The 71876-nt window shown below is 36.2% G+C and overlaps 5 protein-coding genes across 10 annotated transcripts; 3 read left to right on the top strand and 2 right to left on the bottom strand.

The window, feature by feature from the left end:
- Positions 1 to 5436: 5436 nt before the first annotated feature.
- On the top strand, positions 5437 to 7642 carry LOC116174193 (protein bric-a-brac 1-like; the record flags this gene model as incomplete). Its single annotated transcript, XM_031492067.1, is given in 2 exon segments — positions 5437 to 5585; positions 5638 to 7642. Coding segments are annotated over 2 exon segments (773 nt in total), but the record flags the coding sequence as incomplete, so codon positions are not given.
- A 4092-nt stretch (positions 7643 to 11734) lies between these two features.
- Positions 11735 to 19754, bottom strand: LOC116174717 (protein MLP1-like). 3 transcript variants are annotated; one of them, XM_031492688.1, is made up of 16 exons: positions 19578 to 19754; positions 19197 to 19527; positions 19062 to 19150; positions 18829 to 19014; positions 13900 to 14083; positions 13768 to 13856; positions 13621 to 13724; positions 13509 to 13571; positions 13400 to 13459; positions 13298 to 13351; positions 13118 to 13248; positions 12692 to 12913; positions 12262 to 12644; positions 12117 to 12218; positions 11957 to 12070; positions 11735 to 11916 (listed from the first exon to the last, which is right to left on the bottom strand). In XM_031492688.1, exons 1-16 carry the CDS (start codon positions 19680 to 19682, stop codon positions 11908 to 11910), a joined length of 2226 nt encoding a protein of 741 aa, XP_031348548.1. In that variant the 5' UTR covers positions 19683 to 19754; the 3' UTR covers positions 11735 to 11907. The 3 variants fall into 3 exon arrangements, with proteins under 3 accessions (XP_031348548.1, XP_031348545.1, XP_031348546.1); XM_031492685.1 differs by having other exon boundaries at positions 11735 to 11907; XM_031492686.1 differs by having other exon boundaries at positions 11735 to 11907; positions 13621 to 13703.
- Positions 19755 to 20515: 761 nt separating this feature from the next.
- LOC116173535 (MAGUK p55 subfamily member 7) lies at positions 20516 to 29265 on the top strand. Of its 4 annotated transcripts, none has more exons than XM_031491051.1 (11): positions 20530 to 20630; positions 20848 to 20897; positions 21066 to 21346; positions 21398 to 21529; positions 21623 to 21652; positions 26544 to 26711; positions 26761 to 26957; positions 27055 to 27173; positions 27303 to 27587; positions 27635 to 27978; positions 28033 to 29265. In XM_031491051.1, exons 1-11 carry the CDS (start codon positions 20626 to 20628, stop codon positions 28207 to 28209), a joined length of 1788 nt encoding a protein of 595 aa, XP_031346911.1. In that variant the 5' UTR covers positions 20530 to 20625; the 3' UTR covers positions 28210 to 29265. The 4 variants fall into 4 exon arrangements, with proteins under 4 accessions (XP_031346914.1, XP_031346911.1, XP_031346913.1 ...); XM_031491053.1 differs by having other exon boundaries at positions 27408 to 27587; positions 28033 to 28209; XM_031491054.1 differs by lacking the exon at positions 20848 to 20897 and having other exon boundaries at positions 20516 to 20630.
- Positions 29266 to 35281: 6016 nt separating this feature from the next.
- On the top strand, positions 35282 to 66541 carry LOC116174652. Its single transcript, XM_031492593.1, has 5 exons — positions 35282 to 35452; positions 35522 to 35550; positions 44339 to 44398; positions 65802 to 65990; positions 66041 to 66541. Exons 3-5 carry the CDS (start codon positions 44354 to 44356, stop codon positions 66539 to 66541), a joined length of 735 nt encoding a protein of 244 aa, XP_031348453.1. The 5' UTR covers positions 35282 to 35452; positions 35522 to 35550; positions 44339 to 44353.
- LOC116175018 lies at positions 54867 to 55545 on the bottom strand. Its single transcript, XM_031493061.1, has 2 exons — positions 55347 to 55545; positions 54867 to 55299 (listed from the first exon to the last, which is right to left on the bottom strand). Exons 1-2 carry the CDS (start codon positions 55402 to 55404, stop codon positions 54896 to 54898), a joined length of 462 nt encoding a protein of 153 aa, XP_031348921.1. The 5' UTR covers positions 55405 to 55545; the 3' UTR covers positions 54867 to 54895.
- Positions 66542 to 71876: the final 5335 nt, after the last annotated feature.

Here is a 71876-nt window from a genome sequence, read left to right as displayed (position 1 = left end):
ATCAAAAGTTACAGCCCTTTGAATTTTTTTTCGAAATTTGTTTTTTGTCCATAGGTAACTATTTATTGAGAGGTCCAATCGAAAACGTACGAATTGTTTTGGATTCTACGCACCAAAATTAATAAGAAAAAGGGTTTTCCCGAGAAATTTTGGTGTAGTCGATTTTTGGTAAAAAAGGAAGGTTATTATACACTGCCTTTTTTTGAGGCCCGCAAAAATAATTGTCTCAGATCGACCCTGGAAAAAAAATTTTCTTATAGAATGTGGCCTGTAGAATCCATAATTTCAAACAGTTCCAAGATTGGGCTACTAGTTCAAAAGTTACAGCCCTTTGAATTTTCTTTCGAAATTGGTTTCTAGTTTATAACTTTTGATTGAGAAGTCTGATCGAAAAAGTACGAATTGTTTTGGATTCTACGCACCAAAATTAATAAGAAAAAGGGTTTTCCCGAGAAATTTTGGTGTAGTCGATTTTTGGTAAAAAAGGAAGGTTATACACTGCCTTTTTTTGAGCCCGAAAAAAAAATTGTCTCAGATCGACCCGGAAAAAAATTTTCTTATAGAATGTGGCCTGTAGAATCCATAATTTCAAACAGTTCCAAGATTGGGCTACTAGTTCAAAAGTTACAGCCCTTTGAATTTTTTTCGAAATTGGTTTTTAGTCTATAACTTTTGATTGAGAAGTCTAATCGAAAAAGTACGAATTGTTTTGGATTCTACGCACCAAAATTAATAAAAAAAAAGTGTTTTCCCGAGAAATTTTGGAGTAGTCGATTTTTGGTATTCAAATAGGTACTTTGCGAAGTATTCGAATACTAAATATTTGTGAAAGTATTTGAGTTACAAATACAAATTACTTCCATAAAAGTATTTAATTACAAAGTATTTGAATACTTTAAAGGATTTGAATACTAAAAAGTATTTACAAAATCGAATACTGCCCAGCTCTGGCGGTTGGTAATATTTTCGCCTGGAGTATCCACTCATGTAAAATTCGACGCCCGCCTCTGGCTAAATTCAATTTTTCACCGGAATATTTCTTCCTTCTTGAGAAAAATTTAAACAAGTGCAATTTGCTCAACTTATTCATTTATATGTTGGGCAAATTTTCCTGGAAGTGAAACAAAGACAACCTTTGGAGAGGAATTTGAATAACGATTTCTAATTTTGACATTTTTCACTCAAAAATCAAAGACATAGAGGCAAGCATTGTCTAAAAATTCCGAAATATTCAGTTCTGAGTTGTTCATCTACAGTGTGTCTCAGGTAGAACGCATCATGGGGACACAGCAATGCATTTTTTCGTGAAGGATCCACGAGGCCCTTGAAATTAGCGTTAAATATACTACCTACTCCAATCTCTTTCTAGCATCAGACAAGCGCAATAACGTACGTTGCACGCTAACTTCAAATACATATTAAAGGCCTCGTGGATCCTTCGCGAAAAAATACATTAATTCTGTTTGCCTATGGTGCATTCAACCTGGAACACACGGTATGTATCCAAATCGAGTAGCTTTTGCTAGAAATATTTCTGATCATCAAATTTACTAGGTCAGCGAACTATTATCATGGATGACTAATTATCTAAGCGGTTAAACAACCAATTACATAAAATGTTCTTCCGTTTTAGTTTTTCATCTTCCTGTTCAATTTGTCTAACGAATAATCTACATGGAAACTGTGATCAGTTCATTGTAACTTGTAAGTCAGTTTTTGTAAGACCGGAAAGGTGCAGCTAAAAACCTAGGCGAAGCCGTCAGTTCGAGATTACAGACGTTCTGAATCGGCCCGGACAAGATGCACTATAACGATCGACCCCTAGAATGATTAAATGGAGAGATAAGTAATTAAAAAGTAAATAGATTCTTTTTAGTGAAAAAATATTGGGTATAGTGTTTCTTTAATAATACAAAAATTCATATAGCAAAATACACAGATCTTTATTATAAGTAAAAAAAATATGATGGTAGGAGTGACCAAAACGACCACGAGACACACAATATACGGGGGTATTGATATGATTTGTTCTTTAATGGATCTAGACGTTGTATCGTTTGTTATTTTTGTATGTCAATTTGTCACTCATTTACTATAATATATAATTTTAAATGGAATAAAGCCTAGCTTTATAAAAGGTTAAAATTAGTATTATAACAGGTATACCCGTAATAATGTAAAATTGTTCCCAAAATCCTCACCCCAAACAGAGTATGATAGTGCACCCCTCAGAGAATCCGAAAAAAATTCACAGGTTTCTCAATATGAAAAAATGAATCAATTTTCGCTTCCCAACATGTATCCTAAAGATCTTTACTGGGTGTATTCAATGCCCTACAGACCCCCTCCCCATCGTACGTTCACCCTCAAAGCTTTCAGCCCTTAAGATTTGCCTAAAATTATAGTGTAAGCCCCACCTTACCTACCCACATAAAAAATATTATTCGGAGTAACCACGTCGAACTTGAATTTGCTTTATGCCAATAATGGTGGCGGTTCGTTAATGCCATTTTGGATGTAATGAGATGAATGTGCCTTGTTTATTTAAATAATAGTAGGTACATTATTTTATTTAGTATTTTTGATTTAATACAGAATAATGTATTATATATACGTTTTTATATACCGTGTGTCCCGGGTTGAAAGCATCATATAGGCAAACAGAGTTATTATATTTTTTCGCGAGATATCCCCGCGGCTTTTGATATGTATTTGAAGTTAGCATTCAACGTACGTTATTGCGCTTGTCTGATGCTAGAAAGAGATTGGACTAGTACTATGCGACTCGACAGCAACTCATTTTTGATCGCCCATTACGTTGAACGCTAATTTTAAAGGTCTCATGGATCCTTTGCGAAAAAATACATTGTCGTTTCCCTACCTGAGACACTCTTACCACGAACTTGACAATCAGCAGTGGAAGCAAGTGAAATCGCCATACTTGCTGTAACTTCACAGCAAATTTCCCGCGACTCGCACACTATACGGACTGTACCAGCAACACCTAAAAAAGGTGTTGTTGACTATTCTAGCCTTCCACGTGGATTTAAAACAATAGGTCAACTCTCTATATATAGTAGGTATATTTTAGGAAGGATGTCACTTTTATCTCGGCCCTCGTTTGACTTGTAAACTACACTTGACTACGTGTGTACGTAGTACGTACATTCATTACGTTATCATTACATTACGTCCTCGTGTTGTATGGCGCATTTTCAAAAATAAAAATATTGGATACTGGGCCCCTCATCCCCTCGTCCATTATTATACTTTGACTGTTCCTTGTAAAAGATGTAAACTGAACGTTTCCGTGTTGCTTTTGAACTGAAAATGCCAAAACTTATACAGACATTTCGTTGGGTAAACGATTTCAGCAATTGTCGAATTGCATCTGTGGAAAGTAAGTAAATTTCATCTGATTGAGCACTAAAGGTTGGTGTCATTATTTTGGACTAGATCTTGTATGCTTTGGAAGAACGTTTTTGTACTTACCTACTGCTCATTACTTTAATCATCATTTACAAGACGTGTCAAAGAGTTTTGCACTTTTCTTTCGAAGTTTGCTCTAGTCTAGTACGTATACGGTCGCGTTTGTCAACTTTATTTAGAACAGACAAATACATTTCTTGAACATTCATGTATGATCATTCATATAATCTAGAATCTAGACGCCACCTCCTAGATTTTCCATTACCATTTAAGGGAGTAGTTGACTCCAATCTTCACATCGATCCGATTTTTAGACTGGATCAAATTTCTTAGGGCGTTCTTGACTGATTTCAATTCTTCATTTGCAAATGAAATAAGTCGTTTTAGAAATCCAAAGCCTTATTAGCATAACATAATGTCTTAAAGCCTCGGTCTCGCGTTCAAGAAGGCCGATGGCAATTCAATTCATCTAGGTAATTTCTGACCCTTAAGTTCACCTCCCAGAAAAATTGTATATTTTTATTTTTTCAAGGTTTTTTATAAGGGGGTATTTTTTTTGGTGGCCCATTTTCCAAAGGTGAGCTTGAATTTCGGTAGCAAATTTAGCTGAGTTCGATCTGCTCAGCGAACTTACGGTATAGGATCTACTGCTGTACAAAAAGAATAAGAATTTATCACATCACATCATTTTCGTTTCTTATCGCCGATGACCAATCTTTTATGGCGACTAGATGTCAATCGGGATTTCTAGAATATTCGTTATAATATTATCTATCCTAAATGTTTCCACTTCCGGATAAACCCCGTTGAATGACGAGAATATCTTATCACTGGTAAATAGAAACTTCGCTCAATATTTGTTTTGTACCAAAAATTCCCTTTTGGAATGTGGAGGGAGATCAGCTTTTTTCACGGCTTTTTTATTGGACGTAATCCGGTCACTTACATCCCCTTTTCTGTGATGGGCTCGAATCCACTGAAAAGATGTCAAGTACTCGATGTAAATAACACTGGTAAGCTCTACTTTTTAAGCAAGGTATTCCGTTCCCCTTCATCTCTCAAAATTTTCTTATCTCATCTTCAGGCCTTTTTATATCCGCATATAGAAATAGTTCCGTATATTCGCCCGCGAAAAATTCATCAATGGTTTATTCGCTCTGAGGAATATCTTCCCCTTAAATATATTCACCTTCCAAGACACCCTGGATGAATTCGTCTTACAAATTTGCCATCTAAACTTTTCCTACAACACCGAAGGCTCTGAGTTTTAAGAGAAAGGCTCACCTGATAAAAATTTCCGTGACTGTTAACCCTTAAGGAAGATTTTTTCGGAGATTCCCCTTAATTAAGGAGTCCGCAAGTCTCCTAAAGACTTCCCGGAATTGAGTTTTCTTGGGGACAAATTCGGGAGCGAGGAAATTGCGAAGTTGACTTGAAACTTCCCTACTCACTTAGAACATCGCTTACCAGGCGTAACAATTAATTATGTAAAAAACATTGGTGGTAATATACCTACTATCTATTTGTTGTTAGAAAAGCAATTTTTATTTTAAAAAGTACCATTTGTTAATATGGAAATGCGCCTTTTGTAAATCGTTTACCAATGACCAACCTTGTTTATGTTGGACGTGATTTAGAAAGTATCATTTGCATAGACATATTGGTTTTTACCTAAATCATAAATACAGAAGGACACACGACAATAACATTCCAATTACATGTTTCTCATACTAATCAAAAGTTGGTTGTAAATTCATTTTTAGTTCGCGTCCATTGGATTACTAAACTTTTTTTGTGTTTATACATTCCTATTCTAATTAGTAGTTTGTAGCAGTCCCTTCGTAACATTAATTGGAAATGCAATTCCGGAATCAGAACTCTCATACCTATACTGTTATAATTTCAGTAGTTCCCTTGTAATGAGAGGGATTGTGTAAATACTCCCGAACGTATAATTGGACGCGCATCTTTTTACACCTGCATTAATTTTGGACTTCTCTGTTACAGATCTAAGGCCGAAGGGAAGGGGGAGGCCTCAGAGAATTTTATTAGGCGTATGGCCCGATGAGCATATTAAGGGCGTTATACGAGCTGTGGTCTTTAGGGATTCCCATCATATTAAAGAAGAGCCTGTGCTCACCTATCAGCGAATGCATGTGAGTTAATGATTTTAATTGTAGGGCTGTTTGTAAATGGTCCATTTTCTAGGATGGTGTTGGACTGCCACCAAACTATCCTAATAGTTCGTGTAGCAACGGATCAGAGCCGACTGTTTCACCGGGAGCGGCGGCCGCCGCAGCCGTCGCGGCTGTCGCGCAAGGTCTACGGCAGCAAATGTGTAACATGATGGCCGCCGCTCAGCAACAAAATTCCGCACACGACGCGAACCTTGTAAACTCACTGTCATTAGGCGGCCATTGCGGCCCTACCACCGTTCCCAGCAACGGCACTGCCCCAATGAGTATGAGCATGAGCAACATAGCCGCGATGCGACTGGGAAGCCCCGCCGGAAGCGTACAAGATCTAAGGATAAGCCCCGCCGGTTCGGGCCTCGAAAGTCCGCTATCGTCGCCGCTTGGGTTGACGATGTCGAACACCATGGATGCTACCGCGCTTAATTTAGGTATAACAAATAATGTAGATGTCGCTAGTATCGGTGTGTCCGGTATGACCTACAAACCGGCGCGGCCGTTTACATCGCCTCGAGCCGAAAATCTCTTCCAAGAGGACATTGACGAACTGGTGAAACCTATGCACACGTCTACTCCTCGATCGAAAGACACAATGGCTTCCATTAAAATGGAACCACTAACCGAGTGTCGTGGTGAATGAACACAAGCCGTGTTACAATGTAATGTGATACATTATTATTAGTTCTCATTATAGATGTAAAAAAAAAGCTATTTAATTTCCTAATTTATATTTTTAAATTTTAATGTTAATAAATTTCAAAATTTTAGTGAGTAAATAGACAGTTTTGGAATTTTTTATATTATATATATTATATATATCTAGAAGCCAAAGTTTCGGCCAGTTTTATAAAAGACTGTTGTGTATTATGTATACTATTATTCTAAATTCAAAATTTAGAATATCTTAATTATTATAACAGAAATAAGAAATTCACTTGTAGTTGTTAATATCACCACGATAAAGTAAGACACATTTAATGTAGGGAACAGGCAGACATTCCCATTTTCTCTTTGACAATCCACTTCGAAATCCGGTAGGTGTCTTCATTTATCACCAAAATTGGTGTTGTGAAATCACTTTGAGAATTTGCAATTTCTTTTACATGTGCATTAATGAATTGGTGCAATAATCCGTTTATTAAAATTGTTCATATTAACAGACGGGACGGTCAGTGATTATCAGTATTTGTACGTGTATAGTATACGGTCTCCTTTAAGTTATTTAATTTATTGTAATTAACTATTGTAAATATAGAAACTATTGCATGAAATACAGAACTAATTTTACTAAGAATGTGTGTGAAACGAGGTTACTGCAGCTGCTGAATTGTTTCCGCGTTAAATCTAAACAGTTGAAAATTGTACTTAAATCCTAGAGTTCTGATATCGAAACATATCGATCTGTAAAAATGCCAAAGTATAAAAGAGTTTCACACAAAAATTGTTTCTGGCTCAAATTAGTGATTTGTTGCAACGCCAAATGTATATGTTACAGTGTAAAAACAAATAAATAGAAGTATAGGTGTTGTGTATGTACAAAATACAATATGTAGTGCAACTGCCTCGGCATTTACTCGATTCTGTTACGCAGATGCACATGGTTAGCTGAACACAAAGTGGCACATACATTTTAACAATTACATCACAGTTACTCTGTCGACTAGATAATAAGTTAAAATCACTGATGACAAATTATTTTTGTGATTTGTTTAGAATGTAGAATGGAAATAATGTACAAAATTTATATAAAACTTGTAAATGTAGAAGTTAAAATTTAAAGAAAGAAAGAATAAAAATTATAAATGCCTTCCTGCCATTTTAGGGTTTGCCACGCTTGTTTAACTTTGTGCGAGTCAAGATGGTGATATTTAATTCCAAAAAGTGGCCTTTGAATCTTAAAATCTTGTTTTCGAAAGTGAATATAATATTTCGGGAATCCTAAAAAGAAAGTTAGAGCCCTATTTTTCAAAGATGATTTCTAGCGTATTGTGTTTCTCGACTAGGCTGCATGTGTTCAAAAATGAAGTAGTAAGTGCCTTCCAAGCTATAAATGACCACTTATGTCATCCAAGTTAACTAAAATTTTACAAAATTGTGTATTTTAATGTGTTTTCTCGTGGAACGGTATTACCCTGAATGGCACGTTCTTTTTCATATCTCTGTAAATTACATTTATATAAACTTTAGGATATAAGCAAAAGTGATGTAAAATTGGCATTTTTAGATTTTTTAGAATGTAATTATTGAAAATTCCGGTTGGAGCTTTATTTTTAATGTATACTACAATTTAAAAAAAAAAGAACATGATACATAATATATAATTCGATGTTAGTGCAAATATAATCTAGCCTCCTATTAGCCTCTTTTAGTCCGTACGCAATAATTATCAGTACAGTTGTGCTACTCGTAGGATCAATCTGAGAATCATGCAATGGCTCGGTTGTACGCATTTGTAAGTCATATGTGCAGTCTGTTATACTATTATTTGTTTTATATTATTTATTAAAATTTTTCTTTAAATTGTTTATACAATATTAGTGTACATTATTATTTTATGTCTGTATGGTACATACAAGTAAATTATATTTAAACTACCAAAGTCTTTTATTTTCCATACCCAAAATTGTGGTGATTCTCGAACGTATAGCAGTGGCGATCAGGCTTCTCAATCGAAAGTTATAGACTATAAACCAATTTCGAAAGAAAATTCAAAGGGCTGTAACTTTTGAACTAGTTACCCAATCTTGGAACTGTTTGAAATTATGGATTCTAAGGCCACATTCTATAAGAAAATTTTTTTGCCGGGTCTTTCTGAGACAATTTTTTTTCGGGCCTCAAAAAAAGGCAGTGTATAACCTTCCTTTTTTACCAAACATCGACTACACCAAAATTTCTCGGGAAAACACTTTTTCTAATTAATTTTGGTGCGTAGAATCCAAAACAATTCGCACTTTTTCGATCAGACTTCTCAATCAAAAGTTATAGACTAGAAACCAATTTCGAAACAAAATTCAAAGGGCTGTAACTTTTGCACTAGTTACCCAATCTTGGAACTGTTTGAAATTATGGATTCTATACGGGCCACATTCTATAAGAAAATTTTTTTCCCGGGTCGATCTGAGGCAATTTTTTTTCGGGCCTCAAAAAAAGGAAGTGTATAACCTTCCTTTTTTATCAAAAATCGACTACACCAAAATTTCTCGGGAAAACACTTTTTCTTATTAATTTTTGTTCGTAGTATCCAAAACAATTAGTACTTTTTCGATCAGTCTTCTCAATCAAAAGTTATCGACTAGAAACCAATTTCGAAAGAAAATTCAAAGGGCTGTAACTTTTGAACTAGTAGCCCAATCTTGGAACTGTTTGAAATTATGGATTCTACAGGCCTCATTCTATAAGAAAAAAATTTTTCGGGGTCGATCTGAGACCATTTTTTTCGGGCCTCAAAAAAAGGCAGTGTTCCTTCCTTTTTTACCAAAAATCGACTACACCAAAAAGTGATCCAAGCGGAAAAAGCGCTTGCGAGCGGTCCACTCGCGAGCACTTTTCGAAGCGGCCGCTTGGTGCTCGTTATTTGAGCGCTTTTTTTTCTGCCCACGAGCGGTTTTTCCGCTCATGAGCGTTTTTTCCCCTTGCAAGCTCTTTTTCCGCTCGTGAGCTCTTTTTCCGCTCGCGAGTGCTTTTTCCGCTCCTGAGCGTTTTTTTTCGCTTGTGAGGAGCGCTTTTAACCGCCCCCAAACGCTGAATGATTATTTTTCCGCTCCCGAGCGGTTTTTTCCACTACCGAGCGCTTTTTCCGCTCTTGAGCGTTTTTTCCGCTAGAGATAAACCGCTCGAGCACTTCCAAGAGTGCTCGGAACTCGCAAGCGGTTTCGCTTTGAAAAACAACTCGATGCTCGCGAGCATTTTTGTGGCAATTAGATTGCTCGTCGCTCGAGCGTTTTTTAGAACGCTCGACCCAGCTCTACACCTATCCACCACAGCAACGCTCCCAACCCCCCCCCCCCAACCACCAAGCTGGTTTTTAGAAGAAACAATGATAGGCTGATAGGCCTGTGTAATCCTTTGCCGTTCAATATTTAGCACAACCCGGCTTAGGTAGGTAGGTACATAATTCTTACCTTACACAAAGAGGCGCAACAAATGGCAATATCTAGTCCGGTCCTGCACTTTTCAATGGGTTGAACGGTTGATCGCCCATCTCGGAGAACCCTTGATAACCACTCGTGGGCAGCTATACTTTCCAGTCGATCAGCCTTACACCGACCCGGGTAGCTTCTTTTTGTGGGTTCAAAGCGATATGCAGTTCAGAGCCTGGTAGACACATATCTGCCATATGGAAGCCTTAGTGTCCCCACTTTTTGTCCGGGTCGTTCAAAAGGATTTTATTTCAGGGAGATCCTCCATCATCCTTGTTTAGGCCTGCGCTGAGCGATCTTGAGATCTTCCCAGTCCGCAGGCAGCTTAGTTCGCCTAGTTTCAAGGTCACCAAGGCATTCTCTTCGTTCCTCAAAAGGTTCGCAATTTACAGCTGTCCTCATACGACGCTGTAATGGCGTCGCTTACTAATGCCGCCGCCTCTTTCACCTGGCCTGCCTTTCGACAGAGCAAAAGTGGTCCCTCCAACCGCTCTACTGACACTTTCGCCACATAGATGTCCCAGTCAGTGAATCGGGGATTGTGGTCAGTGGCGTTTTTCTGCCTGGTCAAAGGGAGCATATTTTTTAAACAGCAACCAATAGTTTTTCAGTCCCCTGTGGGCTCGAGGGTAGAATTGACCCACTCCCGCCCTGGAGGTCGTAGAAGGCGACCAATGGGACAGGAGGCGGCTAGTCCAACCGTGTCCTGAAATACCCTTAATGTGTTCCAATATAACTCCATCCTATAAACCTACCTTGATTATCCTATCTGTTGTAATACAACAAAGTGAACCGCCCCATCAACATCCACATCAATTCACATAAATGTTAGTGTTACTACCATTCATCCACTATTATTATTATATTTTAACTTCTTAGACGCTACGGCCTGATGATGACATTAATAAAGTCGAAATCGATCGCCTAAACAGGAACTTTTATTTAATAAGGTAGTTCTAAATATATAGAATACACCCTTGATAAAGTCAGATACTTTTGATGCTATAGATTTGTCTATATGTTCGCCCTCATTCCACACTAGCCTAAAATGGGAAGTGGAAAGTGCTTTGTACAATAGTGACCGTTTCCCAATAATTATTACCGTAAGAGGTAATAAGTCCGCGATTACATTTAAAATCCAAAAAGCTAACTGGGAAAAATTTGTTACCCACCTTGTAATCCTGAATGAGGAGCAAGTTTGTCTGAAAAGTCTTACATCTGCTATTTTGGATGCAGCGGAGGCAAGTATACCAAAAGCCAAATGTCGCAAAGGGACTAAAATGGTTCCATGGTGGGCTCCTGAAGTAGGAGAAAAAATGTCATTAAAGAAACGAGCCTTATACAAAGATTCCGCCATCATCCAACATTGGAGAACCTTATTGAATTTAAAAAAAGAAGAGCGGATTGTCGTAGAAAACTCCTGGAAGCGCAAAGGAGATCATGGCAACAATATGTGTCCACAATTATACACCTGATGCCGCTACCACCAATGAAATATGGAAAAAGGTTGGAGCGATATCTGGTAAAACAGGATGTAATTATCCGTAATTCAGAGGGGGTAAGGACGAACAATCTGCAGGAAATATCAAATATTCTTGCGCACCAATTTTATCAAGTCCGACTCCGACACTCCGAGACTTTTCTTGCAACCAAAGGAGATAACGAAGCAAAATTTATTGAATTTAATACACAAGCATGCGCAGGTGTACTAGCCACAGCCAATTTTTTTGTTGTCATATTAAAAAAAAGTTCATTCTTTAATAAGCCTCACGAAAAATATTCTTTCCAAGCGGCCCTCTAAGTTCTGTAGACACCTCGGTAGACTCACGCTACTTTAAATAATGTTTAAGCATGTAGATTTACTCACTTCTTTTCAATGATTTTTGATACAATAAATTGCTTTCACATACCAAACTAGGATACCATCAAGTTTTTTTAAAAAACTCCATTTCTGTCCACCACATAAAAACCCAATAAGACAAAACATATATTCAACAATTGTATGTAATTGAAACATTTGTACTTAACCATTTGTAACATTAATTAGAATCACAGCATGTAGAGATACTTGTTATATCTATGCAAAAAGTGAGTTATGTCTTCTTTATTTCCGAAGTGTACCTTAGGATCTGATGAATCGGCTGCATCTACAAACACTTAATTATAAATGACATTACAGGTTTCATAAAGGATTACTCTGTCGATATCCTCATAAATTTTAGCTTTCACTTGGCTCAAACGTTTTGATATAATTTGGCAACGTTGTATGTTTGCTTGCCTTTGATCATTCAGCGCGCCTTCCATGTTTTTCTGTAAAGAAATACAGTAATCTCTCGCAGAAACAGTGTGAAAGTACCTTTATCTCTTCCATGGTTTTATGATATTTGTCCTTATACTCAGCTTCAACTTTGGCTTTAATCAAATCATTCGAGCCGTCATCACCTCCACCGCCATTGTCCTGCAAAACCAAAATTAGACAACAACAGTGGAGAAGATCTCACCTGTAGTACTCTCAGTGCATTTCCATACTTTTCGGTATATTCAGCTAAAGTTTGCTTGCTGTACAATGCTATCTGCTCAGCTTCCGCCCTTGCGTTCATCAACTGTTGCTTGCTGCTTTCGTGTTCTCGTTCAAGCTGATCGAACTTCTCTTCCCACACGGTAAATAAGTTTACGACTGCCTCGCGATCGTGCTGACGCAAATCGTTTAGTTGCTCGCACTCTTCTTGCAACCTTTTGCAGTTTTTACATTCGTGCAATGTATTATGATCCGAAATAGCCTTACTTAGTTTCTCATCAAACTCCTTCTTTAGTTTTTGATGTAACTTTGCTTCTGTTTGGTATAGGAGAGTGTCATGCTGTACTTTCAACAATGAGCTGTCATCTAAAACATGATCTAAGTACGAAAGCGTGATGCAGGTGGAAAATTACATTCGTGAGTTGTGTTGGTGCCAATTGATACAGTTTTGTGATGTTTCTGTCTCTTTTGAATGATCTTCTCGAACTCCGTGGCTTTTTGTTGCAGATTTTTAATTAAGCTCTCCCTTTCGTGTTCTAAACCGATTTTAACTTGAAGTTGTGAATTTTCTTCTTGCAACTGTTTCATTTGATTTTCGAGTACTAATATTCGATTACGAGCGGTTAACAGTTGTTCTGAAATTCAGATTATTTTGATTGAGCTGAAGTTTTATCGCTAAGCTTCTTGGGCCTATCCCAAATTGAATTGATTTTGACGCTTTTTGGAAAACTCGTTGCGTTTATGTTTAAAAATCCGTACTGAAAAGCAAGGTCGAGATCGACTCAAAAAGCACCCGCGATCGACCGTTTGAGCACCACTGCTGTAGTTATTTTACCCACCTTGAGAATTAGTGTAATCTAAATTATTTATAAACGGCAGAGACGTTTGCACAGAACGCTCGTCCTCCCGATGACTAACTTGAAGATCGGTGATTTTCTTTTGCAAATTTTCGTTTTCCGTTTTCAAAACCCTGAAAAATACCGAAGGGGTTTATTAACGCTTCGATCAACTTTACATACTTCACAAGCTGACTTTCCGCGATGAAACGAGCCTGCTGATTCTCCAACTGCTGCCTAAAATACAGCATTAGCGTCAATGTATATCACATTGTAGATACTCACTTTTCATCTTCACAAACTTTTAGTGTCTTTACAAGTCCGTCTTTCTCTGCCTTCATTTCACTTAAAAGTTTACATTATTGCAAAGCCAATTTAATAAGTCGCTACTCACCTCAAGGAGGCTAATAATTTGCGAACGTTATTTTCAAGCTCCTGCTTCTCCAAGCTTAAGCCACTACAAAGGAAATAATAAGCTGCTAGAGTTAGCAAAATGGACTAACTACCTTAAAGCTTCTATTTGATTTTGAACATTGCTCAATTGATTCTCGTTGACGCACAAATCATGCTTTAATTTCTCATTTTCGGCCTTTAATAAGGAAACTTCTGTCTACAGTTAAACGTTATTAAACGACAAAAAAAGTTAATTTTACCTCAAATTGGCCGGTAACCTCCCGCCGGATTTCTTTCTCGAGCGCGTCTTTCTCGCGAATTTTCTGAAGCTCTCTTTCCAAGTGTTGGTCTAAAAATGGAAGTTTATACCTGCTCAAAAGCGCAACACATACTATTAGTAAGCTGCAGTTTTTCCGTCTGTTCGTTCGTAACTCTGAGGATTTCTTGGTACTGTTGCAGTAAACGTTGATTGTTTTCGGTCAGTGTACTTATTACCACGTTTTTTTGCATCAAGTCACTATCACGATTGCAAAGATTACGCTTAAACTCTTCCTCTAATTCCCTACATCGCCGCTCCTACAGTAATAATATTGTTATTTAGTGTTATAAATTTGTGTACTGTTAGAAATTCATTATTCATTGCAAATAAATAAATCATGTAATTAAATATGCCTATAGTCCAATTGGGTTGCAGTGGCAGTAGCCCTGAGTGGAACTACAAGTGTCCTGGGTCAAAATCCCAGGTTTGTATATGTTGAGTTAAAACAAAATAAAAACCCCTTTTAATCAGAAAAAATTCAAGTGTCAGTTTTTTTTTAAAATTGGCGAAAAATTGACTTATGGGACACCTTGTATAACCCATCTCCAGTGCGGGGAATGGTCTGTCGCGTCTGCATTTAGCAGATCAACGTCCGCACACGGGGGAGTTCTAATACTACTAAAAAACCAAACAAATTTTAAAGTGTTCAATGATGTGAATGCATTGTGTATAGAAAACCAAGTGGAGATAAAAGCTGTTCAGTACCTCAAAAGTGATGTATATATTGTTGTTGTATATAGACCACCAAGTGGTGACTTCAAATTATTTTTGCAGACAGTAGAAAATTTATTACCTATGTAAATTAGGTAATAAGCGAACCATAATTTCAGGCGACTGGAACGTCCGTTTTGGCACGGATGATACCTACTCAAATGCATTATGTGACACTCTAGATTCGTATGGTTATATACGGACTATTTTCACTCCTACTAGGAACAAAAATTGCTTAGATAACATATTTATCAATTTTTCACTTGAAAATTTTACAGCGTCTGTTGTGTCACCAAGCATATCAGATCATAATGGTCAGATAATTAGCGTACTTTTGCCACTCGATAACTGTTCATAATGCTCAGAAGTCTATTAAGTTTTGCCGACCGCTTACTTTTAAAGGGTCCATTGTTTTACAGGGACTTCCTTGATAATCCAAGTTCAGATGCAAACCATAAATATGATACATTCTTTACTCATTTCTATGATGCGTACAAAATAGCTTATTCTGAAAGGAAAATGATAACCAGGAAACGTGATGCTGACATAAAATGGTTTACACCTGAATTGCAGCGCATGCGCGACCACTTAAATTTTTTAACGACCTTGTGTCGCGACAGTAAATGTGAAACTTTACTTAAGAACAGAAGTCACTACTTGTCTAAGTATCAATGTGCATTAAAACATGCAAAGATACATGCAACCAGTAGTTTTATAATTCATTCAAAAAATCGATCCAAGGCTATGTAGAGTGTTGTCAAGAGTTGCATTAGCAGGAAAAATTCAGAAAATGCGGATACTAGTCGTATATCAGCGGACGATTTTAATGAATATTTCATTAACATTGCATCTGCCGTACCACCGTATCCGCTAGTGCACAATAATATTAATAACACCATGCCCACCGAACATCGGCTTCAAATTTAACTCAGTTTCTTGTGTAGATGTTCGCGACATAATATTATCATTAAAACCTAGTAAAGCTAAGGATGTTTAGGGTCTTTGCACCTAATTATTAAAGAAAAATTTATCAAACCTTGTTTCGCCTCTTAACTAGATTAGCAAATTTATGCAAATTGTAAATTATTTCGAAACTAATAAGTTGTTCAGCAAACGTCAATTTGGTTTCAGAAAGAATAAAAGCACTGTAGATGCAATTTTAGACTTAACAGAATACATTTTAGAAGGTTTTGAAAGGAAAGAATATACAGTAGCACTATTCCTTGATCTGACAAAACCACAAAACTTTAATAAATAAACTGGAAGCATACAATTTTCATACGAATAGTGTTAAACTTATTCGATCATATTTAGATCACAGATTTCAAATTGTGAATTTTAAAGGTAAATCGAATAGACTCCCTATAAAAGTCGGTGTGCACAGGGTAGCATTTTAGGCCCATTACTTTTCTTTATACAAATAATTTTTCTAACTGTGTAATTACAAATAATATCCGTGAAATCATGTTTGTAGATGATACAACGGTTATTACAAAAAACAAATGCTTAACAAACGCTGCTCAACAAATTGAAGAAGCACAATCGAAGGCCTCTGACTGGTTTCAAATAAATCATTTGCGTGTAAATATGGACAAAACTCAAAGAATGCTATTTTCACTTAGAGCATCTTGCGATTTGCAAATGGCCGAATCTGGAAAGTTACTAGGTGTTAACTTAGACTCTAAGTTATGTTGGAGTAATCATACGCAGGTTCTGGCCACTAAATTAAGTAAAAGCACTTATGCATTACGTAATTTAAGAAACTCTGTTTCAAGTGATGTTTTACGGACAGCATACTTTGCGATGAGTCATTCTCTCATTTCCTATGCTATACGTCTTTGGAGGCACTCACATGGTAGTCTTCGAATCTTTGCTCTACAAAGAAGAGCAGTGCATATCATTACAAATACAGACTTTAGAGCAGACTGTAAACAAGCTTTTGTAACATCAAAAATTATGACAGTACCTTGTATGTTTATTTTTGAATGTTTAATGCAAGGAATTATCACTTGTTTAGTACACATAGGGATTATCACTCTTACGACACTAGAGGATGTGATGAGATACGTTCAAAGTACTAGAGGACAAGCAAATCCCAAAACAACCCTCACTATTGGGCAACTAAACTATAACAGTCTCCCTGAAAGTATAAAAAATTATCAAAGTCCTCGTGTGAGATCGAAGGGACTTCTGCGCATTTTTGTGTGGCAGATCAGTATTCTATTAGCCACTTTCGACTCAACCATTAATAACAGATCTTGTCGAAGGCTCGCAAAAGGTCGTTAATTTCCCCCTAGGACAAAAAACAAAATTCCGCCACGCAGGAGTTGTGCGCGTTTACAACATCTTTCCGACGACACCAATTTGAAAAGAATCGGACCAAAACTGTAGTAGAAGATAGGAAAAAACTGAAAAACCTTCACGTTAGTATACTACGCTCGAGGATGACGCCCAGATGTCGCCAACCCCACAGCATGCAGTCATGTCCCTAAGGTTGACAAATTTCACGGCCTTGTAGATACACGTACACCCGTTGCCTTTCTACAAGAGTTCTTCTACGCGCCCACATTTGCAGCCAGCCAGCCAGCTAGCCAAAGTGAGATTAAAAGCTACTTTTTACAAATAAATTTGCAAAAATGCGCTAAAAATATGGATGTTGCAAAGTATAGAGTGGCAATAAGACAACACCTACGAGTATTACGGCATGTCTTCTATACTAGTGAGGAATATTTAAATCACAAGCACGATGTGTAAGCATAATTATGTTGACGTTTGCAAATACGTTTGTATAAAGCAAGAAAAAATAAATCTAAATCTATATTTACAAGATGACATTAGAGCTGCAGGCTTAGATCATATTGTTTATATGATCTAAGGCTGCAGGTACATACAGCTGACTGTTAAAAACTTGACATGTACTCTGTTTCTAATCTCCAAATATTTTCCCTCAACAATAATCTCACTGGGGTGGGGGTTACTGCATCATTCCACGTCTCTGATGGTTACATACCTACCTGTGTGTCAGCTATTAAATGTGTAGTGCCACAAGGTTCTGTCTTGGGGCCTATTTTTTTCCAATTAAGTTGTAAATCAGCATATGCATGATGAAAGCGCATTTTTGGTAATATCAATCAGTATTTTATTAGCGAAGTTTAGAATTATCTCTCATGAGCAAGGCAGTGATTTTATGCAAATGCATGTTTTAAATTAATAATATGCCATGTGTGTGCTTTTGGATCTGGGCTGATCAACTTGAATATACTTCAAATAACCCAATTAATTTTTGCATATTTCAGTGCCCTTGTGCATAAAATATTATCAAGAGCATATTCAAGCATTTTTGATTCCTGTGTAGTTATTTCTAAAGAATTTTTGTCTCTGGCCTATTATAAAATTGCAAAGCAAGAAACTTTTGCGCTTTCCTGTTCATAACTCGACGCCACGGGTTTTGTGTATCTTAGTGAGTCATAAATTCCGACGATTGCATAAAAAGCTTGCAGTTTTTACGTCTGCATTTGTAGTCGCTGCCGTAATTATTAGTTTTTCTTTGGAGTTTTACGAAGCAGTACCGACTTAGTAGCATTTTCCTTCTCGTTGTTATCAAAGGGTAGCGTAAGTTGAAATTAATTAGTTTTTAGTTATATTTTGTGCATTTTTTTTTTGAAAATTATACTATGAAGTTGTTGCAACCTGTTGTTTTAAATACTAAAATTTGTGGAAAAATTGTGCATTTTAAAAGAGCATGATGCATATTTGGTGCATAATTATCACTATTTTTGTGCGTATATATGCGCATATTTCTACATGTTGAAGTGCATATTATTCCCTGATGACATGAGTAATCTAACTCAAAATAGGCTAGAACCTGCACATCTACACTATAGCAAAAAGCTGTTAGTGAAAATTTGAAGTCTATAGCTATTTTAGGTACTTGCTGAGATCTCAGCCGGACAGCCAGGCAGCCAGCCATAACGAATATAAGTGTATTTTTTTTCAAAAATGCGCTAAAAATTGCAAGACACATTTTTATGTCAATGATACTCATAACTTACTACAGCCCCTTTATGTACAACTTACTAGCTACAATATATAAATAATTAGAAAATACTGAGCAGTATGTTTAATGACTCGTGAAGAATATATGCTGCAGAAACAAGAAATATTTCGTAGCCGTCATTTTTATATAAAATGAGTTTTCCTCTGTTAGATGCTGAACTTCACAGTTTTAAAGTAACATTTACGTTTATTAAAGACAATAAATGCTATTTAGTGCACACAAGCACTGAGGTACCTTATGAGCAATCTCCTCCTTCGCTTGAAACAGAGTTTTTTCCAGCTGATCAATCTTAACTCTCTGCGTTTCCTGAAATTCTTTATCAGCGGCGGCAGATTTCAAAGGAAAACCGTTTTGCATCAATATCCTTTGCTGCTCCAAGTCCATGTTCAACTGCCGCAACACACTATTCTCATCGTCCAGCTGTAAGCAAATTATTGAATAGAACTCAACAGTTACACCAAACGAACCTCTTTCAATTTAGATTCCAAATTGGCCAACGCGTTTTTAAAACTATTCAGTTCTACAGTTAATTTCTGAATTTGGTCGACTTTCTCAACTGCAAATACAGCTTGATTTGTGCATAAATAGGCCTATCCACTCACCTACAAGACTTTGAGATTCTTTTAGTGTCCCGGATTTCCGTTGATTTTCAGCTTCGTGTAGCATAATTTGTCTCTTAAGCCCCTTCTCTTGCTCCTTCCATTCTAACTTCAACTTTTCCATTTCCTTATTTAAAGTTTCCACCTCGCGCACTCTAATATCGTACAAAACTTTTAACTGTTCGTTGGCATTCGCCTCACGGTACATATCGTGCAAGGAATCGACATCTTGACGGCCTACGCCGGTCTCGTCGTTAGATCTAATTGAGGAATTGATCGTGCTTTGATCATCAAAGTCGAACTGTGCCAGGGCCTGCGATATCAAGCTGTGCATCTGCAAATAGGGGTATGAGAAGTCGCAATGTTATTTTCTAACACCCTCACCTCTTCTTCGCGGCGTTTACGGTCTTCTAATTCCTCGGCTTCTTCCAAATTTTGATTGTGAAGAATCAGAGAGTTGTTAAAGTCCATATTTCTATCATCTGCCATAGTTATTTCTTTGAAAATTTTGCCGCGGAACTAATTTTTAGGTTAAAGGTTATGTTATGACATTTCATGAATATGCCATTAGTTAAAGTTAGTGAAATAAGCAATTTTTCCCATTACTTAAAAGTTTTTTCCTGCTTTGGCTTGAACATTGATTATTTGTATAATTAATGGCTTGAATTAATATTCCTAAACGGAGTGTGAGTGGCGTAATTTTAAATGAATAATAAAGCGAAATGCCAGTCAAAAAGTAGGATGGTAAAAGAATTTTTGAAGTAACTCATAACTGCATATCGCTCTACTATTCGCGATTTAGATTAACAGTGAAACCTCTGGTGGCAGCACATTGTAATTACTATTGGTGGTATAAGACCACCATTTTGTTTATTTACAATGGCCAAAAGTAATCAATATTGTAGGTTTTACGGCTGTAAAAGTAAATACACTTGCAAACATTTCATTTGCAATTAATGTAATTATACAGCTTAATTAAAGAGCAATATTCTCGGCTTTGAATAATTTTCCATCACTGTTATCAGTGTAATTACATTACATTTAAGACCTTTCAGGTAGGATAGGATTAAGGGGTTATTATTTTCAAGTCTCAAAAACGGCAAGATAAACTCAATTCTCTTTCAAATTAGTTAAAAACCTGCATGAATAACCCAATGTTTGCAAACCGCTACCACCTATATACGCCATTTGTAAATTACACCAGCGCCTCTAGCTAGTGATAATCTGATTCGCGAATGTGTTTTTGTCTGAAAGGACACCCTGTATGTGCAGGCAGGCTGAAATCAATTTGACAACCTGGCTTTATGTGCACATGCGCATTTCAAATGTTTTATTAATCACGATGAACTGTCAATCGGTTAGCAAAGTGGTCGATTGATTATCATTATTTTATTAAATATGTCACTACTAGGATTAATTTTGCTATCAGTACATGAGGTTTGTATTTTTCGTTTTAATTAGATCACCTTTCCTATTTGTAAGATTCCATCTTCATTCACATTACGTAAGATAAATAAGGCGAATATAAAGTTTCTTTCCACTGCAGTGGAAAAATGCTTGCTTGCATAAAGATGTGTTATTTATAAAAATGCTGACTTGTTCCAAGCTCTGCATAGTTTTATTCTAAATCTAAAATCACAATTGTGTTCATTAGAAATATAGCTGAGGTTATGGCTAACGGAACTAAGGAGAAATGGGATCCAGGTGAGAGAAGTTGCCCCCTTGTCGTTGTTGTAGTTTGCAGAAAATTTCCATTGGCATCTGTGTTTTCGTTATGGCTTTGCGTAATTCCCAATGCTTGAGAGTGCACTTTGTGTTCTTTTCTCACTTGATCCACCACTTTACTAATACGAATTTGTAAATTGTCAACAGCCTTATCTCGTTTGTTAACATCTCTCCAACAAGCTAAAGAATTGCCTTCAACTGAAGAAGAATTGGGATTTTTGAGCAATCTACTTCAGTCTAAAGAATTACACGCGTTAGTGAACGTTCACAATAAGATAATTAGCAATGGGGCTAGTGATAAATTTTTTCCTATGTTATCGACTTCGATGCACGTTATGTTTGATGTACTGGAAGTCTTAGCACCTAAGACGCCCCTATCCGAAGATTGCAAAGAACTATTTTATTTACTGCAGCGACCGCACGTTCAGGTAACGAATATCGACCCTTTCAATAAGCGTGTAAAGTAATCACAACTGTAGGGCTTGTTGTGCGCTCACGATGCCATCGCCCAAAAGGATTACTATCCTCATCTGCCCGAAATACCGGTCGAGGTCGACGAGGACGAAGAGACGATTAAAATCGTACAGCTGGTTAAGAGTAACGAACCGTTGGTAAGTGCCGGTTTTGAGATTTCTGTAGCGTAAAGTTTGTGGTATAATCGAAAATGCTCATGCAGTTTCTTTGTCCTTTTTTTGTTTGCAAAGGCGGGCGCTCAAAATGCTGAGCCTATTGTTGTAAGTATCTATTCGTTACAGACTGCTCATTCGAACAACACACTGTGTGAAGTTGGCCGTAGATTTTCTTCTAGATTTTAAATTGGGGGAGAATTAATCCCTTAATTAAGACCCTTTTGGTGGTAGTTGGGCATCTACCACACTACAACAACCTAGCCCGCATCATTCAAATTTGTAACACAACACACAGTGTTATATAGGTATAAGTATGTAAAAAAAAATTGGGTGGGAGAGGGGATCAAAACAGGCATTTTTTCCGAATAAACCGAAGGTCCAACGTCTTTTGTTTGGGAGCCACCCCCAAAGAATTGGTGAAATGTGCATGAAAATCACGAATCTGAAATTGATTTTTGAAATTTCGAAAAAAAAATTCTACTGCAATTCTTGGCCGGACAACGTAAATGGTGAGAATTCCACGAAATTCGTTGTGCATATACTTGACGAGTTAAGGAACAAAATTGTTGAATAGTTTTTTAAAATCACTTTTAAAACAACAGTTATACTCATTTGAATATTGGGCTTTTGGGTCACAAAGTGTCCCCCGCCTACTAGTGAGTGATCTAATTTCGCATGTAGTTAATTAAAAATGGCGCAAATAACAAAAAAATAATAAGTTTGACTGTTTGGGATTTTATCCATACCCATGTAAGATAGAGAAAAGGCAAAAATTGCCTATTTTAGATATTTTTACGTAGAATCCAGTGGCGCACAACAAAATTTTAAACCACCGTTTTTTAGATTAGCCTACATGGATGCGTAATGACCTATATTTTTATTTAAATTTTAGGGATTACCCAAAAATAACCTTATTTTTTAAGGTTTTTAAATAGTAGGCCATGGATTCATGGAGATTTTTTAAAATTGTATCCATGGTATCTATGGCGGCCGATATCAATCAATAAAAATGCCTGATGGTAGAAACATGGCATATCAAAAATTTGAAGCTAATATACAGTGTGTTCAAGATAAGAGGGTCGGAACATCTCGTTTATTTGGCGAGATTTAAAAAAATGGTTGAATATAATTCTGTATGTGAAATCATGATCTATTTAATTTCTGGTATTATTTCCGCCTAAACCGCCTGTATATTTTTTTAAAGATCGTTGCAAAGGGCAATCAATTTGCTGTAGGCCAACATAAAATATGCATATTGGTTGATAATACAAGAAATTACGAAATTTGTTATTCGATATTTAATGAACTCTAGCATGCTATGTGCTGTCAGGACGTGTGGTGGTACACGGCCAAATAAGAATGCGAGGTACTGTATCTGGGAACCTGTCCATCGTAGCCGAAGAATAACTCCTTTCAATTAACCCGAGTTTGTTTAAATCGGCTCTGCCGTTTCGAAAATACAGGGTGTTCTTTACGGAAACCTTTGAATACCCCCCACCACTTCATTTTTAGATATACAGGAAAAATTGTCAAACAAAAATTGTTCAGATTATCGTCAACTTCAAAGACCGGACATTTTTTTGTTAGGTTGATATAGCGGAATTCACAGAAACATCACTTTTTTAGATTCCAGATTGCATTTACGCCTAGCGGCCATTTCAGAAACTTAAAAATATTTTCCAGGTTTTGCTCGTGGCCGTTTTAGTAATACATTTTTTACTGCAAGCCTCTACGATGGATAGATTCACAGATACAATACCTCGCATTCTTAGTTGGCCACCCTGTACATCCTGACAGCACACAGCATGCTCGATTCCATTAGTTTTCTAAATATTAAATAACGAATTTCTCCATTTTTTTTGGTTAAAGATAAGAGTAGGTATGATTGGTTATGATTATTATTTTCCAAAAAACGGCAAAAAAATAAGCACACACACCCTATTACCATTTCCAGAAAGTACTGTGAGTTATAGGGAAAGTAATTATCGAGACCTCTTTTGGTGCGTGGGTATAAAACCTTGCCTTTTTTTAGCATAATTTTCCCCTTTTTTGCTGGGGGGTATTGCATACCCCCAGACCCCGGTGGTATGTTCTCTGCAATACTTCTTGGGAGAAGATTATCTAGGGATTTTTTCCTAAAAGGTACCATGAGAGTCCCGAGGGCTAGATGTTTTGTAGGGAAAAGTGTTACCAGGAGTATGGAATAGCCTCCAGCACACCACACATCTTCCAGACACCTCCCCCCCCCCTTCCTCTTTTGGATCACCCTGTATATATTTATAATATTACCATGGACTATGATATTACCAAACTTGAATAACATTTATAGTCCAAACAACTAACTATGTAGGTATTAAACTTATTTTTCAAAACTTAATAGAATAGAAAATGAGATTGGGGGGGGGGGGGCCAAATATAGTGAAGAACTTGTAAGTATATAGGGTGTAGCATCTAAGATCTTTCAGATGATATCTCATTTACCATAAAAAAATACCAAAAAAAATCCTGGATCAAAATTATACACAATTACCGTCGCCGTGTTTCTAAAATATTTCTGACCATCAGTGGCGTACAAAAAACCCACGCATTCCATAAGAACATTTCAGGAGAAAAACAAGTCGAAGGAAACGCCTCCTCACAACTTATGTCTTTCTGTGCCACGTTTCTCTTTTAAAATTTTTATCACAATCGGACCGAACCAAGCTTTCGCGTCCATCATTAAATTCTTTTAAAAAATTGTATGAGGATCACAGATACTTATAAATTTATTAGGAGACACATCTCACAAATTAGATTCGTCTGTCCCAAGTTCCTCTTTTGAAAATGTTATCAGAATGATATGCTTTCATGGTCGTGACCAATTTCTTTAAAAAAAACGGTATCAGGATCACAGAAACTTAAGAAATTTAATAATATACACCTCGCATAAATTACATTCTTCCGCCCTAAATTTCTCTTCTGATAATTGTATATACATACTTTTGCTTTCCTGATAAAGATATCCTTTAAAACATTGTATCAGGATCACAGAAACGTATACAATGTAATAGGAGACACTCCTTACAAAATAGCCTTTTCTGTCGAAAGTTTCTCTTAAAAATTTTCAGAATCAGAATCAGACGGATACTTCTCGCTTCCATCATAAAAATTCCTTTAAAAAATTGTATCAGGATCACAGAAACTTGAGAAATTTAATAGGGGACACCCCTCACATATTATGTCTTTCTATCCCAAGTTTCTCTTTTAAAATTTTTATCAGAATCGGACAGAACCAAGCTTCCGCTTCCATTATAACAATTCTTTTAAAAAATTGTATGAGGATCACAGCAACATACATTTATTAAGGGACACCTCTCCCGAATTAGATTCGTCTGTCCCAAGTTCCTCTTTTGAAAATGTTATCAGAATGATATGCTTTCGTGGTTCTGATAAAAAATTTTTTTAAAAACGGTATCAGGATCGTAGAAACTTGAGAAATTTAATAGGAGACATCTCTCACAAATGATGTCTTTCTGTCCCAAGTTTCTCTTTTAAAATTTTTGTCAGAATTGAACAGACACAAGCTTTCGCTTCCATCATAAAAATTCCTTTAAAAAATTGTATCAGGGTCACAGAAACTTATAAATTTATTAGGAGACACATCTCACAAATTAGATTCGTCTGTCCCAAGTTCCTCTTTTGAAAATGTTATCAGAATGATATGCTTTCATGGTCGTGACCAATTTCTTTAAAAAAAACGGTATCAGGATCACAGAAACTTAAGAAATTTAATAATAGACACCTCGCATAAATTACATTCTTCCGCCCTAAATTTCTCTTCTGATAATTGTATATACATACTTTTGCTTTCCTGATAAAGATATCCTTTAAAACATTGTATCAGGATCACAGAATCGTATACAATGTAATAGGAGACACTCCTTACAAAATAGGCTTTTCTGTCGCAAGTTTCTCTTAAAAATTTTCAGAATCAGAATTAGACGGATACTTCTCGCTTCCATCATAAAAATTTCTTTAAAACATTGTATCAGGATCACATAAACTTGAGAAATTTAATAGGAGACACCCTTCACAAGTGTCTTTCTGTCCCAAGTTTCTCTTTTAAAATTTTTATCAGAAAAGGACAGAACCAAGCTTTCGCTTCCATTATAACAATTCTTTTAAAAAATTGTATCAGGATCACAGAAACATAGATTTATTAAGGAACACCTCTCCCAAATTAGATTCGTCTGTCCCAAGTTCCTCTTTTGAAAATGTTATCAGATTGATATGCTTTCGTGGTCCTGATAAAAATGTCTTTTAATAAACGGCATCAGGATCGCAGAAACTTGAGAAATTTAATAGGAGACATCCCTCACAAATTATGTCTTTCTGTCACAAGTTTCTCTTAAAATTTTTGTCAGAATTGAACCGACACAAGCTTTCGCTTCCATCATAAAAATTCCTTTAAAAAATTGTATCAGGGTCACAGAAACTTATAGATTTATTAGGGGACACCTCTTACAAATTAGATTCGTCTATCCCAAGTTCCTGTTTTTAAAATCTTGTCAGAATGATATGATTTCCTGCTCTTTTAAAATTTAAAATTTTTATATATACGTTCCACATTATCTTTTGTTTATGCGGAGGAGCCCGTCCCGGCCCGGGGCCCACCCAAGACGAATCGGAGGGGCCCACCGAGAAATTTCCCGGTATCCCGCCTGGCCAGTCCGACACTGACCATTCAGCAATCATCCTCCTGTTATTGCATTTCCGATTATTTTTTCATTTGTGCATTTGTACATGCATAAACCCAATAAGATCTTGAAAATCAAAAGTGAAAATTCTTTTGGATGAACAGAATTCGTACAGATCCAAGCGACTACATTTTCAGCAATCCCCTCAATTGAAAATTTATGTCTGGAATCTATGGCTAATTCCACACCTATAGGCTTCATTTTCTATATCATTTTCATCTTTTTTTGTTGTTTCGTCTTTTGAATAACTACAAACGCAGGGAGCCACCATAAAGACGGACGAGGAAACCGGAAAAATTGTGATAGCTAGGGTAATGCATGGAGGCGCCGCCGATCGTTCCGGTTTAATACACGTAGGCGACGAGGTCGTAGAAGTCAATTCGATTAACGTCGAGGGAAAGACGCCTACCGACGTCTTGAGTATTTTGGTATTTAACCCGTTGGGCCATTTCCTTATCCTATAGTCGACTTTTTCAGCAAAATTCCGAGGGAACAATTACGTTTAAGTTAATACCGGCCGATGGTAAGGGCAACGTGAGGGAGAGTAAAGTGAGAGTGCGCGCGCATTTCGACTATAGCGCGTTTGGCGACCCCTATATTCCGTGCAAGGAAGCGGGCCTTGACTTTGTGAAGGGCGATGTTTTGCACATCGTTTGCCAGGATGACGCTTACTGGTAATACATTTGTTTAGTTAGGTTGTCTATGTGTGCATTATTTTTTCCCGCGCACTTTTTATAAAAGTACTGATAATGTGTGGTACTTTAACACCAGGTGGCAAGCACGTAAGGAGGGTGATCGCAATATGCGAGCGGGTCTGATACCCAGTCGCGCACTTCAAGAGAGAAGAATCATCCACGACCGCACTCAGTCCCAAACGGAAAGCGACAATGGTAGGTTTGCCCACTTCTGTTTTCTAAAACCCTCGCTTTGCATGTGGCCTTGTACGTTTCAAAGAAGCGAGAAGCTGCATCTTTTTCACTGTCAGTAAAATTTAGTAACGAAGGCCGCTTCGGCCATAGGTCTTTGCTCTGTTTCAGCTTTGCCTGTTTTATCCTGCAGTCAGTCCCCGAAATCCCCCCGTTGTGCATCTAAACCTAAAACTAAAAAGATTATGTATGAAACAGCTGAAAACGATGATTTTGATCGGGAACAAATCGCGACCTACGAAGAAGTGGCGAAATTGTATCCCCGACCGGGTCTTTATCGTCCCTTAGTTTTGATCGGCGCCCCTGGTGTTGGTCGAAACGAGCTAAAGCGGCGACTCATCGTTACCAATCCGGATAAATACAAAACGCCCATTCCATGTAAGCAACACCGCCAATTCCTTGCCAGTTTTTAATGTGCAATTTAGATACGTCGCGCGCAATGAAACCAGGTGAAGTAAACGGGAAAGAATATCATTTCGTGACACGTGAGAAGATGGAGGAGGATATCGAAGCGACGCGATTCATAGAGTTCGGCGAATATAAGGGGAATTTGTACGGGACGTCATCGGAGAGCGTCAAAGCTTTAATCAACACCAATCACGTTTGCATACTAAGTCCCCACTATCAAGCATTGAAAATGTTACGAATACCTACCTTAAAACCTTATATCATTTATATCAAGCCGCCCCCTCTGGAGGCGTTAAAGGAAACTAGAAATGCTCTACACGCTCGTTCTACGTTTGACGTAAACAATTCCAGAGGTTTTACAGTTAGTGATCTTTCGGCGGATGTTTGTATGAATTACTACCGTATTTGTTTTCAGGATGAAGAATTTGATGATATAATTAAGGCCGCGGCTCGCATAGAATTTTTATACGGTCACTTCTTCGACGATGTTATTGTTAACGAAGATTTGGCCGTCGCGTTCACTCAACTAGTTGCTGCTGCTAATCGCGTCGAAACGGAACCAACCTGGGTGCCTGCGTCATGGGTTCAGTGATCATTAGGTTATGCTTCAAAAAGCCAAAAAGTATATAAATATCTATTGTACAAATTATTCTTTAATGTTATTCACGAATTTGTTGCTCGAAATGTTGTACGCTACTGATAGTGGCGATTTTAACTAAAATTAAGTATTATCCCTACGGGCAGGGGGAGGTTGCAATTGGACACTGTTCTTCTGGCAGTTGCATTTGTTGAATCACTGGTTTTCGTAGTGCAAAATTGAGGAATTGGTTTGTCTTAATGTTAACTGTCTTAGTGGGTGGGTGTGAAGTTGGCTCTTCATTTTTCAGGAAAATTGCACTCAACCCGCACAGCACGGGAAGGACTAAGATGTTTTTGTTAGCACAATCGAACTTTGGAAAGTACCAACTTCACACAGACTTATATTAAAAAATACACTGTTTTTGTCAAATTACTTCATGCATAGCCATGTCTTATTAATCAAATCAAATTTGTTAATCTTTTAGAGTTAACACTGCCATCTTGTACTTCAATTCTAAATTGATGTTAGCTTATAGTATTTTAACCACATCTTTATTTATCCCCATTGTTTTATTTACATGTTTAAGCCAATTGTGGAACTAATGACTGCTAGCATTAGCACGTGACTGTACTAAGCCTATAGTTTTTAAAGACATCGATTCTGCTCATAATTGTTGAAGTTTAATCGTCGAGATCCGATGTAAGTTCTCTCATGTGTTGCCCACTTGCCTTGTCAGTATTTTTTTATTTAACGACACATTAAATAGGTTTAGCCCAAAATGACAAAAAGCCGAGTCGCACAACACTGCATTGTTATTTTGGGCCTTCAGTGTAATGAAGTTTTTATTGGTAGGTTGGATGGAGCAATTGTAAATCGTTACTTTAGATTTTAGTCAAATTAAAAACTGTAAATTGTGCCAATACAATACTATTTCCACAAAATCTATTTTGATTGTAGATGCTTGTTAAAACTAACTATTAGACGGATCTTTACTCTTTGACGTGTGGAATTATTACACAGGATGAATACAATTTTATTGTTAAATTTAATGGAATCCTTAGAAATTTAGATGGTGTTTTGCTTTATGTGCCTTTTGTTAATAATGGGATTGCATTTATTTGTTCTTGTACCTATAGTACCTATGGATAATTGAATAGATTGTCATTTTTACTTAATACACTATCTGCTACAATGTTTGAAGATCTGTGCACAAATAGTGTTACGTATTTAGATCAAGATTGACACACAATAATAGGGTCCTCTGCTTTGATACATGGTGAGTATATTATTGCCTTATTATTTTTTTTTTATTGCCTTTATTTTATAGTGGGCGGAGTGTTAGCAATTTGCTACTCTTCCCACTCAACCCACTATACAATCACAAACAGTCAGTCATGCCTTACCTGGGATTCGAACCCAGGACCCTTGTAGCCAAAGTTAGAGCTTCTAACGTAAGCTCTTCTGAGCTACGCAGGTCGGCTATTACTTTGCAGAGCTGTGCAAGCCCTACCAAATACGGATTCACAATTCGACTCCTAATTCATCAGACTACAATTTGCAATTACAATTCCTTTCAAAACGAATTAATTTACATTTGAAAAAATTACAATACTTCTTGTGACGTGTTCGTGACGTCATTGTAGTTCCATCTTTGAATAGTTCTTTATTTCTTGCGCTGAGGGTGTGTTACGCTTCCGTGAACTTGCCCAAAGAACAAGCGATATTGTGACGAACTTCGGTAGCTCGTACGTAATAGGTGACCTATTAAAATTAAACAGTGTAATTAGTTTAAATTTAATTAAGTATACTTTCGACGAAACAGGACGGGCGTACGGATTCGAGCGCCACCAAGGGATACTGATAACAATGTTGGTGAACGGATACTGTGACAACGTGTCTGAGAAACGGTCTCCAGAGTTCAGGGGGGGATTTGAAAGCAGAATTACGGTAGCGGTTGCCCTAACGAGAACGCAAGCACCAAAGCACAAATTAATTAGCGGTAGCAACGGGAAGTCAAAAGCAGGAAAGTGAAACAACATCCCGCTTTATAATTAATGGAACAGAAAGTAGCAAAAAATTTACTTTCCAATTAATCGTAGCGGTAGGAAGTTCTGTGCAAGTGAAGACAAAAGATACGGTAAAGTTTGAGGTTCAGTCTTAGCAATGAAACTGCGAATGTTAGAAGAAATAATCCGGGAAGATCGACTGCATGCCAGATTGTGAAACAAGACTCGGCAAAAATTGTATCACTTCCTCAAGAATATGTCTATTTTGCTGTATTATTTATATTTACCTTTTTCTTGATGGCGACTCCCATCAGTTTTCATTTTTTCATTAATTTGTGGCACGCGGGCGGCACTGCACAGAGAAGACAAAACCAGCACCTTGGAGAAGGGAAGAGTTCATAGTGTAAGACCAAAACATTAGTTCGGCTGGCAAAGCACCGCGTCCACACGTTCGGCGGGAGAATCGAACGTTGCGCTCCATTGGGTGGAATTTTCGAGGCAGGACTGCCACTCGTAGGAAACAAATTTCGACCATGTGGCGGCGCCAACCACGGGGTCAAATGTACATGTATAAAACCAAAGAAAAACCGACCCTTAGAAGCTTACATTTACCAAGGGGCCTTTTCAAAAAGGCCCTAGACTGTGTGTTTCCGGTAGCCTGTTGCCACTGAGCTACCTGGACTTCATGGTCACCCACTATTTAACCCTGACCATTCTGACAACGGAAGAAGCAATTCCTAGGGTAGACTCGGTTCCCACGAAGACCCCCACTATACCTTGGCGAGCCGCAGTTCGTTGCCCCCTAATTCGCAATGCGCTGGCACCCGGATCAAGCTTACTCTATGAATCATCTAATATGCCGTTCACCTGCAATCAATGAACACCAACCTGCAAGTAGATAAGATTGGTTGCATATCTTAAGGGACACACGGTTTTTTGGTAAAAAAAGGAAGGTTATACACTGCAGTTTTTTGAGGCCCTAAAAAAATTGTCTCAGATCGACCCGGAAAAAAATTCTCTTATAGAATGTGGCCTGTAGAATTCATAATTTCAAACAGTTCCAAGATTGGGCTACTAGTTCAAAAGTTACAGCCCTTTGAATTTTTTTCGAAATTGGTTTCTAGTCTATAACTTTTGATTGAAAAGTCTGATCAAAAAAGTACGAATTGTTTTGGATTCTACGCACCAAAATTAATAAGAAAAAGTGTTTTCCCGAGAAATTTTGGTGCAGTCGATTTTTGGTAAAAAAGGAAGGTTGTACACTGCCTTTTTTTGAGGCCCTAAAAAAAATTGTCTCAGATCGACCCGGAAAAAAATTTTTCTTATAGAATGTGGCCTGTAGAATCCATAATTTCAAACAGTTCCAAGATTGGGCTACTAGTTCAAAAGTTACTGCCCTTTGAATTTTCTTTCGAAATTGGTTTCTAGTCTATAACTTTTGATTGAGAAGTCTGATCGAAAAAGTACGAATTGTTTTGGATTCTAAGCACCAAAATTAATAAGAAAAAGTGTTTTCTCCAGAAATTTTGGTGCAGTCGATTTTTGGTATAAAGGGAAGGTTATACACTGCCTTTTTTTGAGGCCCGCAAAAAAATTGTCTCAGATCGACCTGGAAAAAACATTTTCTTATAGAATGGGGCCTGTAGAATCCATAATTTCAAACAGTTCCAAGATTGGCCTACTAGTTCAAAAGTTACAGCCCTTTGAATTTTCTTTCGAAATTGGTTTCTAGTCTATAACTTTTGATTGAGAAGTCTGATCGAAAAAGTACGAATTATTTTGGATTCTACGCACCAAAATTAATAAGAAAAAGTGTTTTCCCGAGAAATTTTGGTGCAGTCGATTTTTGGTAAAAAAGGAAGGTTATACACTGCCTTTTTTTTGAGGCCCGAAAAAAAAATTGTCTCAGATCGACCCGGAAAAAAATTTTCTTATAGAATGTGGCCTGTAGAATCCATAATTTCAAACAGTTCCAAGATTGGGCTACTAGTTCAACAGTTACAGCCCTTTGAATTTTCTTTCGAAATTGGTTTCTAGTCTATAACTTTTGATTGAGAAGTCTGATCGAAAAATTACGAATTGTTTTGGATTCTACGCACCAAAATTAATAAGAAAAAGTGTTTTCCCGAGAAATTTTGGTGCAGTCGATTTTTGGACAAAAAGGAAGGTTATACACTGCCTTTTTTTGGGGCCCTCAAACAAAATTGTCTCGGATCGACCCGGAAAAATTTTTTCTTATAGAATGTGGCCTGTAGAATCCATAATTTCAAACAGTTCCAAGATTAGGCTACTAGTTCAAAAGTTACAGCATTTTGAATTTTCTTTGGAAATTGGTTTCTAGTCTATAACTTTTGATTGAGAAGTCTGATCGAAAAAGTACGAATGGTTTTGGATTCTACGCACCAAAATTGATAAGAAAAAGTGTTTTCTCGAGAAATTTTGGTGTAGTCGATTTTTGGTAAAAAAGGAAGGTTATACACTGCCTTTTTTTGAGGCCCTCAACAAAAATTGTCTCAGATCGACCCGAAAACAATTTTTCTTATAGAATGTGGCCTGTAGAATCCATAATTTCAAACAGTTCCCAGATTGGGCTACTAGTTCAAAAGTTACAGCCCTTCGAATTTTCTTTCGAAATTGGTTTCTAGTAGGGAATGCAATCCCGCAGCAAAATCTCAATCCCGGTATTTGCGGGATTGTTAGATGTTAATCCCGCGGGATCCCCGGTATTTGCGGGATCTCGCAAAACTTTAAATAAATTGGCAAATAAGCAATTCTGTGCGGTTAACTTCTGTATTAAAATAAAACTAATTATCACAATATTTAACAAAAAAGTGCCTTAGGCCTAACTTAGAACTCAAAAAAACCTTACCTGTAAAGCACAAAAAGTCTTCTAAAGTGCCTCAAAAATCATAGTACATTTTTAACGAAAAAAGTTTAACAATTATTTATAAAATAATTCGCCGTTATCAGTTTCATTAACAAAGTAAACAGAGTCGTCCCCTTGGTCGACAAATTCCTCAGTCCCGCAAATCCCGCGGGATCCCGCTCCATTTATGTGCGGGATTAATCTCGCAAAAATGCTGCGGGATCCCGGTATTTCGGGATCCTGCAATCCCGGTATTGCATTCCCTAATAGAAACAATCAAAATCAGTTCTATAGAAATAACTCTGAATACAATAATAAAAATGCTGAGAACCATTACTCACGCGGAAGAGGTAATAATGTAGGTCGTGTAACCAGAGGTCGAGGTTTCAGTTATCATCAAGGATGAGGTAGAAAGAATTATTCTTATTTTGCAGAAGAAACAAATACGGAAAGTGCGACAACAGCACCTACCTAATACAAATTAGATAACATACAATTTCGTTAAAATATGTACATACATAGAAATTTCGGAATCTTCAAAATAAAAACAACGTTGAAACTCTGTATCTTTTGTAATAAAAAATTTACGAAAGAAAAAGTAAATGACAAATTTATGTAAAATTTGATGTTCTACAATTTCTAATATCAATATTTTTGTGTAAAGTGAACCTATAAAAAGATATGATTGAAAAACTAAAAAACCAACCAATTTTCTTTGGTTTTAGGGGTGGTACGGGGGAAGCACAAGGGGTGGGAGGTCGAAAACTTGGATTCTTAACCATCATTCTCCTACATGACATGCAAAAAAATTGTAACTACTGCTCGTTTTGCAGGAAATGGCCCATTTTCAGTCCCTAATTCCCCGGACTAATATCCGCAAATGGTATTTTACCCGGTCCAGCAAAAATTAAAAGACTACAGGAATATCCCATTCCAAAGAATTCAAACGAAGTAAAAAGGTTTGTTGCATTCGCTAACTACCTATTACCGGAAATAAGTAGGTACCAAATTTTGCAAGCATAGCGCTGCCATTAAACAAATTATGTCGAAAGTATTCTCATTTTAAGTGGTCCAATGAGTGTCAGCAATCCTTTGATTATTTAAGAAATTCATTAATAACTCCACTTGTACTAGATTATCCAGATTTCTCAGACGAAAACGAATTTATGTTACAAACCATTGATTGTTCAACGATACTACACATTTGAAAGTGCAAAAAAATAGAGTTGTAAAATTTGATGATTAATTTTAAAATACCCTGTAGAAGGGCGATCAAATTTTAAATCATTCGCATGTAGCATCACGTCAGTATTGTTGATTTGGAAATCTTTTTGAAATTCAAGTCAACAGAGCCATATAGGTACAGGGCACTAAAGAAAAGCAGTGAAACGTCAAAAAATTTGAAAATGGCGCTGTTCCTTTCTACGACTTTAGTAGTCATATTCTCAAAATGTTGAAAGGATCAGGTGAAGAATATTTTGTTAATCGATCGATAGTGCGCTGGTGCGCAGCAATTAGTAAAAGTAGAAACATTTTCATAAAAGCAGCTTGAAACCATATTTTGATAAGGTTGCTGCTTAACTTTGAGATTTACCCATAAAGGAAAGAGAACCTGAGATAGTTATGCATTTAGTTATATCATGAGGCATAAAACAAGTTTAACTTTATTGAAATTTCTCTTAGAAAGGGAAGTAGAGTAAGTATAACTTCTCGTTAGGTTCATATTTGAGATTCCACGTCCTTAGAAAAGCTCATGCACGTAATTCTTGACAAACTTGAGTTTTCATATAATACGTGATAAGTTGGTAGGTATACCTAAATAATGTGACCTAGTTAAACAAAATGGAACGGTAACTTACAGAAGAAAAAGGAAGTTTAAACGGGACCTCTATTGACATAACATGTTGTACACATTTCCAATGAAAATCTATCTTTTGACAGGCTGCCAGGAGACCTTTGTCATCACCCTTGTCATAGGTAATCAACAGAGCACTGAATTAAAATTGACGACCGAGTGCATTTCCCAAATATAAATTTATTAGAGTAAAAATAACTGACTTTCTCCACGATGAGATGGTCTAATGCGTCACACACGATATTTTAAGGTCAGTTTGGCCTTTAAAAATTGGCAAACGTAGTGGATTTCAAATTTGTAAATCATCTTGGGATAGGTATAAACGCGCTAAGTCTATTTCTAATTGTACGTAAATAATGGCGCGCATTTTGGGCTATTTCTGAAACGTATTGTACACGTGAGTCGTTAAATGCACTTTTGGTTAACAACCTGTGACTCATGTGCACGATACGAGTTTATCAAAATTAGACGTTGCACAACAGGTGGTGGTATTCTATTGTAGTCCAGTTTTGCCCGCGATTTTATTAGGTATAGTCGTCAATCAACAGTTGCTTGTATGATTTAGAATTGATAACACGCGTTTTTGATCTGTTTTAGTGCCTCTTCGGAAGTGGTTTAATGCGAACGTAAGTAGTATCAATATCTATTGTTTTTTGAAAAAATGTTCTAAGTCAATTTACGACACAAGTCTAAAATAACAATTGGTAATTCTTTTTGGTTTATATGGTCCTCAAACAAATAAGAATCAAAGAAATAGAATGGAATTAGAGCGTGGAGCAATTTTTTTTGAAGAATTTTGACCAACGTTTTTGCTGTAGCTAATCGAAAGGCATTTGCGTTTCTTGATAAGAAATAATCATTTTTGTCCTCCCAAAATCTGCTATGAGCCAAATTGTGATTTACCCTGGCGACATTTGTTTGATTCGTCATTGTAGTTGACGTCAACCTTCTTTACACTGATTGATTTAAAATTTTGCAAAACATTATTTCAACGAATATACTTCTTGGGGCTTCTGATTGAGTAAAACTGGATGGTGGAAAACATGGGTAGGTGACGTTCCTAATGATTTTGAATACGAGATTCACGGCCAGTTGCACGAAAAAATAATCCAGGATTATTGTTTAATCCGATATTAAGACATTTGATTGCAATATGCAGCCAATCAAATATCAAAATTCTTGTTTAAACTCAGAATTGGCAAATAATGTAGGATTTTGATTATAATTCGCTTTCCTGCAAATTCGTCAGAATACAAAATATTACCTACTTGATGATCTCGTTACTTATCTTGAAAAACAATTTATATTTGCTGATTACAAATGTCTAACCGACTGACTAAAAGAATTTAGTACAAGAATTTTAACAATAATGATATAAAAACACATTACTTCTGTAAAGTAAAATTTGTCGCCAGCGTATTTTATTTCATGAGATTGCTTATAATTTTGTATCGCTGTCTATCTGTCCGTATATCCACAGATCTACACATACACAGATTGCTAACCTTATGCATTTTTTGGGAAACAAATTTAGGTATACTTAAAAGCGCCCTCTATTGCGGAGCAGTATAAACATGTACCGTTTAAAACTGTAATATGACGCTTATGGATTTATGCATTAGATGTCGCTGCAAAAAATTTGAAGCGGTAAAGTGTGCATAATTCGAATTCGTTACTCGTTATTTTTAGCATTTGATATTTGTAATCGGTGAATTTATTTTGTGATTTGTTTCGGACTAGTTGTTTCAGTTTGTTATTGTTTAAATTAATTTTGTTTCAACGACATCTAACGCATAAATCCATAAGCGTCATATTACAGTTTTAAACGTTACATGTTTATACTGCTCCGCCATAGAGGGCGCTTTTAAGTATACCTAAATTTGTTTCCCAAAAAATGCATAAGGTTAGCAATCTGTGTATGTGTAGATCTGTGGTATATCTGCCCGTGTGCACGATAGCTTGTTTATAAACGTCTGATCGTTTTGAAAATTGGAACACATGTTCTTAAGGATATAAGAAAAGTTTTCAGGTTAACGAGGAAGATGAATATTGTTTCTAGGCTATCGGCCTCTTGTGCCTGTTGCCAAAATTCGGGAAACCATTGTTTGATGATCCTATAGATCATGTAAAGCACCTTTTTTCCAAGGGGCCAAAATAAAATGTTTCATATGCGCCACGGGCCACAGTTGAAAATTCAAATAAAAAGTATGTTCAAAGAAACCAATAATTATTATCTATTTCTTTTGGTCTTGACCAATTTTTTGCTTTCGTAAAAATCATTTTTTAAACGAACAATAAGTACTTACTCCTGAAAACTGACACGATTTTGCATACAAAATTTACCAGATGTGGGTAGTAAATCCCCATATTCAGCTTGTATCCAAATTTTCATTTATGCTCTTAAGATTTGTTGCAATATATGGCTTAAAAATGTTGTTTAATCCCAAAAAACGTGTCGTTTTATTATTAGTTTAAAATTCATTATAATAATTGACCAAAAAACAATAATGAATGATTTCGAACAATCATAACAAACCTCACAAACGGTTCTTTTTAGAACCACAGAATGTTTTCAAAAGAAATTCGTTTTTAATTATTGTTCTTTATTCAATATATTGAAAATTGAGAGAGGAATATCGAATAATATACAGGGTGTTCCATTTGAAAAATGCAATATTTATGTACCGCGCCTTTATGATCAATCCTGTATAATTTTTTTTTTTTTTGGCAGGTGGGGAAATGCATTACGCACACTCCAGACGGAGGTCTGGAGTAGTGTGGGACTCTCCCATTATTTGGGCATACCCACTAAAACCCCACCTGAGGCTTCGGCTTCTAAGGCCATTTGCCGATCTATTTCCTACTTATAGCAGCTAAGATATGCATACTAGTTACATATATATCACAGATTTTCAGCTCAAACGTACAGTCATAGGACATATTACAAACATTTTATCACAGTTTACTTATCACATCAATGGTGCTTAGAAATCGCAGTACTTCTGAGCATTTATTTACAGTGCTAAAATTCTCTTCCCATATGTCACTTATTTGATAGAGGTTACGCGCATCTTGGTATTCTGGACAAACACAAACTATATGCTCCGGTGTTAGGTTTACATCACACCTTACGCAATGAGGACGATCTTCACCGGCCAAAAATTAGTACTGCTTAGTAGATATTAAAAAACCTCATATCATTTGTATAAAACTTCTTTTGATACCTTGTATATTTTCCCCTATAATCGACCGTTTCCCCACTTATATGCGACCCTGTACAATCCATGAGTAAAGAAATAAGTATAAATTGTGCACAACTCTTGTGCAGATAAAGCACATTTTTTAAAACCGAAATAGTTTAGTAAATGGTTGTGTTATAAAATAGTAGCATGCTATTACCGATGTTTTCCTTCTTTTTAGATAGATATGTCTCGTCCAGACAATTCATTTTGCCTTTGTGGCCACTTTCCCCCGATAAAGCGTTTTCGAGATATTCGCTCGTAAATTCGCATTTCTTCCAGACGTCCCAATCGCCCCTTTGTGAATTATTTTTATATCCGATCATGATAAGGAGTCGAAGAGGAGGCTATAGCTGGTAGAAATTAATTCCTTTCGTTGAAACCTTTCATTAGAGTACCAGAAAGGATAAAATAAGTTTCACCCTCCCCCCAGCCACCAACTCAAATTCCCTCTTTTGATGGTAGAAAACAGTTCCTTTTGTTGAGACCTTTAATTGCAATACCATGAAAGATAAAATTAATTTCTACCCCCTCACTTCGACCACCTACTGATCTCGGAAAAGCGTCGCGCAGTACAGTTATGTTTTGTACAAACCAATTCATGTCGGTGAGACCTTTCATTAAAATACCATGAGGGGTAGAACGTATGTTTACCCCCTCCCCTAAAAGCACATTTTTATTTCTTAAAAAATGCGCTAAAAAGATAGGGGATTTTTACTTTGCCACTAGATATAAATACAAAACAGATTTTCTTGTGCATACAAAATTTACCAGATATGTGGATAGTAAATCCCCATATTCAGCTTGTATCCAAATTTTCATTTATGCTCATAAGATTATGTTGCAATATAAAAATGTTGTTTAATCCCAAAACACGTGTCGTTTTATTGCTCCACCCGGTATATATCGCGACGAAGATTTTGGAAAATACCTGGCGATATCTTTGAAACAAGAAATGAATCTTCAAAGAGGCTTTCATAATTTCTTGGAAGCAGGGTATATTCTAACGTGCAGTTGGACACAATCTGTGCAGTTGGAAATGAAAATGTGCAGTTGGAAGACAAAAAAATGTGCAGTAGAAAATTTTGTATTTAATAAAAAAAAATGAAGAAAATATTATTAAAAAATTTGAATGTAACTCATAAAATGGAATGGAACACTTATTAATAAAATGTGAGATGCTGACAAGTCAGAATATCTTTTTTGTTTTTGTCTTCTGAGCGTCATTTTGTTTTGACGAATCACGCTTATTTGCAGCTTCTTTGAAAATTCCTTTGAAGTACCCTTGTTCTTTGGCTTTCGTAGTAGCTTTTACTCTATGCTGTTTTTTTTTTCAACCAGTATAGAACAGCTGGCCTAGGATCCCAGTTGGCGAGTTCGGGCATATTGTAGTGGATATACAAGAACAAAAGACTGCTGTTAGCCGTTTGCGCGCCTGCGCAAACCCCGCGCCAACCACGGAAAGTTATAAACACGATTTCCGGACCGGGCTCGACCAGACCAGCCCGTGCCGGTGCCGTTAGTCCGCGTCGTTTGCAATTATAGCAAAGTGCTGAAAAATCCTAGAAAATTAACTTTTGTGCAGTTGGAAAAATTGCTTAGAATATACCCTGCTTGGAAGCTTCGGATCGCGTCCATTAGATGCTGCAAGTATAACATAATCATGTTAATCAAATTTTTAATGTAACTTGGAGGACTGTATGAGTATGACGGTATTGGCAGGGCGGATTAGACCCGCGGGCCGTGGGTTGCCCATACCTGATGTGAAGGAACATACTAAGGATGATATTAATGTATAGAATAGATGATTCTTGTCGAATAACTTACACTGGGGTTTACGATCGGAATTTGGGTGATATTGTCAGTTTTAGAATGACCCTATATTTTCTTCATAATAAGTTTTTTCATAATGATTGTTGAATAATCTGCCGTATTCAAAATAAATTTACGGGGTCCGGTAAAGAAGTGGGCCCTAACCTCATTTTTTTTAACGGAGCACTGCCTGTTTATATGGGTAATGCCATGCGGTCACAACGCTACCCACAAAACACCTGTCCAACTAGCTTGTTATAACAAAACTGAAACTTTATTTTATAATATCTCCTCGTACACATTCGGCATCTGCTATAAAGAAAAATTCCATACTGATTTCTCAATTTCATAATCTCCTTCTTTTACCAAATTTCAAAAACCAATACCTAGCTTTGATACTGCCACAAGAAAATTCAAGAAAATTAATGCCAGCATAGAAGGACCGCATAAAAAACGTTCCCACTTCTAAACAAAAGACACGCAATTGTCCGTAAAACTTGAATGCTCATTATCAGCACCAGAGATGTGCATTTCCTTGCAATTAATTAATTGTTGTTGATAAACACTCCTTACCTATCACAAACGAATAAGTAAAAACTTTTTGGCCAAATGTGCCTAAATTAAAAAATCATTGAACAATTTGAAAGCGATAAACTTAAAACGGCACTCAGTTCGCATCCGAAAACACGACTCTTAATCAGGTTCATATTCATATAGCACTGATCCTTGAACTCGTAGGGATCGAGTGGTTTGAATCGCTGTCTCTTTTCATTCTAGAGTTAGACGAAGAACAGGTGGAGGGGCCAAACCACTTAAAAAAGGCCAAAAAAGATTCAAAAAGATTACGAATATGACAAAATTAAAAAAGGTTTAAATGATTCAAAAAATTCAAAAACATTTCAAATTTTTTGAATCTTTTTGAAACAATATTGAATTTGTATTACATTTTTGAATTTAAATATACTATGTGTTCATTTTCAAGAAACTTTTGTAATCAATATTCGTCTGTCTCCTTCAACTAAGAAAATATAGTCATTCTGATCTCGACCATTTTCCCCCGTATTTCTTGTGAGCGAATATTTTCAAATTTTGATTTTACCGTTTCAAATTTGACCCAAATTTATCGAAAAATGATCAGTCCTCGTGTGAGATTGAAGGGACTTCAGCGCATTATTGTGTGGCAGATCAATATTTTATTAACCAGTTTTGGACTGTATCATCAATAAGACCTTGTCGGGGTCTACCACATTCGCTTTGTGGGTACCCACTTTCGATGTATGATGTAGTAGAAGTGGAAGATCCGTAGCTAAAGGGGAATGATAAGGGGAGTCTGCCCCTCATGCTATGCGGGACTTGGCATTTTTTATCCTTATTTGATACCTAGTTGGTATTTAAGAGAGTAAGAAATCATTATAATAACGCAATCATCATTTCCAGGAAATTTATCCAACTGAATTAATTGTGTGTTTATTCGAATCCATAGTGCGGTCCAGAAAGAGTTTTCATGTCAGATTTTTCTATTCGTTCTGAAAATTCAATCAAAAGTTGGGTAATAAATTCATATTCATATAGCACTGATCCTTGAACTCGTAGGAATCGAGTGGTAAAGGTTTGACATCGCTGTCTCTTTTCATTCTAGAGTTAGGCGAAGAACAGGCGAAGGGGCTAAATCATCACATTAAGGGAATTTCTATCAAAAAACCGTTAAAAAAAGTCAAAAAAAGATTCAAAAAGGTTACGAAAAGAATTATCAAAATAAAAAAAAGTTCAAATGTTCAAAAAATTACAAAAACATTTCAAATGTTTGATTTTTGAAGCAATATTGAATCTGTGTTACATTTTTGAATTTAAATATACTGGGTGTTCATTTTCAAGAAACTTTTGTAATCAAAATTCGTCTGTCTCCTTCAACTAAGAAAATATAGTCATTCTGATCACGACCATTTCCCCCCGTATTTCTTAAGTGAGTGAATATTTTCAAATTTTGATTTTACCGTTTCAAATTTGACCCAAAATTATCGAAAAATGATCAGTCCTCGTGTGAGATTGAAGGGACTTCAGCGGATTATTGTGTGGCAGATCAGTATTTTATTAACCAGTTTTGGCTGTATCATCAATAAGATCTTGTCGGGGGCTACCACATTCCCTTTGTCGATACCCACTTCTGAATCCCCAACAGTCATATAAATACGCCATTTTGGGGGATTTCGCTAGTCTCCACAAAATAGTACTAAATTTTTGTTTAACTTCACCCCTAGTAAAAAAAAAACAAAATTCCGTCCCGAATGAGTTTATAAGATCTTTTCGACCACACCAGTTTAAAAAAAATCGGACCAAAACTGTACAAGGAGATAAGAAAAAATTGCAAAATCACCACGTAAGTAAACCATGCTGGGGGTTGGCGCCCTGATGTCATTGATCCCACATCATGTAGTGACTGTAGTTTACTAAATATACATTTTACAGTAAGATCTTATAGTGAACAGTTGCATACTTACATTATTTGTGATCAGAACTCAAAAATTCCACCAAAAAAATTTTTCCACTAAACATATTTCTTATGGAAATGCGTGAAACATAAACCATTTTTATATTTTAAGGTTAAATGGAAAAGTTTTAGTGCTTTTGAAAGGCCGACACTTGATACAGAACTTTAAAATTTTAGGAAACAATGTAAATACATCCCCAACGAGAAAAGTTACAAAAAGCCTTTGTAGGTAGATTACATTTTTTCAACCTGAAAGAAGTTCAATCAAGTCCCAGTGTCGAATACTCCTTTAGCGCCTGAAATACGAACAAGTCTGGTAATTTTTGATTTGATTCACTACAAATCTTCATTAGAGAACGTTTTAGAACTCGAGAAACTGTCCAGAATTCTAGAAAAAACTCCAGCGCTGTTTTGTATTTTATATCTAGTGGCAAAGACAAAATCCCCTATATCTTTTAGCGCATTTTTTAAGAAATAAAAATGTGCCTTTTGTCCGTCCATCTGTCTGACCGTGGACCGTCCAAGTCCACTTCCGTGCTTTTGCACTGCTTTTAGGGGAGGGGGGTAAACATACGTTCTACCCTTCATGGTATTCTAATGAAAGGTCTCACCGATATGAATTAGTTTGTACAAACATAACTTTTCTGCGCGACGCTTTTCCGAGATCAGTGAGAGGCCGGGGAAAGGGGGTAGAAATTAATTTTATGTTTCATGGTATTGCAACTAAATGTCTCAACAAAAGGAACTGTTTTCTACCAATTACCGCCCTACTTTCTGACTCCTTATCAAAAGAGGGAATTTGAGTTGGAGGTTGGGAGGAGGGTGAAACTTATTTTATCCTTCCTGGGACTCTATGTGTTCTATTTAAAAGAATGCAATATTGGCGTGCTACGCCTTTATCCTGTATAATTAAAAGTAGTACTTCTTAGTAGACATTAAAGAACCTCAAATCTTTTGTATAACACTTTTTTTATACCTTGTATATTTTCCCCGATAATCGACCGTTTCCAGACTTATCAGCGACCCTGTATAGGTATTGAAAATGAGCAATAATGAGAAAGTTAGATGCTTTGGCTACGAATTTTTCTGGGTAACAAATTGGCAAGAAAACTTTGATGTATTTCTTATACCCATATAATAATAGACAAACATTATATATTTTCGGCTATTCTCATACACGCCAATTTTAGATTCAAGCCTTTAAAAGTTTAAATTGCGTAATGGGACATGTACGTAACACATTTAAACAAGCCTCCTTGTATAACACACCTGGGGTTTAATACAATAATTCGACTAGACGATGCAGGGCGCATTCAAATTTTGTATTTTCGAGGGAGGAGGTCGTCGATATATTATCTTGGATCCTTTAAAGTTTTTGTTTTTAGGTGCATTTTCAATGAGAGAACACACATTTATCGATACATTTGCCAAGGGCGATAGTTACCCTAGTTACGCAGGTAACGCGAGACTAATTAGTTTAAAGATATAGTACAGCTCATTGTAATACAAAACCAAATTGGTTTTCTCTTCTCGTAAGCATCCATCAAACTAAAGTCGGAAGTTTCAATCAAAAGTGGTGTATTTTCCATCATTTTCAAAGGTCGTCAATGTATGTAGGTAGGTAATTAACTTTGGGCGCCTCGACAAAGAGTAATTTAAATAGACATGTTACCTTTAGCTACATTTACTAATGGATTATCAGTATGTAGCGTGCAAAGTTGAACACATTTCGCACGTCATCAAATAGGGGTGAACTTTTAGTAGTTTCGCATCAGTTTGCAAGTAACCGAGGGGTTGGCTTGCGCTAACTGTTCAGATTTGTAAGTGTCCTTTCGCTTCTTTATTAATTCTTAAATCAACTTTCTTTTGTTGTAGGTGTCGCAATTAATTATGGTTATTAGCCGAAACGGATCTGTTGTTCACTCTCCCAAGGGGGTAAGTGAAATGCACACGTTTTTATATTTACATTGTTTCCTATGCTTGAAAATCTTGACGCTAATAGAACTAAAATTGCAAAATCAAACTATGTCAGACTTAATAATAATAGTTTATAATAATAACAGTTTATTGACCAACAGAACGCATCCATTTACAGGTCAACTTATTATAAATAGAACATATAAAGCATTGTGCATTAAACAACAAAAGAAAATTGAAAAAAAAAATAAATAAAAGTGAATTTTCAAAAAACAAAAACATAAAAACAAATAATAGCTAATAACTGCCCCTGAATCATTATGAATTAAAAGAAAGACAAATTATAAAAATTCTAAAATTAATAAATACTACATAATATTACCGTAAAAATCAGTACAATAGTAGTACTTAGCAGCATAAATCAAGAAGCGACTGCAATCTTAAATGCAGAGCCACATTTAGCACGTTTTAGTAAATTTAACTCCGATATTTGGATTAATAAACAGCCAGTAGTACTTTGGATTTCGAAACAGGCTTTCCCGCTACGAATCGAGAGTTAGTATCAGCAATTTTCGATTCCATTCCAGTATAACAAAGTTGGGCAACTCAAAGGGAAGCTTTAGACGCGGTATAATTAAGGTTAAAGTGTAGTCTTTCATTTGCTTGCAATACTTGACGCATAAACAGTAAATTGAAACCTTAAAGACTCTGTCTATTCGTTTTTTTAACCTGTTTGAAAAGGAATAAAGAAACTATGACCTTTTCTGATTTTATTTTCGGGTCTGAAGTAACAGGATTGGAAACATTCGTAGAAAACTCTTGTTGCTGTATAGGGTGAGTCAACGATTGCGCGGAGTAACTTAATGCCTTGAAGATAAGATTTTTCGATAGAGTGCGTTTGTATTATGATATGGTTGAATATTCACTTCATTTTAAAAATATTTGGAATTATACAGGGTGAGCCCACAACGTATAGGGCGCCCAAATGGTACATTTTTTTAAATAGAACCCCCTGTATTTGAATGCCATTTTTGAATTTTACGTGTAATTGTATGTCTTTTTTATTTTATGGTTAATATCCGAAAAACTAGTAGTTTTAAAATTTATTCGATTTGTAAGAATTATTATTATTATTATTATTATTATATCTTTCATCCTGGGGTAAAAGTCAAATAAACACATCTACTACAAAACATTAAAAAAATAGCTTACAGGGTGTTTTTTTTGTAGGTCCAAAGTTACAAAACTTCATATTAAAAAATAATAATTGCCTTTTTTCTGCATGGCCACCTCACTATTAAGTAAATTACATATAACTTATTTAACACTAAAATATAAAAACCAGGAAAGACAAGATGTTTCGAAAACTATCAGAGATAGGTATAGGACATTATTATCAAAAGTTGAAGGTTTCTGGAGGCGCTAAAAGATGACAGAAAAATATTTATTTATTTATTATTTATTATCCCTCTCTTAGTTTTGGGCCCTCAACAGGCATGCGCCCAATTACAGAGTGACCCGCATAATGCTATTTAGAGGTGCCTCTGCAGAAGGTCTTAAGTTGGTCTATGGTATACTCCGGTATTTACCTTACGAATTAGGAAAACTGCAGGAAAACCTAATTCGGAGTAGCCGGTAGAATGCTCGGAACTGGTCTAAGGTAATTTACATCTCCGCCACAGATGAAAAATTCACCTCAACCCAGGTTCGAACACCCGACCTCCGGATTTATAACCCAACGCTCTTACTACTGAGCCATAAAGCCGGTGTTCCATTTAAAAAAAGTGAAATTTTTTAATATGAAGTTTTGTAACTTTGGATCTAGCAAAAAAATACCCTGTAAGCTATTCTTTTAATGTTTTATAGTAGATGTATTTATTTGACTTTTACTTAACCCAAGATAAAAGATATAAAACCTGGAATCAAAATTTAAGTAATAATTTTGACAATATACCGACGCTTGCAAATGCCCAATTTTTCTTACGAATCGAATTATCTTTAAAACTATTAGCTTTTCGGGTATTAACCCTATAATAAAAAAGACGTACAATTACACGTAGAATTAAAAAATGTATTCAAATACAGGGGGTTCTGTTTAAAAAAATGTAACATTTTGGCGCCCTACTTCGTGGGCGCACCAAGTATAATTCCAAATATTTTTAAAATGTGAAGAATATTCAACCATATCATCATACAAAAGCACTCTATCGAAAAATCTTATCTTCAAGGCATTAAGTTACTCCGCATAATCGTTAACTCACCCTGTTCATCATTGGGTGATTGAAGTATACTCTTGGTAATTTTAAAAGTCGAATAAATTTAGATCGTTTTATCTGCGTATTTAAATTTTACAGTTTGTTGACCTCATAATGAGTACTGGAAATCTTGGCGTCATGTTGTCGGGACAACAAGAGCTAAATTTTTTTATTTTAATTGATTGTAGTAGGGTAGGGATTAAGTTATCGCACACAGATGCAATTCAGCCGAATTTTACTGCGTGGGTTTCTTAAGAAACCGTCTAATATTCATGCACCTCGGCGGGTACAGCGATTTTGATTGACTTTTAAAGAAAAATGGTTCTCTTAATTAGTAGACGACGCGACATGTTGAAAAAGGCATTAATTGATTAATGAAGAATAGGTAGGGATTATTTTGGGGATTTTCTGAAGGCATTCAGGTCTGGAAAATTTTTGCATCCATTGTGTTGTTCAAGTTACTTTCGCGGGTAGTTAATCCGGGGAAGTTTTGAAAGATATTCGGTCGAGAACTACCAAGGAGTCACTGCGTAGTTGGTCGTTGTTCGTTTGGGCTTTGCCATGTCGAACGTCGCATGGAGGATTGCTTCTTAAAAACTGTCTATAGGAGGAATTCGAGCGGAAGCTATCTCAAAACGACACTTACACATTTTCTTTCCTAAGAACATATATTAGGTACCTAGCAAAATTGCGCAGTAATGATTTAGACTCTCCTATGGCAAAGTCATTTTTGGCTATAGGTGGTGTTTGGTTCGGATTTTCGAAAAAGTTCCGCACCTTCTTAAGTTTCCTACAAGTAATACGGTTTAAATCATCATGAATATATTACCAAATAGCTAAGTAAATAAAAAATAACACAATAAGGAGATGGTAAAGAGTTCTCTCACTGATAACCTTCACCTACAAATTGAGTTTGAAAGTTCAGTCTTACTAGTAACACTTCCTCAAGAAATGCCTCCCTTGCACAAACGCAATCGTGGCCGCCTCCAGGTTTAATATACCTCCTGGGCACATATCGTGGGCTATTTCGCACAACCGTGGACAGATGTTCAAAAGCGCGTTTTGTATACAATCCAAAATGTTGTAGTGATTGTGCACAATTGATTCCAGCTGTTGTAGAAACTTTACCATTTTTCGTTCGGACAAGGTTTTCACGTTTTTATTTAAGCACTCTTCGTGATCGCTAATCGGTATCGTGTCGCAGTCTAAGCCGGCCATAAACGGATCTAGTTCCTTTGATGATAGCACCCAGATTCTCCTCTGTGTACACCATACAACCCGAGACGCGAGCTCGTACAGCTGCGACCATCGGTTCCTCTCATTACTACAGCCCATACACCAATTTGGTTTCCACTCCAACACTTCATCACCAAGCGTCGATCGCACTATGGTTACCAGTATGAATGCAATTGTGCACACCATTTTGATGCATCGGGAACAATCAACAGTAAACAACTGACAAAACAATTTCTGTAGTACATGTGCACAAGATAATCTTACCGAACCTTGTTACTTTAACTGAAAGATAAAGCGTAACTTGTAATTCTCAAGACGAGGTGGCAATCTCCAAAGACTACAATCTCCATCGAAATTTTTGCGCACACCACGTTTATCTTTTTTAGATATCCTAATAAATACACTTCACCTTGTTTTGCTGATAGATGAGCTATGGCGACAGTCTGATATCGAACAAATTTCATACAGATCTTATCATTGATATGAAGAATCGCATACGATATTCAGGAGGGGAATTTTTCGATGAAATCTTATTCGTAAATGTCCTTAAATTATTGCGGTTTTTTGGTAAGACGAATGATCATTGGCTTGTGATAAGAATAGTAGAACTCGTAAATGAATATTCGGGACGGATCAGTGAAGTTGGAGTGTCGACTTGAAAGGCATTAAGTTCCAAGTATCTCATAATTTTCTGCTCATTTTGTGCTAATTTGTGCTGCTAATTTAAAATTTTGTGCTCATCAGGTTAATGAGTAATTTAACTTTTTCTGATGGCACTCCTACTTCACACTGTAGTGTCAATATTCATATTTTCAAAAATTTCTTTTACTATAATTTTGTGCTAATGTGTTCTGTCAATTTAAAATTGTGTGCGAGTCACGGTATCGATATTTCAAATTTTTTGGAATGCGCCTCAAGCTTTTCTCACTGTAGGGTCAACATTGATATTTTAAACAGTTTATTTTATTCACGTTTTGTGCTAATTTGTCCTGCTAAGGTCATCCCGTCAATGGGCATTCAAATTTTTTGTATGACTCTCTTGAGCTAGGCGGATACTGCCATCGCCGTTTTTTTGGACAAAATTTCATCAAATGTCGACATTTTAAATCATTTTAAGCAACTTTTAATGAACAAAATTTTTCCGTCTGTGTGTACGTACGTACCGATGTACAGGGTGAGTCAACGATTGCGTGGTGTAACTTAATGCCTTGAGGGTAAGATTTTTCGTAGGGCTCCAAAATGGAACATTATTTTAAATAAAACCCCTTGTATTTGAATGCATTTTTGAATTCTACTGTAATTGTAAGTCTTTTTTATTATATGGTTAATATCCGAAAAGCTAGTAGTTTTAAAGATAATTCGATTTTTAAGAAAAATTGGGCATTTGCAAGCTTCAGTATATTGTCAAAATTATTACTTAAATTTTGATTTCAGGTTTTATATCTTTTATCTTGGGTTAAGTAAAAGTCAAATAAATACATCTACTATGAAACATTAAAAAAATAGCTTACAGGTTTTTTTCTAGATCCAAAGTTACAAAACGGAACACCCTGTACATTTTTTCTGTCATCTTTTAGCTCCTCAAAAAACCTTTAGCTTTTGATAATAATGTCCTATACCTATCTCTGATAGTTTTCCTGGTTTTTATATTCTAATCTTAAATAAGTTATATGTAATTTACATAATAGTGAGGTGGCCATGCAAAAAAGGCAATTTTTATCTGCCTCGTTCAAAGCTAAAATCATATTTATTAATTTATTTTTCGAATAATTCGTTTAAGTCTATAAAAACTGGATAATAAATTTGATAGTAAAAACAAACAAATATCTTGGTTTTTCTACTTTTTATATTTTAATCTGAAATAAGTTCTAATTTACATAATAACGACGTGAATATGAAAAAAAATGAAACGAATATCACTGACTGGGTGACATTAAGAGTTAAATTAAATTTGTTTTGTAGTCAAATTTTTTACTTATTCTCCAGGTTTTGGACTTAAAATAAATTGTTTGAAAAATAAATTAATCGATATGATTTTCGTTTTGGACGAGATAGATAAAAATTGCCTTTTTTTGCATGGCCACCTCACTATTATGTAAATTACATATAACTTATTTAAGATTAGAATATAAAAACCAGGAAAACCAAGATATTTCGAAAACTATCAGAGATAGGTATAGGACATTATTATCAAAAGTTGAAGGTTTTTGGAGGAGCTAAATGATGACAGAAAAATATACAGGGTGTTCCATTTAAAAAAAGTGAAATTTTTTAATATGAAGTGCTGCAACTTTGGACCTACCAAAAGAAAACACCCTGTAAGCTATATTTTTAATGTTTCATAGTAGATGCATTTATTTGACTTTTACTTAACCCAGGATAAAAGATATAAAACCTGGAATCAAAATTTAAGTAATAATTTTGACAATATACTGACGCTTGCAAATGCCCGATTTTCCTTAAAAATCGAATTACCTTTAAAACTACTAGCTTTTCGGATATTAACCATATAATAAAAAAGACGTACAATTACACGTAGAATTCAAAAATGCATTGAAATACAGGGGGTTCTATTTTTAAAAAATGTACCATTTGGGCGCCCTACTTTGTGGGCGCCCCCTGTATAATTCCAAATATTTTTAAAATGTGGAGAATATTCAACCATATCATAATACAAAAGCACTCTATTGAAAAATGTTATCTTCAAGGCATTAAGTTACTCCGCGCAATCGTTAACTCACCCTGTACATTGGACGTTGGTCATTTTCCTAAGTAACGGCTCGACAGATTTTGATCAAATTTTTTTATGTAAAATAATTTCTAAAAACCTCCTTCTGAAAAACATTTTTGTGTCCCTTGGCCATAATTCATTCCAAAATATATGTGATACGATTCTAACAAGTTTCTCGCGTGATCAATTTTACTCTGCGCGGGTAATTAATGCACGATCTTGTGGGGCATTATATACTCATAATTGGACGCGCACATCTTTCTAGTTTCAGGCACCGAAAGAATTTAATGATATCGTTCTTAGAAAAAGAAATATTATAGTGTAAAGATAAATACAGACAAAATAAAGACAGAAATGTTTGCGGCGCATTTGAGCTCAATCTCAAAAAACCAATATAAGGTAAAATCGCATTTTACCAAAAATCTTCATTTGTTTTTTGGTGTGGTACTGAAAAAGAAGGTAGCAATCAATTAAAAAAGGGAAGGGTGAAATGTATTTTAATATACAGGCTGATTCAAATTTCTGAGATATTCGGAAAACAACGAAATTTTACAAAATCGTTTTTTTTTCCGAAGTTATTTAAAAAGATATTTCAAAAGAAGTAACACATTAATATTACCACTTTTTCCCTATATAAGATGCTAGTTTTAAATTTTAAGTCTGACGTTTCGTCTCCGGTTAACCGCGTCATCAACTTTGTTTTTTCTTATGGAAGTCATTTTTACTTTTTTGTTTATTATTTATTATTATTATATTATTTTATTATTATATTATATTATTTTTATATTATCTGATAAAGCATTTTTTCTGATTTCAAAAATGGTAACATCACTATTTTTTAAGTATTGTTAAAATATCTTCTTTTTATCTGGCAAACTTTGTCTTGGGCAGTGGATGTTCGTAGTTTCTTGCGTTTTTACGAATTAATAGCGCCATTTCTTATTTAAAAACAGTAATACTTACATTTTTGAAATCAGAAAAAAATGATGTATTAAATAACACAAAAAGTAAAAATAATTTCCATAAGAAAAAATAAAATTGGTGATGGCTAACCGGAGAGGAAACGTCAGGCTTAAAATTTAAAACTAGCATCTTGTAGAGAGAAAACAATTACCATAATAATATTCATGTATTTTGAAATATCTTTTTAAATAACTTCGGTAAAAATTAAAAACGATTTTGCCAAATATCGATTTTTTTAGGATATCTCCGAAAGTAGTTGGATTTTTTTCAGTTTCAAAACGGCATTTTCTGAAGCATCAAAATACGCACTTTGCCAAATTTAAATTACCTACCTATCTCTTACAGTTTCCGAGATTCCCATGGTGGCCCTCAAATTTGAATCAGCCTGATGAAAGGTACGCCGTAGTGCAAAGCTATGTTAAAAAACGTTAACTTTTAAAAACGTTAAATTTTGAAAACGTTAACTTTTGAAAACGTTAAAGTAGTTAGAGCGCGTTCGGCTGAAGTCAAGTGATGTACTCGGCCTACCTATTACTTACGGTAAACGTCCCCAAAAAAAATGTTGTTATGAAGGAAACATAATTAGAAATACGGTATGAGTGGTATTTTGTACCTCAGCACAATGCAAACGTCTTACATGATTTTTAAAAAGGTATATACAGTAGTCAACTTGACTAGTGTCCCTACTTTTCGACCCTGTTTCAAACCTTTGCACACTAAATGTTGACGACACACCGCGACTAAATATTCACAGTGTAAGCGGTAAATCCTAAACGAATATATTTCTTTTTAATCAAAACGTATGCGAGACGTATGTAAAAGCCGGGAAACTAAATAATTTTGCGTTTTACGTGAAGTCGATGTAGTGGATTTGGTTTTTCGATGTTGGCGCCAGAGATCCCCAGCCGCTATCTTGATCTCAATCCAATCAGTGTGTCAACAAGACGTGTGCAGGCCTTTATAAATATCGCTGATTTTGGTGTTCTTTCTGAAAGACACCATGCCTTTTGTGAAGAAAAGTGCTCAGCAGAAGAAGGAAAAGATTGTCCTAGCTCAGCTATATACTAGACCTAGTGGAAAAGTCATCAGATTTAAACGCGTGCTGCATAGCGTGCCGCGGCGTCAGATCAGACGCCGCTTCGGCGGTAAATATCTTCCTTTTTTCATCATGAACATGTACTATTCCGTGCATATTTAGATTCGTCACAAAATTTCGCTTCTAATGAGACCCATCTCATTTAAGTCTTGATACAAAAGCCTTCGCTAGCTCAGAAAAACTGAGTCTGTCCATAAGAGCCCATGTTAAAATACCCTGTTTTTACTGTCAAATATCTCAGAAACGGCACATAGGAACACTTTTTTCTTTTGACCATTAGAAAGTGCGTCTCTCAGAGAATAAATGAACAAATTTTCACCAACTTCTCTAACTACTTTAAGTTAGCCCCCCACTTTTAGGAAAAATTTCTACGGTTTAACCGAGGGTTTAACCGTAATGGCGCTAGCTTTAATTTAAATGGCGCAATTGAACGCATAACCAAATGTATCAGGTGGCCTGGGTACCTGCGCCCAAATACGTACGGGGGGGGGGGGGCTATGTACACTTCGGTTTTTGAATGGGCCAATCTCTTTTGCATTCATTGAATTACTTGCCTTGTATGATTTTTGCAGTCTGGTATAGTTTCCACTACATTTTCTTTATAATTTTCTCCTTTCGATTTTCGCATGTTAAAAGCCCAACCTGTTAGCATATTAGCGAGTTGTTCGTTTGACGTGGTTGCCATCAATTTACAATTCCTGTCGGTGCAAAAGGAAGAAAACTTTCCAAACCATGTTTTTCGTTTTAATGGTGTTTAATGGCACATTTCCCGTAGTTCTTTCTTTAATGCAGGCCATTTGTGCTCAAACGGGCTTCTAGCGGGAAAGTTGTGGGGTAGTTTTGATTTCTTTGATTCTATATGTTTTTTTTGGGATGCTGAGTCTGAATGTGAGGTTTGTACTCGTACTTTCATTTTGAATAGGAAGGTTATTTTCGAGAAGTTGATAGTTTTCGAGTTGTAAGCACAAAACTGCTAAAAAATATCTTTTTAAACTTTTTTTTGTATTTTTTTCAATGTTGCGTCATGAAATTTTGTTAGCAAACCTCAGATTCGGCTTCAGCACCCCAAAAAACATACTGAATCAAAACTACCCCACAACTTTCTTGCTAAAAATACAATTTAACTGGATTACTTGTATATTTTGTAGCGATTCTACACCGAAGTATATCACACTTCGGCTCCGCTCCCGTTCCCGCATTCTCCCGTCGTTTTGAGTGGACTTAAATCAGCTCGCTTTCGGAAATCAATGCGTTGAAATTTTCTCCAATAATCGTCAGTTGTATTTCTCATTTGGAAGGCAGCAGCAATTTAGAAATTGGATAGTGAAACGCTTTAGGCAATACGAATAGACCTCTTGTATTACCAGTTGCATTTGATTGCTTGTTGACAATTAACTCGAAAGATGGTTGACGCAATTCGATTCAGGAATAGACCGTGCTTCAGGCTTACTTTGATTTACTTAGTTGAACTTTGAGTTATTCAGAGTAATAAATTACCGATGTTCGGCAGTGTGTAAATGTCAAAAATATACCCTTGTAACTTACGATTTTAACAGCAACAGAAGCTTCAATTAATTGTCTTTAACCTTTTTACCAGTAGCCCTGTTGTTCATAATTTTGTTCGCACTTCATATAAACTACTTGGATGCACGAATGGGATTAATAAAAAGCGTAACTAGCCACTCTAAATACAGCGCAATCGAACGTTTTAAACGTGTTGCTCCTTGGATCGCAACGCTTTCGTGGTTACAATCTATTTTTACACGAAAAAACATAGCTCCGATAATATAACGAATGAAATTGTTCGCTTACGCTTTAAAACCAATTCGCACAATATTTACGGTTACAGATACACACTTTATATTGGTTTTTTCTTTGGCAAAATTCCCCTAGAAATAGGTACGACCAGAATTGGTTACGTTCCAGTTGAAAGCTCGTCGGCTGATAAAGACGCAGATTATGGTCAGTTTTCTTTGCCCAAATTGAATTTTTTGTCGCCAGAATCATAGAAATGTATGTACCCACTGTTCATGTTTCTAAAACTCTGCATCTTATGGGTACTCTAGATTCTAGAAAATCCTTGATATAGAGAACTAAAAGCGGACCCAGTTCTAGTTCTGAAGAGCCCCACTCTGATTATTATTATCATCCGTCTGTTCGCTGGAAAAGGCTCCAATTGATTGATTTGATCACATGGGGCACGAATGACTCTAAAAGGTTATTTATTGGTACCATTAACATTGAGGTACGATATCATTGTTCTGTACATAATTAATTAGCGCATACAAATCAAGCTGATTGTTTGGACACAAATTAGCGCCAGGTATAGTGCACAGACGAGGACAGATACCTTCCAAGGACAGTTTGGTGCAATTCAAAGTTTCAATGTGCCTGTTAATAGTCGGTACGATCGGTCCCAAAAAAGCGATGGCCTGTTGTTCGCTAAAGGACGCGATTTTGTTAGCTACACATTCGACAGCCCCATCCCATGGTACTGAGCTACAACCTGAACTCTGGAAGATCGGACACAATTCGTCAAATGACAACAGGCCTATGTTCCACTCTAAGCACTCCATGCTCTTAAACGTTATCTGGTACGCGACCCTGTTCCCTTGCTTTTGTTCCAAATCTCGGGCACCTGCAATGATATTAAATAGTCCAGTTTATAGACCAACTTCTACTTACCGCAAAAAATCGAAAGTAGTGCAATTGCACCGGCCAATTGAAATAACTGCATCTTCATTTTGCTTAGGTAAACCGTAGAAAGCGTATGCTGAGTGACTTTTTATTCTGCGTTGTCACCGTTGCGTTATATAGTGTTACTTTGAGGACATTGGTTTTACGTAAATCATACTGATAACTGTATTTTCCAGAAAAAGTATCATGCCAATCGTGAAAAGCACACAAACCTTTATGATTTGTTTAACTACAACACTCATTGTTGGATTAAATCATTGATAAGAAGTAAAAATAGATACCAGTCGTCTTAATTGACGCGATTCCAAGGTCTTTTTCAAATTCAATGAAAAACCCATGATCCATGTCAATAGCACATTTGGTATCTCTGAAGGGTTCCAGGTTGGAATGTATCTATGTTAATTCAAGGTAGTTTTGATAATTCTTAGTATGTTGCCAAAATAGTAATGATTTCACTGTTTGGATGCATTCTGGAAGATTCGGACTCGTGACGAAAATAATATCTTTCCAAATTCCCGAATGATGAATTACTATGGTTTATATTTCTAAAATCGTGGGAGTGTTTCTTTAATCAAGGTTCGGCTTTGATAATAGTCTTGTTTTTATCCAATCTAAAAAGGTTCGACTATCACAAAAATATGTAGGTACTTATTTGAACAATATTAACTTAGAAAACGTAGTAAAACGAGTACAAGCAAACAACACTAATCTTATGTGATGTATTCATACGAGTCATACTCAAAGGATCTAAAGTTCTGCAGTTCTGATTACAAACATGAAAAATGGCCAATTAATAGTATATTAAGATACAAGTGTATAATCAAGTCTTTAAAGCACGCACGAGTTTAAAGGCACATCGCGTAGCGGAGTCCCTTTAAATGTTGCTTAGTTCTTTAAAGATAAATTATACACGTATATTTGTAAATAAAACCACGAAGATTATAACACCGTCCATTCAATCGCTTGCTGCAAAAGCAGAAGAAAAGTTGGTAGGTGCAAAATCCATATCCAGTAAGCCTATTATAAAAAATATTGAAGGTTGTTTTCGTGGATGGATAGGAAGCGTTTTACCAAAAAAATCTTAAATGCATCGATAACGCCGGCATATATGAAGGAAATGTCTTTGGTGCATTCATTCAAAACTTCAAACAATACTGCCATTGAGAAATGGAACAGATTTGCAATACCCTAAATTACACGCTTTTGTAAAAGCTTCAAACAAAGGACAGGTACAACCCAAAAAAATGTTTGGCATTTACAGAAAGTCACCTAAGAAAATTTTTTATTTCAGCCCCAGATGACCGTTTCATAAATGATATAAACGGAGATTGTGATTCGGGTATAATAAAAAAATTCTTTGCAAATGAATCACTCAATGGTAAAGGACTAGAATATATACAGGGTGTTTTATAATTGAATGTAAATATTTAAGGGAGCGATTTTTGGGTCCATTTCAAAAAGAAATGGAATATGAACCTATGTCCTAAACGTCTATACCTTTGAGATACAGGGTGGTAAAGTTTTCACAAATGAATCATTTATTATTAATATCTGTAATACCAATAATAGGCATTTTTTAACGTACCACATGTTTTTAATTTCCACCAATGGCGTTCGTACGGAATTTCACATGTCTATTTTGGCAGACATTGATGGTACGCCACTGATTTCTCTGAAAATAAAAATCATTCTTGAAATCCCCAATCATTTCTAAGCAAATTTGATGAACAATTTTGCGAGAAATGGGTTTTTCTTTTTCGCTGTCCAGGTCATACGAATCTATATTGAGAAAAATGAGAGAATGTTCAGTGCTGTTTAAGAATGCATTTCCCCGTTTACATTAATTTTTCATTTACTAATAGATCTACCTGTCACAATTTGGGATAATTAAAATTCACTTTCAAATGGCCATCTCATTTCTTACCTCTAAATAACTTAATTGTTTGAAATAGGACTGCGGCTAATTTAAATAAGTACATTTACATCTTAATTTTGTGATTACTGTGACCAATTACGTAATAAATCACCGCCGAACTTTGTTTCAAACAATGTAAATTATACTGAATCCTTTTTTGACTCCGAGAAAACTGCCTTTTGCGTTAGCGGCACTAATATTTATTTTTATTTGATTTTACAAACAGTTTTCTTTGTTGCAACTCCGTGAGTCGTATTAATTAATTTCACCTACTGTTTACTTTACTGAACTGCACAAATACGAGGTTAAGTTTCCTAAGGAATCCGCCTACGAACACTTTTATTTACAATAGCAAAAGAGGTCTTTGGATTAAATGGATTCTGCACCTTTACAAACTCTTCGCACTCCCACAGTGAAATACACAAATATCCCATGATGTAATTTTTTATAAAATTTTGTGAAATGGCACCATTTAGCTAACTGACGATTACAACTTATTCGCTCCATTTAAGCTGAGTACTGAACGGAACGACCATTGGGATTTTGTTTTCAGCTCTACTGCCAAAACGAAAATGCCCTAATTTTGTGCAAAATAATTCGCTTTATAACTACTTAGTAACTTTTAACGCCTACTCAATGGTGGAATAGTAAGGGCGGCAGCATTTCATTAATGTTGATTGGTTGAAACCAGCTTGCAGGGCTGTGTACTTAATTTCGGATTCTGTGATGTCCGCTTATTTTTACCAAGTTGTGCTTAATTTGCAGAGTTGCAGAAGTAACTTAATACGACCTATTTCCAGCGTATAATTCACAACCAAACCCAGACAACGAGGCGACAAACACAATTAAAAAAAATAATTCATTGACAAACTTGGGAGAAGATTACGGAAGCTCGCTGCTATTACAATCGACAAAATAAAAACTGAACAGAGTACAATTTGTTTGGTGGAATGTTCTTGAAACCTTGACTCTTTTTAAACTTCGAAATTTTGCCTCCACATAATTCAACGGGAAATTTTGGACTCGAAAACTTAAAAAAACTTAGCCTATGGGACTTTCGTAAGATAATCTACTGGACTCAGTATAGTGGTCCTTCACGGCAAAAATTGGTAATTTCTTGTGGAAATCAATACGCAAATGGAACAGCGCTATAGAACGTGTAGTAAAGATTGATTGCATAACTTCAATTCAAAGTTAACACTAAAATCCCCAATAAAAATGGAAGTAAAGTGGCAATAGAAAATTTACGGGGAACTTGTAACCACCTCTAAGCACGCAACGATAGACGACAATGTCTTCTCAAACAATGTCGAGTATCGTGAGCGCCTAATAAATTGAGAAAGTCTAATTTTAATATTTCATTCTATCGAAAACGAAAATATAAACATGACACCGCCACTTATATACAAATTGCATGTGAAAGGTATTCATTTTTCGAACAAAAAAAATAAATTACGAGCTCGAAGGGAATGTCCGTGCTTTAAAGTAGTTGTAAAGTAAGTTATTAGTGGGGTACCAGGCGCTTACTTCGCACGTTTGTTACGAGAAAAAACAGTTTCGCTATTCTCAGCTTACATCGATTAACCATCCACACCTTTCTTTGTCATAAATGGGGTGTAGTCATGCATATATTTTAATAATTATGTAATAAATTTAATTAAACAGGAACGATGGACTTGACTTCGTTTAAGTCTTTCTAATATAATTTAATGAAATGCTAACTGGCGAAGGGGTGCTAGTGAGGAACTCATCATGAGATGTGGAATCAAAGTCACTAATTTCTTACACAATTAGGTGTAATTGAGTAATTAAAGTTAATTCTTTTCAAAATGACTTGCGTTCTGCATTGTGATTAATAACTCTCTTCTTTAAACGAGTCCTCACTTTTTTCTGATATATTCACATTTCGATACGGTGCAGTATGCTTTGTTAGTCGAAAAAAAATGCTATTCGGCACGAAGGATCAATTTCTTTTACGTTATAAGAATTTGGCTTGTCAAGGAGGAATATACATGATGTAATAATAAGGTACCTATGTCAGTAAATTTAAATGTTGGAGAGGAACATTAATTTTTTTCCAAATAAATGTCCACTACAATTGGTACATCAACGAAAACGTGGCTTTTGGCCCACTCCCTTTTAAGGGTGAACAATTTATGGTATGAATTTGGGAATATGTCTACAAAATCAGAAAAAGGGTACCCAAAAACCTATGTAAAGTGGCACGTTTCATCCTTTTATTTGTTATGGTTGCTGAGAAACAACTAAAGAAGAACCCATACATTTTAAGCCCTCGGTTTGTTTGGAAAGAATGATTTCTTTCGGTCCCCTCAAGATTTCTACATAAAGTAATTGTTACATCCCTGGGGACAGTTTACCGTTGCCGAACCTGTCGAGAATGGATTGGGACAATATTTAATAATACCGATAATAAGGAATTCGAATTTTGAAAACTTTGCGCTTTAAATTTTTTGCAGCGACATCTAATGCATAAATCAATAAGCGTCATGTTACAGTTGTAAACGGTACATGTTTATACTGCTGCTCAATAGAGGGCGCTTTTAAGTACACCTAAATGTGTTACCCATAAAATGCATAAGGTTATCAATCTGTTATATGTGTATATCTGTGCCCATACTGGAACCAAATTGTATTGTATAAAAATAATTGTTTGCACTCAATTAGAAGGATCATTTAAAATGGGGGTATTTCCTATAAATGAGTTCAGTTCTTTTAGCTGATGTACGCTGCGAGTTTCTTTCGGGACGCATTGTGGTGGAGAGCTTAAAATTTCCCGGAGGTAAACTTTAGGGTCGGACATTACGAGTTTATCTGGATTTGCTAGGGGTGAATGATTTACTTAGGAAGATTTGTTAAGTACAAATGGTGCGCATGTGTGTGGAGGGGGAGGGGGTCTCCGAAAGCGAAACCATATTCCAATATTCCCAGAGAATTATTTTTGAGGTGAATTCTGAGTTATCCGCTGTGGAGAACGTCAAAAACACTAAAACATTTGACCATTTCGAAAAATTGGAGGGGGGGTTGTAAGGTAATCGATTGCGGAAGTTTTCGCTGATCGTTCCGAATGGTTTTCAAAAAATCACCAGGACTAGTTTACTTGGGGATGGATATCATGTGTTCGCCCACAAAGCGTGCCCGGCATTCGCTCTAGGGAAAGAACACATCTTCTCGTAAAGAAATTCCCCCCCTAAAAAACCTTCCAAGGAAAATTTAACAAAGGGAAATTCGCAGTGGGCGAATTTAGCCGTGACCAGAGTTGCTTTCATTTCGAATTTTTCGTGGAGGAATTTTCTCCGATGTCCGAAGGTGACCTTTTGGGCTCTAAATTATAAGGGTGAGATTATCGGCGATAAAAAAGAAGGCGGATGTGACGCAATCATTCCGGGAAACATGATGTGTTTTGTTCTACAATTTTCGAGAACATTCGTGAGCACTCGAGAACACTTGCTATAAGTATACTCAAATTAAATTGCGTTTCAAGACAGTTCCAATTTCAACGCTGAGGTAATAAATAGTTCGCGCCGTTATAAATTGTGTATATGTGAGCGATCATTGTATATTATACGCCAAGGGACTAAAGTGTGTGTTTAATCCCGAGGGTGCACCCGCTCGCATACGCTTATCAATACCTCACTTAACGCGGCTCGAGATGCTAGCGGTACTTTTTACAAGATTTTCTATGATTCTCTGAAAATATTCTCCAAATCACCTCTTACAGCTTTTACGCGTTGTCGCGACCAAACTATTTCCTTACGGTCCCGCAATTCCTACTTTTCGCAAATTCAGTCCTTTTTTAATGGGGATATAGTATTACATCAGTTAGCTCATCGGGAAATAAAGCCATTGTGGAACCGCTGATAGTGTTGTTTTTGGAATTGGTTAACAACGTTAAAACCATCTTTGATTGGTAGTAAGAAAGACACTAACCAATAAAAAATTTAGAGATCCCCAATTTGAAGATAATTCGCCATTTGTGGAAGTTTAAAATTTCAACCAGTAATTAAGAGGAGATTGGTTTTAGAGAAATTGGACAGATTCGCGTTTTGACATTTGCAGCGATCCTCTAGAAATGAAGAATTCGCGTTTTGGCATTAAAAAGACCATTTTGGCCTGATAATAAAAGCAGTTCGTGAACCTATTAAATGAAAGATTTTTGTAGGCGGACATATCATGTTAACTCAAAACAAATCCAAATTCAAGTGACGCGATCGAATAAAAAATCAAAACTTAATCCGACCAACGTATCCTGTAAAACAACGAGCGGTAAAAAAGGACAATTATTTAGTTTCAAACGAAGGATAGGCTCATTGTCTCAGTGCGTTCCATTAAGGTAAACAATTTGAAGGTAGAATTAAACTTAGACTCACATTTCGCGAAGGATCATTTTTGTACTAATTAAAATAATTATGTATACGGTGTAGACACAAGACTTTGCAAACAGTAAAGAAAATTTCCTGGTCAGTAAGACCGATAACAATCTCCAACTTTTCGGTATATTCCAAATTTTACCCGGAGTCTACAATTTGAAGAAGAGTTTTAAACAGATCCGTAACGGAGCGTTTGCGTACCTATGTTTATCATAAAATTTACCAAAGAATTAGTTCCTTCCGTATTTACGTTATATTTACACCCTGTATATCTTCTACCATGGGTTGATCTTTTATAGTCTCATAATCAATAATCAAGAACTATTCAATTCTGTTTATTTTCATCTAAATCGCAAATATTCACGATACGATACCGTTTACATCTAATAAAAACTTTATATCCTATCATCAATAAAAACTTTCTGTAAATATTTATATTTCGATTGTTCTATATCTCAAGTGTTATTATTAAATATATTATTAAAATAGAGATAATCACAAATTAAGTTCAATTCAAGGTTTGTTTTACGAGATTAATAACAGAAATGGCCACTTAGGAATCAATTTGTGTATATTTAGGCCCATCTGACCAAAATTATAATTGTCAACACCAACAAACACCAACAAACCATTGCAATAAAAATATTCTGAAAATTCAAAAAGTGGGCGACTAACTATATACCCAAATTTTTGACTTTTGGATAATTAAGTGACGATTAACCAACAAACGTAAAAATGTAACTAACAAACACCAACAAATGATCAACAAACGATTGCAATAAATATATTTTCAACATTCAAAAAGTGGTGGGCTAACTTAACGCCGGTACTGCACCACTCCAAAAGATGTAACTTATTTGGCAATTTTTCGAAACAATGGCTATGCTTTTCTTTACAAAAAGCATCTATGGCCAAATCTCAATAAATAGAAAGTTGGCATTGCGCAATTTACGCATTCGCGTATCTTATTTTTTCAGTATGCGATATGTTTGCCTTTAATAGAAGCATCTGTGGTTAAAATTGTTCAGTTTTTGCTCTATATCTCCTAAACTAGGCATTTTTCGAGGAGAGCCACTATATACGTTTTTGAAAAGAATTAAATGTATGACAATTTACGTTCAATCGGAGCTCTGTAGGTGAATTACCGAATTACGGCAAATAATTAATCAACAATTTCACAGATTCCAATTAAGGCAGAAATCCAAGTTGAATAAATTGTAAGTAGGTACCAATGTTATTAGTCAACGAGCTAATGTGTGCAGAAATGGTAGTAGAGTAGCAAGTGCCCTTTAGGATCGTTGTAGGTTTTTGTTAGGCTTAGTCCCTTTCGTCGGCATCGCAATGATTCAGTACGTATTCAGACTGTCTCAGCAAGCTACATATTTAACCACTTTGGGAGAAATGTATGTGAAGTTCTTGATGGGTATCCTGAGGATGGCGCTCAAAAGAGCACCAAATTTGCAGAGCTATCACGATGGTAGTCTGTAGCATCAGCGGAAATTGTGTCTAACGCATCGTCCATCATCACAATCCCGTCAAGGGAAGAATAACAAGGTTTGTCTCATTGAGCATCTCTGTCCTGCGTATTTTGCTGCTTAACAACATTGAGTTTTGAAACTGAAAAAATTTAGATTACTTTCGGAGATATCCGGACAAAACCGAAATTTTGCAAAATCATTTTTATTTTTTACTGAAATTATTAAAAAAAATTTTCAAAATAACTAACACATTATTATGGCCACTTTTTTCCTTCTACAAGATACTAGTTTTAAATTTTAGATCCGCCATAATAAAGTATCACATATTTCGAAATATCTTTAATAACTTCACTAAAAAATAAAAACGTTTTTGCAAAATTTCGTTTTTTTTTCGGATATCACCGGAATTTTTTCAGTTTTAATACTGCATTTTGTTAAAATTTAAATACCCAACTTTGCCAAATTTGAACTACCTACCTATCTCTTAAAGTTCCCGAGATCCCCATGGTGGCCTTCGAATTTGAATTTTTGGTAAAATGCCGAAAATCACGCCGTTTTTCGTGTGGTCCACTTTTTCCACGACTTTTAGAGAGATGCAAACTTAGGTATACACTACCGTAATGGGCCCAAACAACATACTAAACAAGTATAAATTGTGCAGATAAAACATTAACAACGAAATTTGATGGCCGTCTGGCACACTTTCCAGGTATAGGCTACATATTGCAAAAAATTCTAGGACTCTAGAACCATTCCTCTAAAAATAGTGCAAAGCTGCAGAAGTGAACGGGCAGACGGACAAAACGCAAACAATAGCACATTTTTTTAATTCTTAAAAAATGCGCTAAAACAAGAGATACATCACGTTTTGTTGATTTATTGTCGATTTTGACTGGCCTACAGATGCCAGGGCTATAAGCTACCGAATTCCAAAGAACGAACTAAATATACAGGGTGTTCATTTGAAAACTTCCCACCACGGATTTATCAAAAATGTTCACTATCCCAAGACTGTCACAGCGGTAACTGACAGCAAATTTACAAATCAAATTCTTGCTTTCCCATAGCAACAAATAAGTGATATTTTCGTTTGTTTTTGTTTTCTATCTGACCAAATTAAGATAGGTAGATTAAATAAATTAAATCAAGATTTTTCTAATTTTCTCAAAAACGAATCGACCGGTTAAAAAAAAATCAAACGCCAAAATAAAGGACTTCGAAAGGACTTCCAAACAATGCTATTACTCGATACCACTTGTCATTTAAAATTTGTAAGGATTTTTGTTAAAAAGTTATTCCCCTTGTCTCGGCATTTTTTTTCCATTAATCAGTGGTTTTCGATAAATCCGCGGAGGGAAGTTTTCAAATGAACACCCGTACATACAGGGTGGCCCACTGAAAACAGTTAATGCCAATTTTTCCCACTTAACGACAGTTTTGCCAGAAACGTTCGAATACGTCAATTTTAGTTTTGAGAGGGACATCGAAATTAAGTACTTACATAACTTTAACCCTGAGAAGAGGGTGAATTGCACCCTAAAAATTTTAAATGGGAAGTGGTAGAAAATGTTAAATAGGTCGAAAGGAATGTTTCATTATGTTTTCAAAACTGTTTTTATTTTTCAAATCCGATCAGTAGTTCCAGAGAAAACTATTTAAATGGATTTGCAGAGCCGTTTTAAAAGTTTATTAAGTAGGCGTTGAAGTTGAAATAATTGAGAGCTTGTGTCAGAAAAGAACATTTGACATAAGTGCAATAAGTGCACAAACAATGAAGCGAATTTGTGATTAACTTGTTTAATTTTGTGGTAAATTCAAAAACAATGACGGTTTACACTATAGCGCAAAGGGTGGAAATTGTTTCGACTTTTTTTTAATGGTGATTCTGCCTTTACAAATTCGCTTCCATGCTTGTGCACTTATTGCACGTATGTCAGATGTTCTTTTCTGACACAAGCTCTCAATTATTTCAACTTCAACGCCTACTTAATAAACATTTGAAACGGCTTTGCAAATCGATCACATTTGAAATATAAAAACCGTTCTGAAAACATAATGAACATTCCTTTCGACCTATCTAACATTTACTACCCCTTCCCATTTAAAATTTTTAGGGTGCAATTCACCCCCTTCTCAGGGTTAAAGTTATGTAAGTAGTATTACTTAATTTAGGTGTCCCCCTCAAAACTAAAATTGACGTCTTCGAGCGTTTCTGGAAAACTGTCGTTAAGTTGGCAAAATTGGCATTGACTGTTGACGTCTCGGAAGGATGGCCAGATGGACAGACAGAGAAAGTGGCTGCAATAGCGCACCCAACTTTGTAGGAAAATGTCCTTAAAACTGTAACATTATACAATTAATATTAAATTAGACCTTAATTTAATCACGGCATTGATTTTTATTCTGCCGGATTTGCGGCGAAGTTACCTAAGTGGTTGAGCTTTGAAATAAAGGAACAATCCATTATTTTCTAATTATAGCAATAAATTAGCATTTAATTAGCGTTTAAGAAATGAATTTTGGGGTAGTCTAACACGCTGGAATTTTTAAATGGAAAAAACAAATGACTTTTTATTATTTTCCGCCCCAAATTTGTTCTGATAAAGTTGCTTGCCCACCCACTTTCAAGAAGGATAAAAAAGTTATTCCAGAATTTTTTCAGGACGTAACAATGCCATCGACGAGATCGATTACGAAACGGGTGGCCGAATTGCCGTCTTTACGTTACGGATCAATCGGAAACAACAGCATCAAATCCGGTCCACTGCGCGTATCAGAATCGTTTCCGAAAGAAGTTAATAGACGAAAAAATCATTTGTCGCGCCTTTCAGATCCTCAACTTTTGAAAGCGGTAAGTTGACAATTGACTTTTCAGTGTGGAAACCAATCCTTCAATTCTAGGCACGACGCGTACGCTTCGACCTACCACCGTCAGATGGCGGCGGAGGTTTAATAGACGCCGACGCCGTCGACGTCGTTGAACAGACGGCGGGATACGATTTACACTTACCAACACGCGTTACTGTCAGTCAACATTCAGATATTCTTAAACAAGGCTACGTCAGCCAATTGTACGACGCTCGACGTGTGTTTGCAAACAAAGGGGATCTGTCGGACGATAGCGGTGTATCCGTCACAATATCACCAGCATCAAGATATCGTGTTCATCCCACCGGCCGCTACATTCGCGGCACGCTGTCTCCCACGGCGAATTCGGCGGCCCCAGCGGCCGCATCCCCCGGCGGCATCGCGATCCTTCGCGCCGCACGGGACGGAGATGATGGACCGCTCAGAGACACCCTCAGGAGATCACTTCTTGTCGGAATATCGGAAGTGGATTTAAACGCGATCGACAGTAGTGGCAGGGGAAGTTTGGTTCTTTTAATTAACCCCATCACCTAATCGCGCGCTTATTAGCCAATGTAATCAACCTCGGTCGATATATAACTTGATCGGTTTAGATAAGTGGCCTCGTTAATTATTCAAAATGAACCTAAGTCGAATAAATTGGGTCAACATTGAAGTTTGCTTGTAGCTGAAAGCAACAGGATTGGGTGACTGAACTCTTCAAAAAAACATTGAAGTATGCAGTTTTACGCGAATTTTTTTTTCGCTTTTGATGGTCAATGACAAATTGTAAATGCCTAACGTTTCTGGCAAAATTTCAAAGGAATTAATTCCGCGTAACCGTATTTTTAATCCGGACGGGAAATTATCGCAATTTCACTTAGTTGTCGGAATCGCGCTTTGAAATTTCTTGAAAAAATTCCAACTCCATGTAGGGGTAGGTACAAGTTCGTGTAAAAATCAATTTTACTTTCAGGCTTATTGCAATTAAAGTTTAATGAGATGAATAACTATAAACGCTCTCATTATAAAGTTATAAACTTATAATTGAATAGATAACGAAGAGTAGGTAGTACTTGACTTTCCTTTGCAACATATAATGTAATTTGAAAATTAACTTGTTGCATAATTTGCAATTTTTGACCTACATTGTTTATATTTGTACTCAATTACTCTTAAGTGGCTATTTATAATTCTGGCATTTGAGCGACATGCATGCTGTACATTTCCTCATTTCAATCTTCGTGCGCTTCGGTCACATGATCTCTTGTACAAATTACCTCAACTTCGGTGCTTTCCCAACTGCTCATTTTAGGTTCGCTCGGATTACAGTAATTTGGAAACGGTTTCAAGGTTGGCTTAGCATTCTGGCAGAAAGCATTACACAGTGTCTAAACTCATTTGCATCCCTTAAATCAAGCAGTTTTCCAAGCGTAAATAAAGCAGCATGTCAGTTATATCTATGAAGTGTACGAAGAATTTAATCTTGTCTTACATTTTGTCTCTTTAGCCGATGTGGCATCCCAGCTGAATCAGTTTGAGTGACCAAAGAAGTCATGAGATAGACCCATTCGCTAACTTTACATATTATGATCCTTTTTGTTGATTTTCCTCAAATACCCTCTTTGGAGTCCAGTCTACCACTGTTCCACTAATATAATGTTGTAGTGTTTTCTTACGAAAATCATGATTCTACACGTAAGGCAAACTGAAATAGAAAGGAAAAAATTATAGAAGATATATTTCCCACAAAAAACTTCACGATAGCATTTATGCTTATTTTTATGAATAATTAAATTAGAGGCGTATTTCCGTATTGATTTCCGCAATAACACTTATTTGGTTACGAAAAAAGTTTCTTTACGTTTTGTGTTATGTGCAGTCAGCGCAAAAAGGACTTTGAAAACTGAAAATGTTTTTGTAAGAAATGTGTTCGAATTGCTTAGTGTCTTGAAATAAATGCACCGGATCGTGACTTTCGTAACAAAGCACCATAGAACTTAATGTTTTTCCAGTCTTTCTTTGCAATGCATCGACCACGATATTGCTTCACAATATAACTAGCAGTTCGTCTCTATTTCACACTGTGGTATGCACTACTTTATTTTTTTAGAAACATGCCATTTCCACGGCTTCTTCACGATTGTTTACCCTTTGCATTCTGTTTCTGTTATCTGGTTTGGTCGATATTCAGATTTTGTACAGTAAGATTACCTATTCTTATAATATATCGTTGCTTATATACCTTTTTTCCCCTAGGCTTTATTATACAGGGTGTTCATTTGAAAACTTCCCACCACGGATTTATCGAAAACCACTGATTAACGGAAACAAGTATAAATTGTTATGAAAACGCATTTTTTAAACCGAAATAGCTTATATTAGTAAATGGTTGTGTTATAAGGTTTAATAGAATGGTATATTTATCTGTTTTCTTTCTTGTGCTATGGTTCGTAGAAATTAATTCTTTTCTTTAAGACCTTTTATTAGAGTGTCATGAAGAATAAAACCAGTTTCACCCCCACCCCCATTCCCGCGCCCCAAATCCCTTCTTTTGATGAGTCAGAAAGTAGGGCAATAGTTGGTAGAAAACAGTTCGTTTTGTTGAGATCTTTAATTGTAATACCATGAAACAATCATGAAGGGTAGAACGTGTGTTCACCCCCGCCCCCCATTTTCAAACATTTTACTTTGCACCACTAAAGCATGCATATGCAAAATCTGAGACCATGGTTGTCGTATGTAAAAGTTATGCACGTTTCACTTTCAAAAACAGCCTCTCAGGAAATAATTCGTGGGGAGGGGGGCCCTTTTAGACAGCGAAATTTGATGGCCGTCTGGCACACTTTCAAGGTATAGGCTACCTACTGCAAACAATTCCAGGACTCTAGGATCATTACCCTAGAAGTAGTTCGAAACGGAAGAAGGACGGGCGGACGGACGGACGGACAAAACGCAAACAATAGCACATTTTTTTTAATTCTTAAAAAATGCGCTAAAAATCAAACGTCAAAATAAAGGACTTCGAAAGACCTTTCTTACAAGCTATTACTCGATACCACTTGTCATTTAAATTTTTTAAGGGAATGACCCTGGTGGGCAGAGAGTGGAGTAGTTTTTAGTTAAAAAGTTGTCTCCCTTAACAAATATTGTTACCCAAAATCGTCCTGAAACCTTCATTTTCATGCCTACTTTGTGTCAGGAAATTTTGGTTTCCATGACAAAGGCAGAACAAACTACATTTCCTGGCGCCCGTCACTTTACTGGCCGCCCCTGTCAGTTTTTCGGCCGCACAGTCACTTTACCGGTCGCATCTGTGACATTGCTAAATGTCTATAATTACTACCTGTCATCACTGACAGATTGACATTAATCAAAAGTTCTATATACGTATACATCGAAATGTTATATTAAAACACGATTTCGAGTAAAATTTAATGCAAAACTCGTCAGTAAAATGACATTACTTGACTCGCAAATTAAAGTACTCGGTCCCAAAAGGGCCTCGTACTTCAATATTTCCTCGCCAGCAATGTGACATTTTCCTGACTTTTATGTAAATAACTATTACGTGTCTCGACGTTTTTTCCTTTAATTAGTGGTTTTCGATAAACCCGTGGTAGGAAGTTTTCAAATGAACGCCCTGTATATCCCTTGCTGCTGGTTTCTACGATACGTTTTTGCAAGCTAAGTAGGTACATAATCCTTACGACATCTTGCAACGGGTTTGCATAAATGACTGAATTTCATTTTCTTTCCGAAATTAAAATTTTGAATTTCTAAATGAAGTCGCAAATTCCTTATTTTAATTTATTATTATTTTGCCTCGGGTAAGCTCGATTAGAGTAAACGTAAACTCCAGGAATCGGGCGCGTTCGGCAAATGGCGGCGGTCACCTCGGAAAAACTAAAACAAAATTATCGCAGACTCCCTAGCGGGAATGAAATACAAAACACAAAATAATTAGTGGTGCCTACGGGAAATTAAATGCAGGAAAGAGAAACAATATATATAACTTGTGCGAAGATGCAAAAACCAAAAGATGCAAAAGGCAAAAAATCCCTTCTACATTAATCGGTTGCCTTATATTCTTATATACTTCCCAAAATAAGGAGAGGGCACGTAAGAAAAGCCAGGCCGGACGGTGTGTTCGGTTAATACTGTCCAAAAAAGACTACTCACGACGTAAACGAATGCTGTTTAATGCATCTTATTAAATTAGCTACGGATCATTTATACTTACTTCATTTGCCGGATAATATTTCTATATTCATCTAATTAACCCCCATTGTCTCTTGGAATTAGTCAGGTCGGCAAATGGTTTCTTATCAAAACTGATATCGGCGTAAACCTGTATGGCCTTACAGTTTTAATGCTCCTTTCAAATTACCATGGGAAACCCAAACCGGCTTATAATGATTTAACAGGTCTGAAATTCTAAAATATTAATGTGCCTCCGTCTTCCAAATGACAAGGGCTTTCGGACTCAAAACAAAGGTCATTGAAGCAACTTGACGGGTGCAAACAGCGAACAAATTACAGCTTCTGTTTACGGTAACGGTGGCTGCACGTCGGAATGTTAAGTAGAAGAGCCAAAGAGCATATGTGCCAATTTTGGTAGCTTTACTCACTGCGAACTTTTTTCCCATTCTTCCAGACTATAATAGCTCACTGCGAGGCGAGGACTAACGAAACTGATTTAATTTGTTTTGCAATCGAATTTTTATTGTCACTTTAAACTGCTTATTTATTCGCCGGAAAAGTTCGCTCGTACTTTTATAAAATTTCGATAGTTCTAAATACCAAACAATCGCACGCCGGTTTTACCGAAACATTTCTAGTGAATTTCCATGATAACTCTTTCTGAATAGGTTTACGTAACCTCCAGTTAATCTGCTTTTCAACGAAACTGCGTTCCCGATATAACGAACGTCAGTACACAAATCTCGTAGATTTATTTTAGAATGTGTCACGTACACTTCTGTACTGAATATTTTCGCAACCCTTCGATTTCGGATTGACGAACGATCTTTTCGCTGACTTTAATTTCAGGTTCCTTTACCTGAGCTCCACGAAGGCTCAAACGCGAATTGAATTAACGTATCCGAGGAAACTTTTGTTTCGTGTTGACGCTCCGGTGGTGCAAAATTGAAGGCCTTCCGTTATCTCTGATGGACGAGTCCCTACTATTTTTTAAATTTCTAACACGCCTACAAAATGATGATAATAGACTAATCGGCCATCTTTAATCATTAACCTTCGTTTCCTTATTGGAATCTAATGTCTACAAAGACCACCAATTAAAACCCACTAGATTCTCGAGTTCGCGCTTCTCACGATGCCCCATGGCATCATGAGTAATTCTGCTTCAGCTGTTTTGCTAACGTAAGAGACACTAAAATTGTGTTAGCGCCCGGCAGACTGGCGCTGATAACTAATCAATCACGACGCATCCGGCATCACCCACAAAATATAGATCGCCAAATTCATTAAGATTAAGTCAATGGAGTCTTAATGAATTTGGCGATCTTGGAATGAGCCCAAAATCAATCTCCTTGTGCTAAGAACAAGTTGTAATGCAGGATATTTTTGAAAATTGTGTACCTTAATTCATTTTCAGCTTTGGACGCCGAGAAATTAAGACTTTAATTTTCATTTGGGTATATTAAGATCATTATAACATATAACATATAAATTCAACTTTCAATTTAGTAAACTTTGGGTTTTATTATTATCGACCAGCTATGATTTCTTATTTCAGTAGAGGTCGAGTGGAATCAGCTTTTCCGAGTCAAAGAGCCAATAGCAATTTGCGACACACAAATGGAAAAATGAAAGCACATACAAAATTACATAATACTCTGTTCACAATAAAGAGCTCTCTATTTGG

This window comes from Photinus pyralis, unplaced genomic scaffold, assembly GCF_008802855.1.
Source record: "Photinus pyralis isolate 1611_PpyrPB1 unplaced genomic scaffold, Ppyr1.3 Ppyr1.4_LG6, whole genome shotgun sequence".
NCBI lineage: Eukaryota > Metazoa > Arthropoda > Insecta > Coleoptera > Lampyridae > Photinus > Photinus pyralis.
The sequence above is the reverse complement of the archived record's forward strand: the minus strand, read 5'-3'. Positions and strand labels throughout refer to the sequence as shown.

Bases quoted from the DNA above. Each gene is read 5' to 3' on its own strand.
- LOC116173535 (XM_031491051.1), top strand. The intron at 20,898-21,065 runs GTGAGAGAAGTT...AATTGTCAACAG, and splicing joins TAAGGAGAAATGGGATCCAG to CCTTATCTCGTTTGTTAACA. The intron at 21,347-21,397 runs GTAACGAATATC...TCACAACTGTAG, and splicing joins TGCAGCGACCGCACGTTCAG to GGCTTGTTGTGCGCTCACGA.
- LOC116174652 (XM_031492593.1), top strand. From the start codon at position 44,354: ATGGTTATTAGCCGAAACGGATCTGTTGTTCACTCTCCCAAGGGG. The intron at 44,399-65,801 runs GTAAGTGAAATG...GAATTTTTTCAG, and splicing joins TTGTTCACTCTCCCAAGGGG to GACGTAACAATGCCATCGAC. The intron at 65,991-66,040 runs GTAAGTTGACAA...CTTCAATTCTAG, and splicing joins ATCCTCAACTTTTGAAAGCG to GCACGACGCGTACGCTTCGA.
- LOC116174717 (XM_031492685.1), bottom strand. From the start codon at position 19,682: ATGGCAGATGATAGAAATATGGACTTTAACAACTCTCTGATTCTTCAC. The intron at 13,460-13,508 runs GTGAGTAGCGAC...TAAACTTTTAAG, and splicing joins AAATTATTAGCCTCCTTGAG to TGAAATGAAGGCAGAGAAAG. The intron at 13,352-13,399 runs GTGAGTATCTAC...GCTGTATTTTAG, and splicing joins AAAGTTTGTGAAGATGAAAA to GCAGCAGTTGGAGAATCAGC.
- LOC116175018 (XM_031493061.1), bottom strand. From the start codon at position 55,404: ATGAAGATGCAGTTATTTCAATTGGCCGGTGCAATTGCACTACTTTCG. The intron at 55,300-55,346 runs GTAAGTAGAAGT...ATATCATTGCAG, and splicing joins ACTACTTTCGATTTTTTGCG to GTGCCCGAGATTTGGAACAA.